Genomic DNA, 72,089 nt, shown 5'->3' with positions numbered 1-72,089 from the left:
TAGCGTTTTAATGCTTTAAAATGATTACCCTGGTTTCCATTACAAACATGGCACTCCAACCCCCCCCAAAAAGCAACATAGTAGTAGCAACATTATAAGGTTTGGTATTATACGTTCTATTATATATTTTACATTTTGTTTTTTAGACGGTTTTATTACAGTATATATATATATATATATATATATATATATATATATATATATATATATATATATATATACATACTACTGTTCAAAAGTTTGAGGATGGTAAGACTTTTTAATGCTTTTGAAATAAGCATGTGCTCACTGCATTTATTTGATCATTAATACAGTAAAAACTGTATTATAGTGAAATAGTGTATTACCATTTAAAATAACTGTTTCGGTTCTAATATACTTTAAAGTACAGGCTAAATAATTCCTGATGCAAAGCTGAATTTTCAGCATTACTACCAGTCTTCATTGTCACATGATCCTACAGAAATCTTTCTAATATGTTGATTTGATGCTAAAGAAATATTTCTTATTTTTATTACTATCAGTGTTCAAAACAGTTGTGCTGCTTAAAATGTTTGTGGAAACTGCACTTTTTTCAGGATTCTTTGGTGAACAGACGGTTCAGAGGAATGGTATTTTATCAAAATATAAATTTCTTTTAAAAATTACAGTAGTGTGTGTGTGTGTGTGTGTGTACATTCATAAAAGGTCGGTTTCTGTTGTTAGGCCTAAAGTAAGGAATAAAAGCTAATTGTGCATTAGTATAGAATTAAAATCAGTTTTTATTATATAATTGTATTGATTACTCTGGGTAGATAAACCCTAAAATAACTTTCTTAAAATATTTGGAGAGATTTAGAATATCTCTAGCAAAAATTCAGCAAGTTTGCTACTAGGTGCGTAGCTAGGTCAGAAGCACACACAATATGACAAAGGTTTCTCAGCTCCAGTCAAGTACTCGTATTGTTTATAGGGGTTGGCCGAGAAAAGCGCAGATTTTCAGAGGTGCAGGCTATGTATGCGCGTGTGTGCGTGCAATAACACAGAGAGGCCTCTAATGCCGTCACAGGGGAGTTTCCAGAGGGACCGGCCTCTCGCAAAATTCATGTCAGTGCTTGAATTTACTGCCAAGCACGCGGTCCGCCCCTCCTCCTCCTCCTCCTCCTCCTCTTCATCCCCCTGAGCGCTTTTCTTCTTCTCTTTGCTCTCGCCGCTCAAGTAGCCTGTAACGCAAACATGCTGTGGGCGAGAGGCATCAAGGATTTTGAAATGGTTGGGAAAAGCTCTGGTACCAGTTTTCTGCACACAATGTCAAGGCAATTAACAATTAATGGGCCTAGGTTATGAACCAGGTGTTGCTGGATACAAAACACTGGCTTCCCTGTGAAATACTGTGGCGACAGTTTATAATGAGATGCCATTAACGAACACTTTATCATTCTGAACCCATCAGTACTTGATATTAATTCAAATATTAAAATGTATGAATCAAAGTGTCGTGAAATTTGAATACAACAAATACTGAGCATTTTAAAATGCACAGTTCCAGTCCTGGCATCTGATTGATTAATACTGCATTCCAGCGGTGTGAAACTGTACAGTACATTTTGTGTCCAAAATCGGGCCAGTTCGCGCAAAACATGTTTTTAGCGTTTATTTGCACTTTTTTTCAATGCAAAAATGTGCCATAATTTCATATGTCATGAACATATACACTGTCGAACATTTGCGCTAACATACCCCAGTACTCAAGGGGACAGTCCTTCGAATGTCTGCGCTCTTCAGGTAAGTTGCAATAAACATACAGGCTGCATCCGAATTTGCACACTTTCCTACTATATAATAAATTATCTAAAAAGATTAGTATGCCCCCAGATGACCATTTACTATTTCCTGACATTGGTAGTTCACGTGATTATGACTACATAGCGAATGTATAGTGGATTGCATTTATACTAAACACATTCAGGGCATACTTTTTTAGCAATCGCGATGCAATTACTTATTCAAAAAGTACCTAGAATTTTGGATGCAGCCACAGTTACAAACTGCTTCGGATTCTAGAGAGCATTTGATTGGTCAGAAGATTTGAAAAAAAAAATTCTTGAGCCATTTTTGCACAAGAGATAAACTGCAAGCTTTGAATGCTTATATCTTCTAAATGCAAATTTTGTCACTGTTTTGGAGCACACTGTTTTATAGATAAACTTACGACTAACATATTGATGCTAACACCCAATAAAATTACATTTTGATTTCATGGGGACTTGAACGTTTGCATAACCAAGAAAAAAAAAAAAGAAAGTTTCTCAGACATTTTAAAAAACTAGACATCTTGAACATTTGAAGAACATTTCTGAACTTAATGGGACCATCAGAAAATTGTTTTTAAGTGGGTGCGTAGGGTTTTTCACAAGTCTAAATCTTTTCGCACTAAATAAATAACAACTATTATAGTAATGACAACTAGTAATGCAGCCTATATTTACAACGTATTCATACCCTGTCAACCAATATTGGATCTATCAATCAAATCCTTCACATTTGTTGCACGTCTGCACAATTGTAACTCGCAATGCATGGTTTGAATACACACTTGGTTACTTGCTTGGTAACCATCCTTCGTCAATAACCAGAACTGCACACCAAGGCATACACACAGCAGGGAGAACCCTAGTGCTGTTGACTCTGCAGCCGCAGAACAGCGTATTTGCTCGCTGGAGTAGGGGTGGAGTGATTAATGTGTGTGCGTACGGGGCCCCAGTCAAGCTGCGCTACTCGGGCAAGACCAAGAAAAATAGTCTCCTGGGATCACAGAGAGAGAGAGAGAGAGAGAGACAGAGCGAGAGAGAGAGAAGTGCAGGAAAGCAGAAAAATGGTTTATGATTTGAGGGAATCTTTCTAACAGCTGGACCTTTAACATCGGCCACGTATTTTGAAGATCTGGATGCCCCACAAATACCCCAGGTTCAGTGTTTTTGAGGCTTCAAACGATAATGCATCAGGTCCGCCTATAATCCTATGTAAACCTCTGGACATCTCTCCAGAAATGGCCCTCTAAGGCTGATAGTGCAGATAAAGAGTCAAGAACAAAGAATCTAAGCGTTAACAAAGAGAGTTTAAAATGTTAGAAAAGTGTTATTTCGAACAGCATTCATGTTTTAAATCTCTTCTTAGAGTAAGTGAACACCCCGTGGAGAGCCAAACATGATGGAGCTTTCTGGAACCCAGAGGCCCTGACAGGTCAAAGTGTCAGCCTGTGTTCAGCATTTAAACAAAGAAGGCTTTTATTCATCTTTTCTCGTGGATAGCAGCCCTGAGGCTGTTGGGATAGAGCTGGGATTAGGGTTACGGACATGATAGTGTTCGGAATGTTTACAGGCTCTGCGGTGAACATTAAGCATGATAAACAGGTCCAGTGCTCTTTAAAATAAAGGCTCTTAAATGGTCCTTTGCAGAACTTAAACGTTTATGTATAAGATTAAAAAAAAGTTCTTGATGTCTCATTACAGGTTGTTCAGATAAGGGCTTTTTAAAGCAAATTATAAATGGTTTTCAAAAACATAGAAACTACAAAATTCTGAAGAGCTTCTCAAAAGACATCAAGCAGTAAAACATTTTATTCTTAAACCTTTACTGAAGTCAATTTGAGTGTTTTTTCTTCTTTTTTTGAGTTAGTAGTTGAGCAGTGTTTCTGGGTGGCTGTTGAGATGTTCTGAATGGTTTTTAGGGCATTGCTAGTGTGTTCTTGGTGGTTTCTAAGATTTTGCTAGGTGTTAGGTTGTTAGGTGACCAGATGTGCCAGTTCCCGGGCACACGTTCTTAATTGCCTAAAATAACCAGGTTTTGGATGTTTGCGCTGCACAGATCGATCGTTGTATGACATCTAAGTACCATGAGAGCTATAGAGAGCAGAGCAGACGGCTCCTTATGCTTTCGAATGGTTCTCATGGTACTTTGATGTCATAACGATCGGTCTGGGAAGTGCAAACAGCCAAAACCTGGTTATTTTAAGCAATTTAGAAATCCTGGGCAGAACGTGTCCCAGGGAAGTGGCACGTCTAGTCACCTTATTGTTACGGTGGTTCTGGATGGTTTTAAAGGTGTTGCTATGTGGTTCCTGGGGTATGTTGGGTAGTTTTAGGGTATTGTTAGGTGAATGTGTTTTCAGCTGTTCAGTTAATCGAAATACAGTTTCGATTTCGGCCTCAATACAATACATTAATCGAGATAAAATGATTATTGCGTCCCATCGCGTCCCCTTGCCAGCGAGTGCTTTCACTCCTCCTTAAAAGCCCATTTTAATCTTGCAAACCAATCATGTAACATGACTTTTGAAAAATGGGACATGCCGATTTATTTAAATTGATTCATGTTTTGAAAAGCATGAAAGAAACTTGCGCTGTTCCACAGGACAATTTCTGTGCATGCGCTCAAAGACAGAGCAGAACAAAGACATGTAAAGTTATCTTTTAGCTCAAGGTGTGCACCTAAAATGGTCATACATGCAGAAATGTGTCAAAATGCAGTGCCTAGTGAATATTCACACCCTCGTCGGTTATGTAATGAATGAACGTAAACAGTTGAGAATGAGAATGTGTGCATAACAGTGAACTGGATCCATTTGGCTCTTAAAGTGACTGGGCTATATTCCTGCTGCTGACTGTGTGCTTAATATTAATAATATTTAAAAAAAAAAAATAAAGACAAAATCACTCATGATTGAAGGACTTTTCAGTCCTCTTGACTGAAGGACTTTTGTAGCTTTAATAAGAAACAAAGGAAGCTTAATTCTTATAGTGAATACTATGCTATTTTATTTGACATTTGCTTATTAAATTTCTGTAGAAGGCTGTTAACTGAATTTTTTAGACTTGCATAAAAACTTAAAGCACGGTTTGTTTCATCTGTATCATTTCTTCTGTTCTATTTTTCCTTTGGATTTTGTCAATCATTTTTGAGGACTTTTTTATATTTTATTTACAAATATGAGTTACTCTAGTATTCTGCTGTGGCATAGAGAATTGTGAAATTTCTCTGGTCTCTAAGATGTAAATGTCACAGCAACTTTATGTACAGATAATATATATTTAATACATATAATTTTCTTTAAATAAATCACTCCATGTTTCTATGATATTATATTCTCTAGATATGCCTCAGGCCTTTTCTTCATTGTCCATGCAATTTCTTTATTCATTCTTTCATTCACCAAATGAAAGTGAACACTTAAAAAAGTAACAGCGCTCCTCCCTTGAAGAGGCCTCAAAATCTATGGCATCGTTGAAATTGAATACTCAAGTTCTGGAAAAAAATAATACTAAAACCCAATAGCTTTAGTTTGTTGTTGCAGAGAAGCACTGTTTGAACGCAACAACTGCGAGTTTTCTCTATAACTCTAACGTGCCAATACAAGGCAAGCCAGGCCAGAGAAACGAGAGGATGTTGTGTATTTCGTTGTCCTCTCGCTATCACATCTGCTACCCCCCTCCTTCTCCGTTCTGGCTTGTATTCATCTGAGAGCTGTCGAGATTGTGCCAGTGGCTTCTTCAGGCGGCCCACATGACCGTGTTTATAGACGCAGTTTCAAGGTTGCTGCCCCTGACGCACATTCACACACATACTAGTCGTAAACACGCCTGTGCACACACAAACCACTCGGGGAGCGAGAATAAAACTGCAGAGGCAAAAACTGAAACAAGATTTTCTTTCCCTCGTGGGATGAAAGTAGGGACGACACAAATCTTTTTAAACCGACGTAGCCCAGAAAGGTCGGGTAACATTCCAGTGGGGCAATTAGTCAGCGTGTGTGCGCGCAAGAGCATGAAATTGGAGTGTGTGCTCAGATTTGTCGATAGCCAAATGTGCTTGGACTGCACAGTCTAAAAAACATCTGACTGTCTTGTGCACATAATTTTTATGCTTCAAAGATCACATGGAATCAGAATCAACTGTAGATACTTTCTTAAAGCTTATTCTCGGTCTTACTCGGAATGATTCATTGGTTTTCATGTTATTTAAATAAAATAGTTTGCAGCTCTTAGTCCATGTCTGTTCGTGTAAAGCTAATCTATATGTTAGTGTACTCCTGAACATTTACAAGTTTACGTTTTTGTGTATATACACATATAAAAAAAAGCAAAGGTACTGATGACATCATCCTGCACTACACAGATTTTTCTCCAATCAAACGCTCTTTAAAATTAAAAGTGCTTTTCCATTTTAGAAACTGGAACTGACTAGAAAATTGTAAATCATGCATGTAATCTAACTAAACGTTACTGCCAATTAAAATAAACACAGATGGGTGATTTGATGAGCCCCGCCCAAACTTCCTGTTTCAACAGGAAGAACAAACAACACAGGGCATAAAACCGTGTTAGTTAAGCAATTTCATGTAGCCTCTAATTAAAAGGTCATTTTAGCACAGTGAATGTATTTTATAAACACATGCGCAGATGTGTATATTATGAAGATTGTTGTGAGTGAGATATAATGACGTACAGGTGGATCTCACCGAGTGTGTGCGTGTTTGTGCGCTAGACCTGATTTATAACTGTTGCTGGAGGCGTTGTTTCCTGCAACCTGAGACGCAGATAGCGTGTGTTTCTCTCTGTGTCTCTCTCTCGCTTTGGCCGTATGCCTGTGTCCTTGTTCCAGCTCGCCACCACTCACGCCTTCAAGCCACGGCTGCTGCCAGCGTCTGACTGCACGGACAGATGGGAAGATCACAGTTACCTACTGGAGAGCACAACTCCTACACGATCTGCGAGTCTGTGTGAATGTGTGAGATACAGAGAAAACTAAAGGAGCGGCTCCTGACGGCGTTAGGGGCCATTCACTCATGACACGCTCTTACGCTATGTTTGTTGGCTAGTGTGTCTGAGAAGTTGATATACAGTTACAGCAGTGTCCTGCAGTGTGACATGCTAAATCTAATATATGTATTTATAATGAAAAAAATTAGTTATGAAAAAATAAAATGATTCAATTATTTTAACAGTTAAAACACTGGCCCCACCCCCAGACCGGTAGCCTATGTCATCTTACATTTCATACAGGTGATAGTTGCCAAATATGATTCAGGGTAAGAACTCCATAAATGCAGTTATGCTCCTAAAATTCAAGATATTTGGGGAAAAATGCCCCTTATGAGTATTGCCTCATATTTATATCATATGATGAGGGATATCACATGACCAGCCTGAGCAGTAGGCCAATCACAGGAGTGTTTTTTTTGTCACAAATATCACAAGTTTTAATGTGATTTTATACATCAGTTCAGTTAAAAAAATAAGTCAATATTATTTTATATTTTAAACAAAACATTGTCTGTTTTACTCAATTAAGCAAAAAAAATAAAAATAAAATAAAAGCCACCCTAATCTGCGTCTGTGAGCAACAAAAGTTGTTTAGTTTCTGAATTAATCTTTTGACTGAATCCAATTATTCAGTAGTCATAAATTGAGCCATTTACTTCATAGCTGAATGAATCAGCAATTTGAACTAATTGAAGGAATGAATGACTCCTAAAATAATTTACCGCCGACAGAGGGCAGTTTTAGTTTCTTAATTTGAGTTTCATTTAAAAAAAAAAGAAGAAAAAAATAGAATAAAATAAAATGAAAAGAAAAAGCAGGTAATTAATCTGTTTTCGACTTTCAAAAATAAATAAATACTGAGATTTTCCTCAGATTATCTTCTTCCATAGTTTATGTTAGGCCATTTAACATTTTAATTATAATTTTTATATTATACTGTTTTAGGTCAAATTACTGCATGATACTACATTAAATATTTATAATGATAATTAATAAATACATTAAAAATTTAAACATACAATTTTACTTCAATGTAAAATGTTATACATTTTAATGTTTAGTAACATCCAGACTAGACTGACACAACAGCATCAAATCAGCCAATGGCGTGAGTTTAGGGCGGGACTATTGTGTGTCCGCCCAGGTGTAGCCTGCATGAAACTCAACATTTCTGCTATATCTCGTCCTTGTGTAAATAACAAATGATGGGATACCGGAGTCTTTTGGACCATTTCACTAAAAAGAACCGGTTCATAAGAGTCGGACACCGCTGGTCGCGCAGCGAAGATAATGCAATAGAAAGGTTTTTGCCATTTATTGTCTTTTCTCTTTTCACATTCAGACCGTGAGCTAAAACCTCATTTTATTTGCCGTAGCGCTGTGGATAACCGCTGGGAAAACCGTAGGCGTTCAAAAGCCGTTAACAGAACCGAATGTCATGAAAATCATTCGGTTCCACTATATTTTCTGCAATTTCGATTCCCAGCCCTACTCACACGACCAAACGCGTCCAAAAATGTCAACAGTGTCTCATTCTTCGCGTATTCTCTTATCCTCATGCGTATCCTTTGTGTATTCCCTAAAAATATCGGCATACACGCTCACCAGCCCCCACTTGCCGGCACGCAAACACACTCGAGGGCAGCAATATCCTCGCAGAGATCGCGCTGAGCTATTAGAGCGCGCCGCCGAGGCCCCCAGAGACCCGCGCTCTCTGATTTCCTTTCGCAGCGCAGAATAATGCAATCCTTTCAGCCTGCCACTCTCTCTCTCTCTCTCTCTCTCTCTCTCTCTCTCTCTCTCTCTCTGTCTCTCTCTCTGAGAGCTGCATGCGGCGCTCTGAAAGGCCCTTCGCAGAATTAATTAGTGTAGAGGTTACCTAATCCGCCAGAGAGCGTTTTTCCTGCCTGCCCTCAAACCAGAGATGTGCGTGTCCACGCCAAACCCCTCTCAGAGATGGGCACAGCGTTGACCCTTGGAACACACACACAAACAACCTTCCGACAGCTGCAATAAAGTGGATGTCCAGTCTGCCCCTGAATATAACACACCCTACCCAGTGCTCTGCTGGTCGGTGACACCTTTTACATTGCACTGAATATGTATACTTTTCCAAAGTAGAGTATCCAAAAATGAACATTAATGAGTTTTATGTAGCCTATAAGTAATAGGTGAATGTAGCTGCTCAGATGACTTTTGTTGATATTCTGAAATAGTCATGGTATAGGCTTAGGGCTAAGCTATTCGATGAGGCCAAGGGAGAGGAGACAAAATATTTGTAAATGCCAAGGATCCGCGACATGAATGTAGTTCATGGACACTAAGTTAGACAAACGTGACTTTGGTGGCATAAGCAATGTAAATTCTTTCCGTTTTATTGAGAATTTGCAGTGTTTGATGACAACGAGTGCAGAAAATGCAACAAAATTAAGTCTGGAAGTAAACATTTGATTCAGTTTTCTCTATAGGGAAATTGTTAGATGTTATTATTATTATTATTTTACATTTAAAGGAATACCTGAATCCATTTGTTGATGGGTCATATGCACAAATGAGTCAAAGCAAGCAAATGTCCACAAAATAAATTTTTATGTAAAAAAAAATCTTATATAAATTGTCGCATTGAATTAGATATTAGCTTGTTTTATGAGAAAAGAAGCCCAATTTCACAATTGGATTTAACGCAATTGTTGCGTCAGAATCATAGGCTGTTACATAGACGTAGTGTCCGTGACGTCACCCATAGGTTTCCGAAGAGCATTTTTGAAACCAAAAGTAGGCGGAGCCGGCCATCGCAATCTTGGCAGCGTCACTCCCGAACAGTCTATGTCGAAAATGGGCAAAAAGGTTGGTAAAGGACAAACAGAGCGCATTTTGTCACTATGTTGTTCATGCAAATAAAACACTGACACAATGATGAACAAGTAATATTCGCAAAAGCATATTTGTTTTATTGAACAATTAAGTAAATATAATTCCTTAATTTACCTTTGTAAAGAAACCTAATTGCTGGCTACCCTCTGCAGTCTCAGACTATGACATCTTCACCTGTGTCAGCCACCATAGCTTCTGTAAAAGGAGGGCGGGGGGACTGAGACGTGGTTGCAATTCGCTACCTGACCACTAAAATTTACACACTGCACCTTTAATGCACGTACAGTATTTACCAGAATGAATTCTGCCCTGCTGCTTAAAAGGGTCAGATTATGCTCTTTTTCAAAATCTTGATTTTGTTTTAGGGGTGTACTGGAATATGCTCTCATGCTGGGTGGTTCTAACAACACATTATTCTTCACATAATTTACATTATTACAGTATTTTTCTCCCCAGCCTGGCACAAATGGCTCGATTAGTTCTGGGTTCGATGAAGGCCGACCTTCCGAAAAACTAAATGTGATAAATGTGAAATGCTGTCCCAGTGCATTGTGATTGGTGAACAGCTTAAGCCACGGTCACACTAGACTTTGAGCATGCGAAATTTGCTCGGATGGTGCTGAAAAAATGAGATTTTTCTAATCTTTTAAAGTTGTGACGTTTTGATCTTCTATTAGTGCCACGTGATGCAAATTCACAGGTCAGAGTGCACCAAACTTTAACTTTGCTATTCAGCGGAATATCTTCGCATGGGCTTGGGGTTCTGGTCTGACACATTTGCAGGCATGGAAGGCATTGGAATAAAAAGTCTATTTTCGAATACTATTTAGGGCAGAAAGGCCTAGTATGCAAATTGATGATGTAGATACCTGCATATATCAGTCAAAATTCAAATATAGAACAAATTAATTTGATTGGTAAACCAAATTCAGACTATGTTTCGATCTTAAATGGTAATGCATGGAAATCAGAATTTATGGGGAAATCTCAACTAAATATTAGCTCTAATATGTGGTGGGGGTGGTGAATTTGGAGATCTGCCTTCCAGTCAATCTACTCCACAGTCAATCACGGGCCCCTTCCTTGCTTGGGCCCCGTGGCTTCAGCCCCACCTAGCCTATTGGTTAATATGGCCCTGAACAGGGCAAATAAAGCTCTGCATCAGTGTTGACAAGGTGTGAGGTGGACGCATCTGTCTCTCTCTGCACGCTCTGATCAGGTCGAGTCCCGTCAATGTCACAGCTCTGACTAATAGATAAAGAGCGGATTAACCGTCTTAACATGGAACCCGGGGAAGGGGGAGGGTGTAATTACCAAGCCTAATGTAATTTAATTGTTTTTTAATTAGATGGCCACATTTCTTCCCTTCAGTCCAGCTTCCGCAGCGCTGGGCCGTATGTGGCTCTGTCCGCGGTCGTCAATTACGCTATACGCAACATTTGAGCTACATTTGACACATCAGAGAGCTAGAAATGGCCAATAAGTCAGTGACATGTTCATTTCAATATTTATTTACAAGTACGACATTTATCAATTCTCATAAGAGTCAATTAAAATCCATTTAAGCGTCTTGTTTCTCTTTTGTGATTATCTTACTATTTATATTTTTCCTATCATATTTTTATTACGTTGTATTATTACATGCTAATACATAAATATTACTACATTTATAAAACTTTATTCAATTAGCTGTTTAACAATTTTATTAAACTGTTTTGTTAAGTCACTGCCAATCGTGGTAAAATCAGTGCATTGCGTGGTATGTTGCGTTAATTATTATTATTTATTAGCCACACTGCTCTCCAGCTCTTAACCACAACAAATGAACAGGTCCAGTGTAAACAAGCTGCCAATGTTTTTTAATCGCTTCACATTGTTAAAAAAGGCATATTGTAAAACAACAACAACAACAAAAAACAATCGTGACCACTCAGAAAGTGGACAGAAAAAATAAAGTCCTTTGTGTGTGATTAACTAGAGTAATTAAGGTACACCTCTTCAGTTCAACCAGCTGAACGATCCCATCTGAAAATAGACATCAGCAGTCCATTACTGTGCCTCAGATACAAAAATAATTCCCCCAAACATTAAAATGATCAGTGTTTAGCCTACTCTCAGGTCGTTGGGGATTTGTTTTATTTATTTTTTGTTAATCATCACTACGCGCGCTTTTTCTATAGGATATACAATGACAGTCAAGTCAAAATGGCTGCCAAGACCCCAAAAAGGACCGATAAACCAACTTAAAAAGAACCCTATTAGTACAAGAGTACTGACGAAAACATTGTGTGGCCCACAGAAGAAAAAGCATAAAGGTCTGGAAAGCGACATGAAGGTATCAGTATTTTCACGTTTGGCCTATATAGGTTTTCAAGGTGTCTGATGTAAGCTAAATTAATTTCTGACCAAACCAAACTTGTCTATTTTTATATATTCGCTATCATCATATCCGCAGATGAATATGATAGGCCTGTCTCTTGACATCTTGATGAACAATGACGCCTAAAATTATCTCAGGTCACAACACTTGGGAATTTAAACCAACAGAACAAATTTCGCAGCATCAGGTATTACCACAATAAAACATTTATGTATAAATGGAGAGGAGAGCGGCCATTTTACCAAATACCTACTAACCTCAGCATAGACGAGAAGCTTCGTTAATTTGGATTTTATTACATACTAGGATTCTGAGCTTATTGGCTTGATTTGGTTATCTTTGATAGTGATTGTTTATATATGAAGGAGATTGGAAATTTTGTGTAACCGTCCTTTTTCGCTTTCTCCCACATTTGCGACACAAAACAAATGACGTGATTTGAATGTCCGTTTTGATCAGTTAGTTTAGTACCGAGCTCTATGCTATTGTAAATGCTTGTGTACGTATACATACATTTACTTGTCATAGTAATTTTGAGTACACGTTTGTGCCTCTCTGCTTTTGGGTGAACCATTCCTTTACAAACAAGTAAGGGATTTAAGTTTATAGGGCTTAGTAGAAAGGAGTTTGACAATTACATTAAAGTTAAGGAACGAAAACCAAGCCTATAATGTCCGTATTGCTATCAGACCAACAAGAACCTTCCTCACTCCTGCCTAAGGCCTCTAATTTCCGGCGAACTCTTCATTTCCTGTTTTGTCCAGCAGCACAGGATGTGGCTGTCTCTCTCATCTGTTGTATAGGGCTGATCTGATGGCAGAAATGTCGCTTTGGAATTTAGACCTTAATCTCCGATTATGGCGATAAACATGGAGGTTTAATAATCTGTTTGTGCATGAATTAATCAGAGCAGTCATATAATGGCATGCTCTATTCGGTCTAACAACATGAAAATACATTCCCAAACCATTTTTTTTACTTGTGTACTGTAACATATTTCAGAGTGAAACTCTAACAAATTTTATCCATGTTTTTGATATAACAAGCACAATAAGACCAGTGAGTAAATATGGTCAGTTTAGTTGTAAATGTGACTAATATAAAACCACAAGATGTACACAATCTTTTATTGCCGTTTATTTAAAGGAACTTTTTTTGGTAAAATATAAATACAAATGATAGCGTATATAATTACAAAGTCCGAACACTTCTCCAAAAAACAATAATAACACACGTCAGAAACAAGTTACTGAAATAGTCAACCCATTATTTACAAGTTCAAGCATGTCTTTGCCTAACAAAGCATCAGGTTAGTATTTTACAATTACTTTAATATTTTACAAAGAAAAGCCACGTCAAAATATCTTAATTTCTACTCATAAATAAGTGACTTAGTCAAAGCAACAGCTTGCGTACAGGGTACGAAAAAGCTTTGTAGATTAGAGTTTAACACGGGAGACCGGAAAATCCCACACTGGTTACTGGGTCAACACCATAAGAACATCTACTCCAGGAGAGGAACATCGCTGATGAAGTGCGCTAATTAACTCTTGATGAACCGAAGGGGCTTCTGGCCTCTGTACACCTCTAAAGTTGACATCACAATTAAAACCCCATTTCAACCCGATTATGTATTTACAACATTGTAACTCCAATTATAAAATAAAGACCTGACTAAACAAGACAAAAAAGGCAGCGCATATTATATATCTATAATATATATAATATATATAATACACACATACGCATACACACATTTATTTATATATATTTATATATATATCTATTTATAATACACACAAATAAAATACAGTGACTGTATATATACTTATATTCTTATTTAGAAAACATCTCTTTTAAATGAAAGAGTTCTTCGTTGCGAGCATGGCTTCATATCTCAGAGTTAGCCAGAGACATTGGTCCAATTCTCAGGTACGTTCTCTTTCCATATCTGCAGACGGTACACTATGTACAGGTTTGCATCGTCACCAGGAGAATTAGTAAGCGAGAAGAGCGCAAGAGTTCTTCGGAAACCTTCTCGAAGCCAAACAGAAAGATTAGCTGCACTGGGACCCAATTTCGCCTTTGGCTACCAGTCAAGAAGTTCCTTGAAATGTCAAGAACTGCCTCAGAATATCCTTTTTCTTTTGCTTCAAGTTCACCACAGGTCTCCAAGGGTCCTTCCGAGAGTCAGGATGAGTGTGCGTGCATGTTCAGAAGCTCATGAGCGTGGTCTGGATACTGGCTCCCAGCGGTCGTCCAAGCATTCGAGCGACGACCCCAGCAGCGCCACCAGCTCGGCGCTGATTTCCACCAGATCCAAGAGTTCCTTGCTGTCGGGCATGAATCCCTCGAGCTCTTCCGGACAAGAGAACAGCTGACTCAGAGACGCCTGCTTGTAGAATTCCGCCTCAGCTATAGTCACTACCTCGATGTGCGTGAATGTGGCGCGAAATGTTCTGGCAGACATCTTCAGGCGCTTGAGAACGTCTGAGAGCAGTAACCAGTTTCTAGGTCTGAGAAGAAGAATGAGAGAAAAAGATTAATTGGCTGAAAAAGAGAGCAATGTTTTCATGCAAGTTTACATCACTACGTAAAAAAAAAGGTCATTTCAGGCTTAATTTTATTCGTGGCATTATAAAAATAAGATGTGCAAAAATGGCACAAATTTGCAGTGTCCATGTGAGCGCCAAGGCAAAATGTGTCAGAACATGTGCACAAACTTAGAAACACCAAAAAAATTGTACGTGCGCATACACCGTGTCAAAAGCTTGCCCCAGAACAGACGCGCATTCAGATAATTAGACAAAATTACACAAAGATTCTCAAGGCCTTCACTTGCCCAGGAATACAATAGGCTTCACACACACACAAAGACCGTAGACTGAGCCTGTCAGACTCACGCACACACATACACAGAGGGGAAGGCAGTAACAGGCAGTGCTCAATCGATGGCACTTGAGGCGGTCTGCGGCTCTTGCGGAGCGCTGAATGGAGTGGGAGAGGGGAAGAGAGAGAGAGAGAGAGAGAGAGAGAGAGCGAAGGAGAGAGGGCGAGGGAGAAGGGGGAGGAAATGTGAGGAGAGCAGAAAGCCATTAATACTGCATCAGCCAGCTGCGCCGAGCGAAAGAGCGAGAGGGAGAGAGCGAACAAGGGCGAATGAGAACGGGGGAGGGGAAGGCCAGAGACAAGCGCAGACTGAAGATTATACACAACAGTGAGCGCGGCAGCTGAGCCTGGGAGCGAGACAGCGAGAGGGTGAGCAAGGGAGGGGTGGCGAGAGAGCGGAGCACGATAACGGCAGAGCGAGAGCCTGTGTGGGAGGTAATTAGCTGTGTCTGTTTAGCAGCGTGTCACTACACTGTCTCTCTCGCGCACGCTTTTGCTGTCCTCGCTCGGTTTAAGTGCAACGGGCCTCACGTCTTTGCTAATGCTAAACTAACGTCATCCCCGTCTGTCAGTTGACACGCTCCGCAGTCATGCAGTTCTTAAGGGAAACACCTCTCATGTAGGTCAAAGCTAACTCACGTCAGGTTCAGCTATTATGTAAACCAACAATTTGTCTAGTCATGATCAAATTTTGACTTGACTTTGACTTTTGGGATAGTTCAGCCTAAAAAGAAAATTCTGTCATTAATTACTCACCCTCATGTCGTTCCAAACCCATTAGATCTTCGTTCATCTTCGGAACACGAACATTTTTTATGAAATCAGATTGCTTTCTCGTCCTGCATAGACAGCAACACGTTCAAAGCCCAGAAAGGAAGTAAGGACATCAATAAAATAGTCCATGTGACATCTATGGTTCAACCTTAATTTTATGAAGTTGCGAGAATACTTTTTTGTGCAAGGAAAACTTTATTCAACCATTCTTTTCCGTCTCATTCTCCACTGCGTTTTGACATACAGTGGGGAAAATATTTATTTGATCCCCTGCTGATTTTGTAAGTTTGCCCAGTTGCAAAGAAATGAAGGGTCTGTAATTTTTATGGTCGGTTGATTTTATTTTAACAGATAAAGACAGAATACCAACCAAAAAAAAAAATCCAGCAAAAAAAACCCCATTATATTAAGGTTAGAGACTGATTTGCATTTCAGTGAGTGAAATAAGTATTTGCTCCCCTACCAACAAGCAAGAATTCTGGCTCCCACAGATTGGTTATGCCACTTTAAGAAGTTACTCCTAATGTCAGCTCGTTATGTGTATAAGACACCTGTCCACACAATTAGTAACTTACATTTCAACCTCTGCCATCACCAAGAACAAGACCAAAGGATGTCAGAGAAGACTGCATATCTGCACAAGGCTGGAATCGGCTACAAGACCATCAGCAAGAAGCTCGGTGAGAAGGAAACAACTGTTGGTGCGATTATTAGGAAATGGAGCTCCGTGCAAGATCTCGCCTCATGGGGTAAGGATGATCATGAGAAAGGTCAGGGATCAGCCCCAAACTACATGGGAGGAGCTTGTTAATGATCTTAAGGCAGTTGGGACCACAGTCACCAAGCAAAACATTGGTAACACTACGTCCCCCTGCTCAAGACGTCACATGTACAGTACAGGCCTGTTTAAAGTTTGCCAAAGAACATCTAAATGATTCAGAAAATGCTTGGGAGAAAGCGCTGTAGTCAGATGAGACCAAAAGTCTCTTTGGCATTATCTCGACCCCAAGAAAACCATCCCTACAGTCAAGCACAGAGGTGGAAACATTATGCTTTATGGCTGTTTTTCTGCTAAGGGTACAAGACGACTTCACCACACTAAGGGGCAAATGGACGGGGCCATGTACTGTAAAATTTTGGATGAGAACCTCCTTCCTTCAGATGGGTCATGGATGGGTCTTCCAGCATAACAATGACCTGAAACACACTGCCAAGGAAACAAAAGAGTGGCTCAAGAAGAAGCACATTAAGGTCATGGAGGGCTCTAGCCAGTCTCCAGACCTCAATCCTATAGAAAATCTGTGAAGGGAGCTGAAACTTTGAGTTCCCAAACAACAGCCAAGGAAACTTGAGGATTTAGAGAGGATCTGTAAAGAGGAGTGGACCAAAATCCCTCCTGAGATGTGTGCAAACCTGGTGAACAACTACAAGGAAAAACGTCTTACCTTGGTGCTTGCCAACAAGGGTTTCTGCACCAAGTACCAAGTCATGTTTTGCTTGGGGATAAAATACTTTTCACTCACTGAAATGCGAATCAATTTCTAAACTTTATACAATGTGTTTTTTTTCTGGATTTTTTGTTTGGTATGGCCTCTATACATTAAAATAAACCTACCATAAAAATTATAGACCCTTCATTTCTTTGTAAGTGGGCAAACTTACAAAATCAGCAGGGGATCAAATAAATATTTTCCACACTGTAGAACCCAGATGTGCTGCGCCTTGTTTACAAGAAGAGGAATGCACATGCATGCGTCATGGTACTCACGTGAATGGCGGCAGGGACTGACCCGGATGAGAAGAAATCACTGAATAAAGTAGTTATTTTTGTTTTTGTTTAAGGTTGAACCCAGGAGTCACATGAACTATTTTAACAATGTCCTTACTACCTTTCTGGGCCTTGAACAAGGCAGATCCGTTGCTGTCTATGCAGGGTCAGAAAGCTCTCGGATTTATCAAAAATAAGTTAATTTGTGTTCTGAAGATGAACGAAGGTCTTACGGGTTTGGAATGACATGAGGGTGAGTAATTAATGACAGGCTGAATTGTCCCTTTAATCTCTACTGATGGATTTTTAAGAATCAGTTAAAATGGCTTTGCTTATTCAACAATCATCTAGAAACATTGCATACAACTAGCAAAGTCCTGCTAGCCAACAACTGGCAACTGTACATCAGAATTTCCTAATTACAACAATTCTGCGCAATACTTTGAACTGTGCAACACTTCATAACGCACAATTCTGTGCGATACTTTGTAGTGCGCAATTCTCTAATATTGATCAGATTTTTTTGACTAATGATGATCCATGTCCTACTTTAAAATGAAAGCTCCATGGCTACAATTGCAACAAGTTGATGTACAAACAAGCCATCTATGATACTACAATGACAACCAAACTTTTGATAGTAATTACCAACACCTTTCTTGAAGTTGAATTACTTCAACAAATGATTACGAGCATCTTGCTTCGAATCAAAAATTCTTCGAAATTCCGCATTTACAATATTTCAAACTAGTACCTTGGTCAATATGGACTGATTCTCAACATCTTTTACCTGAAAGCTATGTCTATAGTCCCACTATCCCTACCGATAAAATAATAGGTTTCATTCTAAACAAAAGTAGTCATGGACAAATGTCAGTCAAGACTAAAGATTTAGATTCTTACCCCTGCGAGAGAGACACCTGGATGTTGTAGCACGGTAGCAGCGGCCGGTCGGAAAATTCGAACTCAAAAACTTCTCTCTGTTCCTCCTCGTCTTCGCCGGGTCCAGGTGGGTTAGCTAGGATGTCATAACCAGACGAGTCATCGGCAGGCTCTGTTAGTCAGACAGAAAAATATTGATTAGAAATTAGAGACAAAGTGTGAATTATGGAATCACACACACACACACACTCTCTCTGAGAGCTACAATGGGTTCCTCACCCATAATATCCCTTAAAAAAATCCCTCCCACCCTCCCTCTCCCTGTCGGATTCATGCCGAGACATGCTTTCCCGGCGCTGCTCTCAAGTCGCTCTCTGAACGCGTTCTCCTATTTGCACTCTCTTCCAAGCGGCACTGCTGGAAGAGCTGCGTGTGAAGCCACTTCACTCATTCGTGCGTGCTAGCGGCACAGCATACGCCTCGGAGCTAAACAGACGCCTCTACCTCTGTCTGTTGCGCTTTGGGTTTTTCCAAGGCAGCGCAAAGCTCCCAAAAATAGCCACGCGGCTCCCTTCAACACCTCCCTTTCTCCACCAGCTTTGTTATTCCAGGAATCCAAGGGAAAATGTGCAGTAGCAGTGGGTTTGTTTTCGGCCAGCTGGAGACGGGCCCGCTCGCGCACACACACACACACACTGAGCGATCTGCTGATATATGGCAGCCAGGGGAACTCTCGCTACGCAGCTAGAATTCGTTTAAAGAAAGAGCAATAAAAAAAATGCTAGCATCTATTTTTGCCCCCATGGTGCCGACCCCACCACTAACAGAACGGGGATTTTTATATAAATACTTTCAAGCAAACATCAGAGGTAGAAACACACATGGAAGCTATTTTTCCATTTTTTTCAATTCTAGATCAATGACCGTCTACAAACATTGATGATTCACACAGAGATTTACCTTCAGGTGTTTACCCGTCTTGTCTGTTTGCGTGATTCTTTTCCATTGTTTCTTACGTCTGTTGCTGTGAGTGTTTTGTGCATTTCGGAGTATGTGTGTGTGTGTTCAAGTGTGAAAGTGGTACTCACCGCACACTGCGCTGCCGTAAAACTCCCAGTACACACCGGGGTCATCGTCCGCTCTGCCCTGCAGGTCAGCAAAGTAATCTAGAGTGAGAAAGAGAGAGATGAGACCATTAGTGATGTAAACAGGAAGCAACTAGAAATGCATTTTGGGCAAAAAAAAAGCTAAACTTAAAGCTAATATTAGCATAAGATCATGCTCGTAATTTCAAGAAAATGCACATAATAAAATAATAATAATAAATCAATAAACTCATAATAATAATAAACAAAAAGTGCTAGTTAACAAATATTGCTTCAAATCTAGAAAGTAATAAAAAAAGTAATACAATTAATTAATACATAAATAAGATGATAGATGACGCTACAAGAACAGCGATTAATATCAATAAAGGGAATTAAGTGCTAATGTTTGGCAGATATGATGACCAATATATCGTGCAATTGCTAAACTGAGCACATTCACCAAGCGACAGTAAGAAAATAGTCTTCTACAGACAGCAGAAGCTCTGATGCTCTGCCAGCGTTATGTGGTTGCACGCTCAGATGCCACTTGGTGCTGCGAAGCACAGCCAGCGGCGACGGGAGCCGCATTTGCCAGCGCAGCCATTAACAATTCCACCCAGAGAGAGTGTGAGAGAGAGAGAGAGAGAGAGAGAGAGAGAGAGAGAGAGAGAGAGAGAGAGAGAGAGAGAGAGAGAGAGAGAGAGGGCGGTTGATTAGAAGGCTCCCACAGAGGGAAAACAAATTTGGGGAGGGTCTTTAAATCAGTGCAGCAGACAGCAGAACGGGACAAGCCTGCTGATTTACACACACACACACACACACACACACACACACACACACACAATATGATGCCCTGCACTTCCACCATGTGACTGAGCTGCCCTTTAACTGGCAGCCCTGAAGCTAATCCACACACACACACACACACACACACACACACACACACACACACACATATATTAAGATGGCTTTGGAGGGGAAAGAACTTGCGACTGCCGTCAAGAACAAACGCCGGCTGTGTACAAATTGTTTCGCGATGCCCTCTAGTTCAGCTCACAACTTTGACCATTAATCAAGCGGTGCCTCACAAAACACTACTACTGTCGCTGAAAAAGAGAGAGAGAGAGAGAGAGAGAAAGAAAGGGGGAGGGAGAGAGAGAGAGAGAGAGAGTGTCTCCTCCGGGCAGTCATGGCGAGGCTGTGCTCGGGCGAGAGGGGTCAGTGTTAACACAAACACAGGAAAGGCCATCTCGGCAAATGCCACGTCTCCTGCAATGTCATCTTCACATGCTCCCGGAGCACAGCTTGTCTTTATCCATGCGAACGTCTAACCTGGAGCATTAAAACTTTACTTCTGCACACAATGGGTGGCGAACAGCACAATGACAAGGTCAATACTCCACTAACGATGAACGGTAATGGTAGAAACAACTCTTGAAAATAATATTCTGGGTAATTTTCAACACAAAACACCAAAAAAAAACTGTCGAGAACATGACAAACAGTCTCTGGTCTGGCAAACAGGTTGAGCAAAAAAAAAGGTTCAGTTTCTTTCTCAAGCTTTACCCAAATTTCTGTTCTGGCATTATGCAAGTTTTGTAAGCGTGTACGAACTGCCATAAAAAGTGTGGATTGATTTATAAAAACCATAAATGCGCATGAATCGGTAATCATTATAATTACGACTCTAGTGGGCTCCAAAGCTTGCAAAAACTATACAGCTGCTTTAAGCGTGAAATTTTTAGACCACTAGTGGCACCAAATGGATTTGCAGTTTTTTTTAGTGCACTGACATCACAACAGGGTTGTAACCAATGGCATAAAGTGGGGGCGGGATTTGTCCAATTCTCTGACCAATGACATATGGCAAGAGCGTTTGTCATAATATTTTCGAATAAGTTTCGGTTCTGTTTGGTGCTGCTAGTGGGGCAGAAATCACATGCTGTAGCTTTAAAAGTCATTTAAGCTAAATCTAGATTTCTTAAACCCAATTTAAATCTTTGAAGCCATTCAGATGCTGTTCTTAAGGTGTAACGTGAAAACTTTCCTCCAAAAAACACAAATGTACAACAGCTATAAAAAAAAAAAAAAAAAAAATCAAAGGGTCAGAATGATGTCAAAAGCTTCTAAACCCATAAAAACAACACCCCATTTTATTTTAGATGGCTCCAGATTAGACCCAGATTACGGTTACAATACAACCCATCTTTTCTAAATATTGTAGCATGCGACAAACCTGCACACCCTAATAAACAGACATGCCACACAAGACCAAATAAAGACACGCACACAGACAAACACACACACACACAGACACACATAATCTCCTTTCAGGGAAAGCTGATTTGCCGGAGCTAAAGGCTTCTCCTCTGCTCCAGCTGTTGCTTAGTAACCAGATAGCCAAGCGAAGCCGAACCTTCCACGGCTACAGGAGGGAAATTCTGGGAATAGAGGTGGAAGAGAGGAACAGTGCGCTCTTACCAGACAGAAAAGACTCCATTATGTCGCTGTGGGTCATCTTCAGCAAACTGCGGCCCGAATAGGTAGCTAAAGTTGGATCGGCACCGTATGACAGCAACAGTCGGACCACATCTAGATGATCGTTTTCCACAGCATCATGGAGAGGCCTGTTGGAAAAGAGAGAAGAATACTTACTTCTAAAAAAAAAAACTAATATTACATTTATACTGCGGCTTATATTTATTTTATCCATCAGATTTTGATTAGATCATGAAAAGTATTATTTATTTTACTTTCCCATAATTTTCAATCCCAGAGTTCACTTCTGACTTTCACATTGCAACAAAATTGCCATAACCTTGGATAAAGTGGTAAATGTTTACTATAAAGTAAAAAAAAAATTGCATTATTAATTATTATAGATAGATAGATAAATAAATAAATAATCAATCTTTAGAATAAAGTGCACTGACAAATGGTTCACAATAATACCGGAACAGTTTATCAAGAACGTAAACTGGGTAGGTTATTATTTGTCTTGTGATCATAATCCACTTGCTGATGGTTTTTAATACCAAAAACCAATTTTTTTTTAATTTAATTTTCTTTGGCATTTGTGAGATTTTCTTTTTGCTTAAACAGTTCAATTACTTCCCTTGTCCATAATTACCTTCATTTTATCTGCTGGCATTGCCCAATAAAACAGTCATTAAAACCTGTCACTGTCATTCATCTTTCCTGAATCGGAACGCTAAATGAATTTGAATTTTTAAGTGTATAGCGAAGACAGCGATCTCACACGCCTAATCTGCTCTTCTTGCGGTAATTATCCGAACTAAGATTCTCGGCCTCTTCTGTTGTTGTAAAGCCATTATTACCAAACATATAATTACTGACATTGAGTGTGTGTGCGTCAGCACGTGTGTGCATGTGTAATTATCCGTGCCGCGGTAGCACGCACATGCTTTTGAACGCAGTGTGATGAAAGCATAGGCGGTCACAGAAATAAGTATTGCATGTAATTTTTTTCTATTTAGGTGATATCATGAATGCATGTGTGCTTACCTGGTGCCGTCCTGTGCACTGCAGTTGATGTCGGCCCCGTGCTCCAGTAAGTGCTGTACGATGGAGAGCCAGCCGCGGGAACAGGCCTCGTGGAGCGCGCAGTAACCCGCATTATCCCGATGATTCAAGTCACACACTTTATTCTCCAGACAGTACAAAACCACCTCCTACAGTGAGCGGGAGAGAGACAGAAGACGAGCGGTTACTATGGTGCAGCGAGGAATGAAATTCATTAAACACCATTAAAGAGCGCAGAGAAAGAGAGAGACAGGAAGAGAGCAGACAGACAGTTCCGCCCAGAGCTGATTATTGATGTGTGAGGTATCAGGGGCTTTACAGACGAATCCTGCCCCAAGCCTGCTGTTCACTTTCTATATGAGATGCCTGAGACGGCACTGTGAGTGTGTGTGTGTGTGTGAGAGAGTGTGTGAGATAGAGAGTCTGCAAGAAGCAGCAGTGTAGGAGCGACTTTAAAGGCAGGGGAAATATGTACGATGTTTGCCTGTGCAGACAAGCCTTTTCACATCAACCCAAGCAAAAAGAACACAGTAAACTGCTAAGGATGTTGTTATCCGATTCTTAGACAGAACTTTGCTGTGTGGTTGCTTGAAGGAGGATCTCAAATGATAGAATTCAAGGTTGTTTTTAATTGTGCCAATCTAGAACACCCTAGCAGCCACAAAGGAAAACGTCAGCAATTGCTCCAGATGCTGCTTTGTGGTCACTAGAATGTTCTGTGCTGGAACAATTCAAAAGACCCTCGAATTCTATCATTTGCCAACATCCCTTCAATTTCACCATTTTTTCTTATCAACCATCAGGCAATCAGGCATCAGGCATGTCTGTCAATAGACAGTTTTTTACTCAGATTTCTGCGATTTGGCATTATATGTATTGTCCCATTCGCACTTACTGCCATTCCCGTCTACTGGTTAAGAACAATGTCTGGAAGAGGCTGGAACTACAAAGAACCCTTGCAGATTTAATAGGAGAGTTCTTCTGCAAGCTCGGGTTTAAAGGAAATCCCACATCCATCACTACGAGCCGATTCCTCTTGCACGGAGGCATCAAAAACAAGCGAGCACACACACAAACACACACACACACAGATGGGCTGGAGAGGGGAGGGCTGGTGTCCGCTCAGCGCTCAGACGAATGAGGGCATTAGGATTCAAGAGGCGTAGCACTCGCACTTCAACCCTGGCAGCGTCTCAGAGAACGCATTCAACCCCTCCCCCGACGGAGTCGCACAGTGGTACGACCTGCCCCACACTGCTGCCAGCCGCTCTGCCTCGCGCTTCCCACTGGCTCCGTATCCAGGATACGGCATGCCGCCGGCATGACCGAAACAAACCAAGCCGTTAGCAGGGGCGCCGAGCCGTTAACGAGCCCAAACGGGAAACTCTCGCTCCAGTGCGGATGTTTACTCCTGTCTGCCAGGAGGGGTGGACCAAAACACAAGGAAGGTAAAACATACACACACTTACCACGCTCACTTGGCCTATCGATAAGCTCCTCCCATCAAATGCAGATGAGCCAATGGCAGTTGAGTATTAGTTGCACAGGGAGCAGAACTTGGACTAGGGATGGGCGATACCACTTATTTTGTTTTCGATACCGATACTTTTAAAAGTCAGTATCGCCAATACCGATATGATACTTCTAAACTGAAACATTTAAATTATGAAATGTATTAAATTACTAAGAGTAAAATGGGTAATGATACCCACTTAACTATATATTTGAAATGCATTTTAACATTCAATATGCCTTAATTGCAACTTACTAGGTTATATTTTTGTTTACACATGGTTAAAATATGTTTACTGAAGAGGTAACCATAGAAATCTACAAATACTATAGTTAAACTACGGTCAATTTAGTAAAACCACCATGGTTAATTTTCATAAGGGACTGCCAGTGGCAGGCTGTTGAATGCATATAATGCAACCTTTTTATACTGACAGCTATGATTTATAATTACATTACAGAATAGAACATGATCAATATGAACTTTTAAAGACCAATTAAATACATTTATTTCACAAACTATGTAGCCTACAATTTCAGTTTGTTTATTGTGAAATAACTCTGTCCTCTGATAAAAATTGTCATGAGCTGCGGTTCACAAAAGTATTAATGATTTCTTATGATACTTTTGAGAAACGCAGCCCTGTTTGAATGCAATCAGTGAGTGAACGCTCTCTGTGATTGATTGGTTCTGTCTTGCAACATTTGCATTCTATTTTTAATTTATTTATTTATTTATTTATTTATGAGTATCGATACTCGCATCAGTATCAATATCGATACTTCAGGATCAATATGCCCATCCCTAACTCAGACATCTGTAGGTTTTCAGTGCCATTGAGTAACATTGGAAGATCCGAAGCTTGCATCGGTTTAATGGTGTTTATGCTACAAAAATGGAAAAACGATGTGCCTGTGGTACTTGTAACACTGGTTCCAGTTATCCTGAGAGAATAGGTAATGTAATTTATTTAACTCCATTTCCTAAATCCAACCAAAACCGAGCAAAATGTCCCTAAACATTCAACCCCAAATCACAATGAAGACGAAAATGTTCATTTTCTGGTCGTCATACTTGTCATACTTTTCACTTTAAGTTTTCATCTGCTCAAGCAGAACGTTAATGTCATGTTGTGCTTCAGCAAGCATCTCTGACTAAAACTAGCGAATGGTAAAGTTAGTGCGTCCATGCTAACGTACAAACCTAAATAGTGAAATGTTCTTACATCATGTACCATGTAGGTCAAAAACACATAAACAAAAGGTCTACATTTTAGTGTCTCTCCATAAACTGGTTAAATGTAAATTAATTTAATCGTACCCTGCGATACATAATTTATTTTTAAATCTATTTTATATATATATATATATCCCTACATGAAATATTTAATTCCCACTTGAATGGTGGCCCTTCTGTGTCCAAATTGTGCAAAAACATCATGGGACAAGGTTTTCACACTGACAGCTGTCATTGTAAGACAGTGTGCAGCTCCCTTTGTTTGTCCGAGGGAGCAACAGTAACTAAGGGGGGCGGGGCTCACCGATAGACCAATTACCAAAAGCGAGCCGCAGTTCAATGGAGAATTTCTCTATTTCCGTTTGTTTTTCCATCGCCTCATTCCCTTTCCAGTGAGGTCTCTCTCTTTCTCTCCTGCCTCAGGGAGTTCCTCAGTGGGGATGTTTGCAGGCAGGCGAGCGGAGTGTTACATTAAACAGACAATAAAGCAGTGTTACACAGCCTAGCGAGAAAAAGATTTGTCGTGATTTTCTCCTCAGAACTGCTTTTTGCTGTAGTGATTCCTCCCCCACTGTCCCCTGCTAAAACGACTCCCAGCTAATAACTGCAATCAATGCATCATTCAAGACACTTAACCCCTTCACAACAGCAATCCCACAAAACAAGACACAGGCCGCTCAAGACCGAACCCGACGTGCAACCATTTTACCACAACCTCAAAGCCTAGTCAACCCAACCCACAACATAAAAAATAAAAGAGCTAGACCTACAGCTCGCTTAGGAAAAAAGACACTCAAGACAGGAAAAAGAAGGGGAAGCTTTACAAGGCAGACCTGAACTGAAACCAGTCTGGGTCACTGCTAGTCTGGAGTCAAATTCAGATGCTGGCAGCCCTCCTTAAAACCTGTGATACAAGTTCAAACTCAAGTCTAGAATTTCAAAGCTTCAAGAAAAAACTAAGGATCTGAAGTTCTAAAACGCTTAAGACATCAGATAAATCTGAAAAAAAGTTCTAGAGTTCTAAAGCAGTTTCTGATAAATTATAAAAGTCTGATGTAGTTGAAAAGGGGCTTTTGGTGCAGAATATGACCTTTGCATAATGGGTTTTTCTTAGAATTCCAGAATCTAAGACCGCTAACTAAGAGTTCTAGAATTCATAGGCTGTTAGTTGCTCAATACTTGTAAAATTCTGCAACTCTTCATTAAGTCACAGAATTCTAAGACAGCTGATAAATAGTCTTCGTTTACATGCAGTTAGGTTATCGAATTCCGAAGTAGTTCAAAAAGTTCTTAAATTCAAAAGCAAATGATACATTTTCTAAAATAAAGCCAGTTATCAAAGAATTTTAGAACTTCGATGCGGTTTTAAATCTGATGGATTCTAGAATGGTTTTTCTAAAGAGTTTCAGCATTATAAAACTGCTAATGAAGAGTTCTGGAATTCTGAAGGTATCCAGAATTATAAGACCTCTATTGGTTAATTATGAGATTAATTCTAAAGACAGTTCAAAACTGCTTTAGAACTGAAGCAGTTTTGTCTAATGTCTAATGTTTAGCGGTTGCTTAATGATCCTCTGGCTATGCACAGTGCTGACGAATGTTCTAATTTTACATGCAACTCAGGAAAAAACAACCTTCAGACTGAGCAGACGTCACATTGCATCGGAAAGTGAGCGGCTAGGGAGAGAGACAGAAAAAAAACGACAAGAACGAAAGAGCAGGATATGCGGAGGGGGAAGGAGGAGCACCAAAACTCCCTCAGCGTGGTTTTAATTGAGAGAGCCATGGCTGGAGTGGGAGTTCTGATAACAGAGGGAAAAGGGTTGAGGTGGCCTCCACAGAAGAAGTGCATCATTAACGGATCAGGAATTTCCCTGACAGCCGGCCAGGATGGTACTGAACGTGCGGATGAGTGTGAACGCGTACATGAGTCCTTCTCAGCCAGACCTTTGACGGAATGGTGAGCCCGGTCTCATGAAAATGCATATCAGAATCAGAATCAGAAAGAGCTTTATTGCCAAGTATGCTTGCGCATACAAGGAATTTGTTTTAGTGACATAAGCTTCCAGTAAACAGAGACAACAACACACAGACCAAAAAAAAAAAAAAAAAAAAAAAAATTTACAGGAGATTTACAAATTGGCAAATAAATAAGCGTATAAACAATTGTGCTATAAATGATAATGGAATCGGATTGAGTGAGATGCAGGAATGTTCTAGGGTGGAGGGGTAACAAATAAATATAAGGATATTGCACATTTTTGCATAAGTTTAAGTGGGAAACATTTAACTGTTCATGAGGTAGATTGCCTGGGGGAAGAAACTATTCTTGTGCCTTGCTGTTCTTGTATTTGCGGCTCTGAGGCGCCGGCCAGATGGCAAAAGTTCAAAGATGGGGTGACTTGGATGTGAGGGATCCAGAGTGATTTTCTGAGTCCTTTTCCTCACTCTGGATGTGTACAGTTCTTGGGGGGTGGGCAGGGGAGCACCAATAATCCTTTCAGCAGTCCGAACAGTTCTCTGTAGTCTTCTGATATCTGATATCTGATATCAGATATCATAGTACGCTAAATAAAAACAAAAACTCCTGGTATTCATACGCAAAAATGGACTTTGGCATGCATATGATACACACCTGTTTGGTGTGAATATAATACAGTTTTTGCATGAACATGACACGCATCTACCCCACAACCATAATCCTATCCATTGCATAGCATATACATGCCAAAGACCAATTTTGCGCATCAGTACCACCAGTTTTTGCTTTTATGTGGCGTACTATTTATATGCACTTCCATGAGATCGGGTTGGTATGGCGCCTTGCAAACCACAGTTTGTTTTTACATGCCGTTTAAGGGTGGGTTTATCTAATCTTACATAGATTATACCTAAATAATAGGCAAAAGAAAATACAAATCTGTCAAAGAACTTCGGCAAATCCAGTTATTAGTTGTTCCACAAAAAAAAAAAAAAAAAAAAAAACTTGCATTAATCCAGTACCTGGAGAGAAAAAAAAACTTGTATGCTCTTTTTTTCCGAAAGTTGCATGAAGTCAGCCAATCAGTTTTGTGCTTGCCAAGTCAAGAAAATGCTTTCCAGTTTTATGGTGCAATATGCATCCGACAGTCACTGAGCGGACTTTGGGCGGTCTAGAGGCGTCTGTGGCCGAGACTGCGAGATATAACTGCCGTTGCTCTGAGAGTTGAAGGTCTGTATCCTGCTATTTGCTCAGGCTTGGCAGACAGTGACAAAACAGGGCGCGACACACCCACACGACTCACTGACCCTCTGTATACACACACACTTTCTGCTGGTTACTAAACTGCAAACATTCACTTGTGAACACTTTTGCTTTTAAAGGGATAGTTCACCTAAACATGTAAATTCTGTCTTAATTTATTGACCCTCAAGTTATTCCAAACTGTGACTTTTTTTCAGAGGAGTGCATGTTCATTTTTTGACCAGTCAACACATGTCTAAAACAACATTGATGACTCCATTTACTTTCATTTTATGGGGAAGGGATTTTATGGGCACTGAAACATTTTTCTAAATATCTTCTTTTGTGTCACGCAGAAAAAGGTGAGTAAATGATGACAGAGTTTTAATTATGGGTTGAACTATGCTTTTAAATCAGCCCAACCTCAAACTTTCGCCTTTTCCCCCCTAAAATATGCAGACTGCAAATAATCTGAGAGGGAATTTAGATCAGATTATGTTGCAGTCAATGCATGCGACAGGGTTATTTCAGGTCACAGACTGTTTTGAGGTCGTCATCTAGATCAAAAGATCCGCTTGCACGGAATCCTTAGTACGCGGCCTTGAACGGACAGCCTGACCAGCGGACACGCGCATGCAGTCAACGGTGGAAAACACGCAGGTTTTTCCACTTGCGCTTGGTTAATGCCTGAAATGCAAGCCAAAATGACTCAATCACACGCACGCACACACACAAACACACAGAACCGATCAAAGGAGCCCGGGAGTTTCATCAAGCCAAGAACGGTTTGTTTTGAAGGTGCGAGTCCATGAGAAAATGGAAACGAGAGCGCGCGCAAAAAAACTACGTGCCGTTTGCATTACATGTTTACTGCAGTTTCGCTGGGACCGAGATTGAGTGCCACGTTTAAGTGTGTGAACTGTCGCTCTCTAGCGCTCTGACACACACACACACACACACACGGAGCAGCTGCCGCGGTCTGTTGAAAGCCTCGGCCGCGCAGTCATGTCATATTTCCGAGCTCTGGCAGCGCCGCGGAGCTGCTCGTGGCTTAACACACACACACACACACACACACACACACACACAGAGAGAGAGAGAGAGAGAGAGAGAGAGAGAGAGAGAGAGAGAGAGCGCTGGCAGCTCAGTGCGTTGCTCGCGGCTTATCTCTCTCTCACACACACACATACACAGCGAGAGAGCGGCTTCCTGCGCAGGAGGGGAAAGGAGGGGGACGGAACGAACGAAGCCTAAAAACAAGCCGCTGTCGACTGACCGAAAAAACACACGCGGACGGAAGGTTTGTGCCCACCTGCTAAGGGTCGTGGTGAGGGTGTAGAGAGGGAGGTGAAAGGGAGAGAGAGAGAGAGAGAGAGAGAGAGAGAGAGAAATGAGGAATACAGGGTGGGAAGGATTACATTTGATCTCGCTTCCTGTGGCACACAAACACACACACTCGGCGCCGAGTGCCCTCCGCTGCGCGCTCCCCCACCGTATCTGTGGCGCACGCACAGCCCCGCGAGAACAGCCGCCTTTAACCGATGTCACCAAGCGCATTTATAAAGCCATTATAGCAGAATTAGACCCCGAGCGCCAGCGGTGAAAATCACAAAGCCCTGAGACTCAGCGGTAACGAGAGCCCACGCTCTCGACAAGCGTGCGAGCAAACCCACCGCGAGCGGAACACTGCAGCTCTCTCTCTCTCTCTCTCCGCAGTCTGGAGAACAGATCATTAGGGGAAAACGCTGTTTAGCTATTAGTAAAAAAATATTTTTGGTATTACTTCGCCGTTAGTTTATCTATTAAAGAAGAACAGTTTAACATTCTTACACAGTTTAGCTAAACTCTAGCTATTCCTAAATTATTGGCGTTTATACACAGACAGATTTGCTATAACCAAAACAATGTAGCAATTCGTGGCTGGTAAACAAAAAATAATCTATATGAATAACGAAACGAAGTTAAATATTAACTGTTCAGCTATTCATGAAAACGTGTGCATTCAGAACATTTATTCGCTTACGATTCGTTTATCTATTAGTAAACAACCGTTTAGCTATTCTTTTAGACACAGTTTGGCTATTTTATATAGTTTATCTATTACATATACAATTTACGAATGTGTCACAGTTTAGCTAATAGTGAAATATTAAGCTATTCGTAAACATTTAGCTATGCATAAGCATATTCGTAAACAATTTAGATAGTTTTTTTTTTTTTTTACAAATAGTTATAGTACACATAGTTCATAGTTTATCTGTCAGTGAAGACCAGATTAGCCAAATATAAATTGTCAAAGTGTTTAGCTACTTGTAACAATATAGCTCTTCGTAAAAGGCATTTAGTTATTCATTTGAACAGTTGATATTTTCTTAAGGCTTAGATATTAATAAAAAAAATTATAGTTTAGCTATTTATAAATAATTTAGTTATTAGTTACTAGAAATATTTAAAGAAATAAGAAAAAAAACTAAATTTCAACTTTGACAACAAAATACTAAAATGTACAAAATGCTATTTTTTGTTTTCCCCATGAGAAGTGTGAGCCTTTCTTGTGGTTGGATATGAAATAAAACCACCCTCCATTTCCGTGGGCCGTTGACGGCAGGCGTTGGTTTAGGCAACGAGAGATCGGGAGGTGCGCGAAACGGACGGCTAATGGCTTAAAACTGCACGTGTTTAGCACCTTCAGTGGAATGATTAATTAACGTGGAGATTACGGAGAGCACTTGTCAGATCGCTGATTGGACCTTAATGGCAAAGAGCCATTCTGCCTGAGAGCAGAATTACCCACAGACTAGCAACTGCAGCAGGCTCACAGAGAGAGAGAGAGAGAGAGAGAGAGAGAGAGAGAGAGATGGATAGGGCTCTTTCTCTCTCTCACACACACACATAACGATAGGTTTCAATCAGCACACAAAGGCCAGTTTTGTCTGAGGCATAAAAGAGGGAGGCAACAACCAAACACAAGTGTAAATAAGCAGCACCGTAACGCAAGAGAGACGTCAGCGCCGGCGGAATGTAATGAAACGTTGTGTTTGTGTTTGTGTGTGTGTGTGTGTGTGTGTGTGTGTGTGTGTGTGTGTGTGTTGCAGTAAAACTCTTGGCTTGAGAGCTGAAGGGAGGTGAAAAAACACAAACCAGCGAACACGAGACGTTGGGGGAAGGGAACTACAAACGTGCGTGTGTCAAAGCATGCGGTGCTGATGGAGCCGCCTGACCACTTCAAGCACAAAACTTACAAGACACACAAACACACAGCTGGAAATGGAGCACAGTGGAACGTGGCACCCCTAGATGCAAAAAAAACAAACCCACAGACACATGTGGATGCACGTCATAGGCAGAACGAGAGAAAAGCAGAAAATAGCAGATGGGAAACACCTAAGCGTAAAACTAGTTTTACTCCGACACCACGAAAGCGTGTTTTATTCTGGAGCGGCACCACTGCCTCAATGCTTAAAAATGCTCCGTAAAATGCAATGAGAAACTTTCCCTTTCAGTGGAATTCAAGGCACCGCTGCGGAGCGAGAGAGAGGAAGGCTGGGGGGAAGGAGAGAAATCATGCGCTCGCAGCAGTAATCGCTCATTTCCTGTTCTCCGTGCCAGTCCTTTCAGACGCACTGCCGGAACTAATCCAGCTCCCCATTAATCTGCCCAAATTGGACACGGAACGCCGCGCCATTCCAGAACCCGCGGAACCACCGCCGTATTCCAGAACTGTGAAATACCGTCAAATTCCAGAACAGCGTGGAAGCTACTAAACCTTGAGATCAGTGCAAGTTTTGTTGCATTACAAAAATCTCAACACTCAACACTGCAGAGATATTCTACGATATTTGAATGTAACATGGAATTGGTGTTTTAATAAATAAGAGAAGTCTAGTGTTATTACCCATAATTCACCAATGCGCGTTATTCTACAAATAAACTTAAACAAAAATAATAATAGATTCTTTGCTTCTAAAAAAGATGTGGAGAAAAACTGGACCATAGAGTGCCATAACGTTGCTAGAACATTGCTAGAACGTTGCGACACTCCTTCACAAAATCCAATTAACAGAGTAACCCAATCACCCAAGCTGGTGATATTGGTGTTAAAGAAATGTGCTATAATAACTCCTACAAATACAAATCATTATATACACTTTTAAAAGAGACAGACATGATGTTTGTGAAAGATGTTCTCTCTGTATTGGAGGAATGATCATTTTTAAATCATACCCTATTTATTGCATCAAAATTTGTTCATATTTTAAAATAGTTATGGGTGGATAATTGTATTATTTATTCATGCCACTATACATATCACTGTTTTTATTAATAACAATTGCTATATAGCTGATAACTTTGTGTAGTGCTCTTTTGAATGTTTATAGGACGCGACGGAGAAAGCGTGAAAAACAGCGTGCCTGCGAAAGCACGGGAATGAATGCGAGCGAGAAAGGTTTGAGTGGGAGTGGAAAAGCCGAAAGGAGAAAGAGATGAGACGGCGGGTGTGTGTGTGTGTGTGTGTGTGTGTGTTTGCGCAAGCGAGAGGGAGAAAAAAAACGGTGTGTGTGTGTGTGCATGCGCACGCCAAGCAATCGCTCTGTGCCTGTCAGGGGCTCTCGCATGTCAGACTCGGTCTCACACAGAAATAATGAGATGCGAAGAGAGCAGCCGGGGAGAGAGACGGTCGCGCGCGCAAACGCGAGCTTACCTCATATCCCAGCCGCGCAGCTCGCTGCAGTAGTGTCTCGCCTGCGTTCTTGTTGACGATGAGTCGGCGCGCTTCGGGCGGCATGGGTCTGCTGACTGGCAGCTCCGCTGACACTGGAGGTGCGGGGGCGACCAGAGGTACGGGTACGTCCGGAACAGCGCATGGAGGGGTCGGGGGTGCCGCGGGTTGGTAGGCAGGGGAAGGGGGCCGGGGTTTGACCGGAGAAATCTCGTAATCAGAAAGAGTCGCTGGCTGCTTCTGGGCGGAACGTTTCACCACCTGACGGGGGAATAAACATGTGTTACTTTACAAGGCCTTTGGATTTCACACAGATATTCAAGTCACAGCAAGTGGCGGCACAAACAGGGAAAGGCGGACGTTCTTTCCAAAGACAGAGTGGATGAAAGCGCGACAGAGCTACACTCGCTTGGTGCCAAGAGACAGGCTGGATGGAGCGCTAATTAATCACAGCGACACGTTCACAGTCAGCGCCTCGGTATAATCAGAGACCCACATTTGAGTGGCGAAACATTTGAATGTGAAAATGTGATCTGTCCCTAAAAAAAATAATAATAATAATTTGCAGTAGTGGAAAACTTAGGCCGAACAGCAGTCAGGAAACTCTGTTTCCCACCATAAACCAAGAACAAAAATGTGACTGTCAACAACAGCACACATGGTCAACAGGGTTATTTTTGGCCTGCAGTTAAACATGCCGAAACAAACGGGGACTGTTTACACCAGTAAAATCCATAAACACGTTTTAAATGGAACAAACGTGCGTGTCTCTTCCCACATCGAGCGCTTCTCTGTTTTTGGCTCTAGGCTGCCTGCTTGTTTGTGAGCTGGATGGAAAGCTGCAGACGCAGATCCGTCAGAGTGTGTTCCCCGGCAGGGAAAGTTAAACAGGAAACAACGGCAGACTTGGGCTCTCTCCCACTCGCTTTATCTCTCCCGCCTTCCGTGTGTGAGTTCTCTATCTGTGGAGCACAGTAGGGCGGGCGGATGAGAACTGGCTGTGTGTGTGTGTAGGCCGCGAGTTCATGCGAGCAGACTGAAGGTCGGGAAGGGGGGGGTGATCGGGGCGGGAACTCCACCCACCCCAGAGAGATCCACAGCGCAGCAGCTGTCAGAGAAAACACACACACACACACAGCGCACGCACATACACACTCTGCATGGTCACTAACAACGCAAAGAAACGAGTCTCTTTAAATATGACGATTGACATTTTCTTGTTTGCCTGAATGAGCACATACAGATTAGACCAAGATTCATCTGACCACTAAAATATTATAGATAGATAGATAGATATGTAGGTAGATGGATGATAGAGATTTAGATTAATATTTTATTAATATTTATTTATTAATAGTAACAATAAGAATGAGAAAATGTGTATATAAGTAATAAATATTAGAAATATTATTAATTGTTAACTTATTTTATCAAATGTATATAATAGTAATAATAACAAATCCTAATACATTATTATTTGTCAACAATAATCCAATATATTTATAATAAGAAAGAGAAAATATGCATACAATAACAACAGTAATATATATATATATATATATATATATAATAAAAAACAACCATTTTTATCACTTTCATTGTTATCTGATTTAATAATAAAAATAATGATCATATTTATATTAATAATAGGAAGAATTAGAAATGTGTGTATTATTACAAAAATAATAATCCTAATTTTGTTTTGTAAATGTTTTGTAAAAAGATAAAACATAAAAAAAAGTTAAAGGAAAAATAAACCTATTTCAGCAAACCGCTAGACACAAACTGATACGAGTCATTTTTCCCAATTGAGGACATCCCGTATGTCCCCAAAGGCAGGTTTTGGAAAAAGTAGTTCACTTTGCAAACCAAGTAAACCCGCACACACTGTATTGTGTAAACACCTACATAATATTATCATAGGAGTGTGTTTGTCTGCTGTAAACGCTGTGGACTCAAGGTGTGTGTGTGTTTTGTGTTCGGCTGCAGAATGCAGGCTACGTGTGTGTGCTCTACATCTGCGTGCGGGGAGAACACAGGCGGTGTTATTTAAAGAATGCACAGCAAGTTCACTGGGGAATCATTTTCCTTGACGGAGAGAGAAAGAGACCAGATTCTGACCCGGCCTTCACTTCTCCCCTCCCCCTCGCTTGGGTCTCTCCGCTGGGAGTCTGCCTTTCAGCACGAGAGGAGGTCAAAGCAACCGCGCTCTGAACACACATGCTTTGACCCCCTCCCGCGTCCGTTGAGCCGTCTTAGAGAGCCGCAGTGCTTCCCTAATTGGAATGATTAACATTGTTGTGATTGGAGACACGTTTTTAAACGGTTCCTCACTGAGCCCGGGGAAAACGCCTGGGTTGTGAGCCAAAGTAAAGAGCACCGCTAGCCTCTCTCGCACAAAAACAAAAGAAAGGACGTCCTTATGCAGATAAACGAGCATCTCGACCTTCTGTGATCGCACTGACATGCATCTCCAACACTTACCTTGTGTTGGTGGGCGGGGCTGAGTTCAGGACACTCCTCATTGGTCGACTGTGACAGCATCCTCCGCTCCTGTTGGCCGAGGTGCTTGGTCTTGCACTGCCGCTTGCCCTTTGGTTTTTCAGGGTCGCTGTGCCAGCGGAAACGAGATGGGAAGGTGCCTTCAGGGTCCGGAGAGGGCAAGGAGGATCCCAGTGACTTGCGGTGCTCCTTTAATCCCTGCCGTTTTTCCGAGAGGTGAGATGGAATCGAGGAGGAAAACTTCCGTATGGTATCGGCACAGAAGCCATCAGAGAGCACCGGAACTGCAAGAGAGAAAGAGAGAAATTAAAAGAGTTGGCAAATGTTATGCTCATGTTTAAATCTGAAAATCTATAAATTTTTGTCCTGTTTCTACGTAAATCTACGTAATTCTTCAAATTCTGTAAAATGAATTAAAATTAGCTGAGAACGTTACAGTGGGGAGGAAAATAAAACAGAAAAAATAAAATAAAATCAATTAAATTGAAAGTTGAACATTTGTGTTTGTGCCGTTCCTGCACTGATTGTGGTGTAAAAGCAACGTAATCTTCAAAATGTGAATATTTGGTAAAATGTGTTCAAATTAGCTGAGAATATTGCAGCAAAATGAAAAGAAAATGTAGCTAAATTCAGGTAAATGTTAGAAAAATAAACAAAATGAATATTTAATTTCTGCACCAATTGTGAAGGAAAATGTGTAATACAAAAAAAAAAAAAAAAGAAATTAGCTGAGAATACTACAGTAGAATAAAAAAAAAATCAGTTGAATGAACAAAATTTTTAATAAAAGTCAAAATGATGGGAAAAAAGAAGAACAAATATCTATGAAGTCTTTTGTACCTTTTCTGCACTGGTTGTGGCGGAATTCTAACATAAAAATTATGTAATATGCTCAAATTTGCTGAAAATGTTACAGTAGAATGAAAAATTCAGCCGAATGAGACAATTGTCAACATTTAATGAACAATCAAAGGGTGGGAGATGCATAAATGCAAATGTGTTGTCAAAATAAAAAGCATCAAATAAAAATAAATACTATAGAATTGTCTAGCCGCAGATTCCATGAACATACAAACAGCTTTTTCATTGCAAATGATAAATATAATAACTAATTTCATAAAAAATATAACTGAAAGGAAACATCACAAAGATAAATAGCAAGAACACAAATTTGGTTCATGCATTTGCGAGATATTCCATCTCGGGCAACACACACAAATATCAAACCGACAGAAACTTCCTTAAAGTCTCGTTAAGTAAATCAGACTGACAGCAGAAGAATGAACAGCAGCAGGCTGAATGCTTCATAAGGGACGGACAAAGGACGAAAAGGTTTACAAAAACTGATGCATCCTTTCCTTCGTCTGCTTTCTATTTTGCATCACGTGACCAGAGCTCAAGCAAGAGAGGCGCGTTTAAGCGATAACATCAACCGGTGGAGAAAAACAGAAGGGAAAAGAGGGAAAACATGAAAGGAAGAGCAAGATAAGAGAGGGAAATCAAATAAAAAGGGAAGCAACAGCGAACGGAAAAGGAGAAATGACGGACAGATGTAAAAGTGGAAGAATAGAGAGAGAAATGCAGCAGCGAGGGAAAGAGACGATGAAAGGGTGAGCGCAAGGCCGAGAGAGAGAGAGAAACCGAGCACGCTCCACATCTGTTCCATTATTCATCATATTCCCCATTCAGTTACACACACACACACACACACACACATATAAAGCCAGTGAGAGCCCCACCACACAGAGGAAATTTCTCTCACGCATGCAAGCAAGAACAGAGGACGCCAAAGACAGAAGACCACATAGCCAACAAAAACACGTACTACCAACTACCAAAACACCAATATATATATATATATATAGGCCAGGCCAAGTATCAAATTACCAAATTTGGGCAATAACTAGATTTTTGCTAACAAACGTTCTTTAACAGATTAACAGATCAACGATATAACAATATAGAAACAAGATAAGTGTTTATTTTAATTACATATTTAAACATTCCATTCAATTGTTAATTTTTTTTTTAATTTGGTAGAATTTTAGGCAAATTTGGTAGAATTTTTGGCAAATTTGGTAGAATTTGTGGCAAATTTGGAAGAATGTTTGGTATTTTTCTAATTTATCTAATAGATCGGCCCAAGACAAAACATTAGAGAACCTTCAACATGCAGACCACAAATTGTGCAACTATTCACATTTGGTGTGTGCGCGTTTGCACACAAGAACCCATCCTCTTGGGCAAACTGTTCCAGCCAGTGTAAAGTGCTCCTCTCCTTCAACAGGCTAATTAAAGTCCTACCCCGAGAACCCTTGAGACCGGATTTACCACACCTACACCCCCCCCCCCCCCCCCCACACACACACACACAGGAGTGTGCGTGCTCTGCAACCTAAGTGAATCACTCAATTAGCAAAAGGGGAGCAAAGACCTTAATGCCTTTAAAAATCAACAGAGCAAAAGCAGTGCGCTAAAAACGCACACACACACACACACCCTGGGGCTTGCAACGGAGAGTCGTGCATCACTGGCATGCGTGTCTTGTCTCTCACACCTTGTCATAGACAACACAAATTAGCCTGCGTGTGCGTACGAATTCCCTCGGCTGAAGAGCGAGAGTGTGTGCGCGGTGGGAGACGGATTTTGACAGGGACATCTGGGGGATATTAGCCTCCCATTAGCACACAACTGGGCACACGCGCACACACACACACACACACACAATAATGCATTAACTAGCAAACCATCTCTCAGCATAAGTAAAACCAAGATTCATATGTATAGGACATATTACTCGCACAGAGTGAGGGATAGAATGAGATAAAGAGTCTCGTCTCTCGTCTTGCTGCTCTCTAATCCTCCTGACAGAACGACAGCACAATATCCAGCAGCCAAGATACTGACGGGTAGCCTCACACACACACACACGCTGTTATTTGCACAGTTGTGGAATCTCATGGCTCATTACTCTGCGGCATGCGCTTTCTCGCGATGCTTATATACCAACAAGGAAGCGAGCGCCTGAGAGTGTGTGTGCGTGCGAGGAAGTGCGAGCATGGCTTGTCAATCAACAAGAATCATTATTGCTATCCCAAAGCCGCAGACACAGGGCGACGTGCTCTGCTTTCCTCTAATCTGCCTCTCCCTACTGCCTCGCTCTTGTCTTTCACCTCAGTTCTCCCCTCAGCGCTCCGTATCCTCTTTTCATCTCTTTCACTCCTTCTCTTCCACTCTTTCCTTCTGCTTTCTAACAGCCACTCGTTCCCTTTCTCTTTGTGTCTCATTTGTTCATGCTGCTTGTGTCTCCCCGCTCAGTTCTCTCCTTCTGGGTCCTTCTCTGACCTGCATAACTTAATGAGACTTAGAGTCTGAGCTTAGAGCACCATTTACATTCCTGCCAATCGAAGGAAACAGGGTGTAGTATGTAGGACGTAGTATGTGAAAGGACATAGTTTGTATTGTATAGATATAGGATGTAGAATACATGTGTATATATAGGGAACATGATGTAGTAAGTTAGGTGTAATGTTTACCATGTAAAGTTTAGTGTGTACTATACTAGATATGAGAAGGTTGTATGCCATAGTACGTTGTTTTGTGTAAGACAAAACATATAGGAGGTAGGGTGTAGTGTGTTGACTACAGTATGTAGTGTGAAAGAATGCAGTTTGTTTGATACTAAAGGGCATAGGGTATATACTGAAGTATTGGTGTTCCTGTAGCTCAAGTGGCTCAAGGTTGTGGGTTCGATTCCCAGGGAACGCATGTTAGGTAAAACTGATAGCTTGAATGTACTGTAAGTCGCTTTGGATAAAAGCGTCTGCTAAATACATAAATGTAATTTAATTTCAAGTATATAGGAGGCATTTATCAGTAAGTAGTGTATACTATGTAAAGTGTAGTGTGTAAGCCTTGTAGTGTGTAGATTGTATGCCATAATATGTAGTTTTAAGAATACAGATTGTAGTATGTATTGTGTATACTCTGTTGCCTGTAATCTATGTTGGATGTAAAGCCATAATATTTAGGGTGTAGGGAATAATTTGCAGGTGTAAAAGGTGGTGTGCTGAGCATAAATTAGGGTATAGGATGTAGTTTTTTTTTAGCCTGCATCGATAGATTCTACATAGACCGTATTGTGTAGAGTGCAATGAATAGAACCTAGAGATGTATGTAAGGCAAGTGTAGGGTATACGCATTAAGTGTAGTATGTAAGCCATCTGTAGGGTGTAGTATGTAGTCTGTGGTGCATAAGAAACAGCTCTCTCTGTTTGGGCATTCTTTACCTCAATGGTTTGTGCATGGCTAAATGAGGAAATCAGGATAACAGACGAAAAACCAATTTACTCCGTTGTCCCCTGCCATCAAGTCTGTGGTCCTCTTGACATAAATGTCCTCTAAAGATTTGCACGGACAGGCTTCTCAGTTCTACCCAGAATGCTCTGGTCTCCGCTTACAACCGTGCATTTAAATGATACAAAATAGGAGGACGTACCTGTATTGGACTCTGCATATTCCAGCTGGTCCTTAGTCCAGCCTTTCTCCACTTCTGCTTTCCTCTTCACCCCCTTCTCTTCAAATCCATTCGCTTTGACCTTTCGATCCACAGCGGGTACACCGTGGGCGACTCTCAGGACCTCTGAGGGACAAGGGTCAAGCTTTTCCCTCCTGGCGGTTTGGAGTTGTGGAAGAGAGGCTTTGGATGTTGGAGACAAACCCATGTTGGGAGCTCCGAATTGCGGCCGGTCATGGTTGAGCTGTCCCTGTCTGTCCCACAGTTCCTGGAGATTATGGAGGTGGTGGGGCTTACTGAGCCGAAGACCCGTCAGCTCGATACACACCTTCAGATTCTTCACCTCCTGCTCGGAGGGCTGCGGCCACACGTCTGTGGAGAGAGATAGAAGCAATCTGTTTATACCTTATGTTAACATTCAGCTCGGATGATCTGATCTTAAGTGGACATCTGGGACGATTTGCCGGATACACCTGGATTTACTATGTACCTCAAATAAAAGATTTTGTGACTGGTGTTGGGAAGGTTACTTTGGAAATGTAATATGTTAAAGATTACAAGTTACCCTATTTATAGTGTAAATATTTCTATTACTTTATTAAAGTGACTGATTACATTTGGAGTATTTTTCTACATTTCGAACAAATTTTTTCAAATGTTAATCATTTTGAAACATTTAAAGCAGGCAGGGTTAACCTCACAGTAGTAATCAACACTAATTACTGTCAGACTTTAAAATCCTTCATCGCTTGAATGAAGAGCACAGCTACCACAAAATCAGACTTTAACGTCTGTTTTTATTTTGAGATCATTCGGAGGTTGAATACAGGTTTAAAAATCAGAAGATAGTTTAATGAATTTGAAATGAAATCTTTGCATAGCTATGGACAGGAAACACCGGCATCTAACATTGCGTTGGAGTGAATCTTAAAGCATACACAAACACAGGCTTGTGTCCCAAGCTCCTCAAACATTGGTGTCTTGTATTTTAAAGCAGTCAGTGCAATTTGGGAAAGAAATCAATCAAACCTAAATGTGTGAGAAAACATTCAGCTGTAACCCCTCTTGTAATAGTTAACATTTTCATAATTTAATTACATCTTTTTTCTCAGTAACTGTAACACATTATAGTTACGTTTATTATGTAATTAAATTACATAATTCCTCTACATGCAACTTGTTACTCCCCAAAACTGTTTATGTATACATACATTGCGTACTAAACTGTGCCCAAATTTCTTGATCAGGCATAAGTTTTTCTTGATATGAACATAAGCTGTTGCTTGACTGACACATTTAGGATGCATTAGGCAGTATGCTATGAATGCACTGCAGCTATAGACAACTCTGACCACCAAAAGTTCAAAATGCATCCCCAGAATTGGATTGTAATGCATCTCCACAATGCACTGCAACCCATTAACAGCTGAATTTAGCGATGTTCAGTTGTGTCAGTGCAAAGTAGAGCAGGAATTGTTTTCCAGTTGTTAACAGAGCCGTTTCCTTCTAGAACACAAACACCCACCAGTTTGATAGCTTTTAAAATGAAAGTGCAGAGCTGAACAGACACCCATGTTTTGCTGACAAAAACAAGCTTTCTGGGACAAGTTTAAGCGATGCGAGTTTATACAAAGGTTGTTTTGATGTCTGAAAACGCCCTTTAGACTGAGCACAAAGAGAGAGTAGGGCAGAGAACGCCCGGCAGTTGTGTTTATTTGGACCATGTGACGGCAATAAACAAAAATCAAGACGAATTGAAAAGACCAGGGAAAGGATCAAAGCTGGAGCAAGCAAAGGAAAAGGAGCAGCAAGAGAGTGAGATGTGTCAGGAGGTCTGCGATAAGATGAAAGACAGAGCAGACCATCCACTACTTGAAGCTGGTGGAAAGAACAGGGATGAAGAGACGGAAAAAGAGGACAGACATGCTGAAGGACACTGGAGAGAGAGACAGACAGCCCGGTTGTCTACCTGAAATCAGTCTCGCTCTCTTCGCCGCGATGCCATTATCGTCCTCTCCTCTCGTCCGTCTCTCTCCATCTCTCTCTTCTGCGGTGTGCAGGCAATCAGGGTGGCCTTGGCTCTGTTCCAAACCAAATGCACGTTTTCTGGTCGTCGCCGTGCCAACAGACCCCTCCTCCTCTCCTTTCACGTCCCTCGCTCTCTTCTCTGCTCGGCGGGACTGTGGGACATCGGCTGGTGGGCCGCACCGCTGGAGCACGGGAACTCTGTTGTTTGCACATGTTTGCGTCGCACCTGCGTAGCCACACAAACACAATTGGGTTAGTCTGACACATTGCGTCACCAATGCGTTTTCCAAGTTCAAAAGAAGCGCGACAAACCAGAGAATAGACAGAAAGAGATAGAAAGGAAAAGACTACAGAAAAACAACGCTGTCCCCCCTACCCTGGACACTTGTGTGTTTGTGCTAACTACACCACACCCATCCCACAGGGGGAGCTAGACGGCAAACAGGCACGCACTTGCTCGCTCTCTCCGCGAGCTTAAATTGGCCCGAAACATCCGTGCCAAGAGCGCAAAGCGGCAACCCAACTCTAGTCTCCTCTGCTTCCCCCTTCCTCTCTTTCCTCCCCCTCTCCTGCTTTCTGCCGTTCTGTGTGTGGCAGTGAAAAGCGCTCCTTGAGAATGTCTCCCAGCAGCTAAGAGCAGCAGCGCAGATCAAAGACAGGCGCTAGGGGCTCACGCTCCATACCGCCCGCTTCTCTCTTTCACACACACACACACACTCGCGCCGTATATAGCATCACATACACGTCCTAAAATCATGCACTCATACATTACACAGCTAGCTGACACCTTATAAGTCACACATAAACCAAATCTATCAAATCTAAAAATACACATTGCACAAAATTAATAAAAAATGGTGCAGAATCATGCATACCAAATGACTCGTTTAACGCGCGCTTGATGCAGAACAGAACTACCTTTATACTGGCCTGGGTAAGAATGCAGCCCACCCTGCCCCGGGCTCTCACAAATACTCACAAAACATGTGACTAACACCACATGCATCCCATAATTCATGGCAATGTGTGCACCATAGCAACTCTGAACCAAAACAGATCACCATGGTAACATCATTCGCGTCACCCGGAGAGAGTTAATGTGGCCATTCTGAGAGAGTGAGAGAGAGAGAGATGTTGAAGGACAGTCGGGGCATAAAAATAAAGAGAGGAACGAAAGACATGAAACACCCTGAAAGGACGCACAAAGTCAAATAATCAATTACTTGAACTATATTGATTGATAAACAGAATGGTATTCGACAACTTAAAACTACAAAACAAGGTTTTCTGTAGCATTTTCACCTTCAAAGCTTCACAGGAACTGCCGGTCTGCTGAGCGCACTCTGTTTATGTAATCCAGAGCACTGTTAATTGTCCGTGTGGCTGACACACATGCGAGCGTTCGCGTGCGCACACACACTCTAAACCAATATTCACAGGAAACGCCTCGCCTCTGTGAAAGCCACCAGGGAGTGCGAGGTCACATAGCAGCAAAGTGTTGATTTGGAAATCTGATGGCATTAGGCCATAACCAAAGCTCAAGTGGAAAAAACAAGAGCTAAAACAACAGAGAGAGAGAGAGAGAGAGAGAGAGAGAGGGAGAGATTCAGAGCATGTGCATGTTTATGTGAGCGCTTCCTGTTTGAGGGTGGCGGTGGCGGAAGCCATGTTTACCACGTCGTTTCCGCTGGTTTAACGCTGTTGCATGGAGCGCCACAGCATAGGGACCGTCCCTAGTGACAAGGGAAGGAAATGTAAGGGGGGTTGGGGGGTGAAGAACGAGCAAGTGCCTTTGAATCTGGGATGGATACTGAAAATCGTAGGAGATTGGACAAAGGGACAGCAGATGGGGGAAATGCTTGAAAAAAGGCAGCCTGCGAGCAAGACGAAAGTTAGAGACATTTCACGGAAGACGGAGAAAGAAAATAAAAGGGAGTGCAGGAGTGGGAGAGGGTTTGCGTTTGTGTGTGTGTGTGTGAACATCTTACCGTTGTGCTGCTCGGTGTGATCGGAGAGGGCCGAAAGGGCTGCGGAGGGCCTAGAGCTTGGCTGGCTTCGTTCCCAGTCTCCCGCTCCGCACTGGCTCTCTGCCAGCTCCCTCTCTCTCTCCTGCTCTCTCCCCAGTCCGGGCGCTGTAGACGACACACACCCCTCCTTTTCCTTCAGCTCCAGCTCCGAGAAACGCATCATCGCACGCTACACAGACACACACACACACACACACACACAGCACAATCGTGAAAACAGCTCCAGTGTTACGAGCACCAGCTGTAAAGCCTGTCTCTCGTGTGCTCCAGTACAACAAAAATAGAGGGGAAAAACAGAATAAAACTTGCATAAAATAAATCTGCAGTGAGAGTAGAACAGGAGCTAAAGCGCATTAGAGTAAATGTAGCAAATGCATATCAATAACTTATAACAAAAACTAACTGATATAGGTGAAATCAGGGTATTCATTTTACTCATATTTGACCATGCAATTTTCAGGGCCCCTCAGAAAGGGGGAAAAGGAAGGAAATAAAGTCTAACTTCACAACCGCCTGTGGGCGCAAAACCAAGTGTTACTCATTTCAACTGATTAGTAATTTAAAAATAAAATGAACTGACCTCCCAAAACGCAGCTGGTTGACTTAAATTACTGTCCTCTTGTGATATTCCTTCCATCTAAGCAATCAGAATGGGGCTCAATGTCTTTTTCAATTATTTGAATTGAATATTTACACAAATTTAACACATCTGCAAACAAACATTAACTTACCCTTATACACAAAAATATGGGGAAATGCATGATATAGTTGAGAATGCTACGACTTCTTCAAATGATAGAAACTTTAATGTAAGATATGTGGAAATGTGTAAAAACATACTGGGCTTATTTAAAAGGACTTTCCATAATGTGTGGGCTATCTGAAATTAGGGCATTGTCTTCCATCAGCCTCTCCCTTGCTCTCCCTCTGCAGCGAGACTATGTGTGTGCGCACTAATGACTCTGCCAGTCGGCGAGTGCTCTGCTCGCTGCTGCTGGTAAGAACTCTAATCTTCCCCATCAGGAAAGAATGGGTTGGATTTCACTTAAGCTGGAAGGGCTGCCACCACGCACATAGCTAGTGGGGGCCTAGTGGTTTGCATGTGTAAAGAGAGAAACGGAGTGGAAGATGGACGCGTGTAGGAAAGGGTGTGTGATTATGTTTTGGTATGCCCAGCACACACACCGGTCTCCAGGGCTCACCTGCAGGTTAACAGTTGCCTGCAGCATTATGTGCTAGCAAGGCCACGACATGCATGCACTCACACAAACACTCAGCAGCTGAGCTTCCGCACGACTGGGCAAAGCAGCCACCTACGGCACTTTGTGTTAACCCTTTCAGCCATTGACTGAACCACACACTCAAGTGTGTATGCTCTTGTACAAACACCCAAGTTCTCTCATGCTAACTGAGCAGAACTGGTGCCATTAAAGCCTGTTTGACAGATTCACAGCAGGGGCTCAGAAACTGCTAGAAAGAGAGAGCAGGAGAGGGAGTGTGGGTTGCGGAGATCTGTAATTAGCAAGGCGTTCAATATGGAAGTAAGATACGGGTGCCCGTTCAAAGCCGGAACTAAGGTCACTGAGCTATTTTTAAAGAGAAGATGTAAATCTCAGGATGTCTGGGAACTTTATCTAATTCAATGACAGCTACTGGTACATGAAGAGTTGACCAGGGAACAAAAAATATATGAGTTGTTTTTACATTATAGCACTCTTACTTGACCTTATGTGATCTGAATGCTTCTCAAACTGAAAGTGTGACAATGACATGTGACATGCTCTAAAACTGCACAATCATCCCAACCGACATACATGAATTGCAGAACTCACCTGCAAAGCTCGCTGTTCCCGGCTTAGTTTACTGGAGTCTGCATACAGCTCAGTGGTGACGCACTTGAAGCGGTCTCCAACATAGCCTGAGGAGTTGGCTATTCTCTTGGCCAAGCTGGATTTCTTGCTTTTAGACAAGCCATGTCCTTCCTCATCATCCTCATGGGACTCTGCATCTTCTGGTACATCCTTGCCCAGGTCCACATATTGTCGATTAGCATGGTGCCGATCAACCTTGAAATCACCACCATCAGCTCGAGCCCTTTCACCGGAGGTTCTGGCACAGCGTAGTGTCTGCTCTTCCAACATGTCAGGTAGTGGGCTATGCTCAGAGGAGCTTTCCTCACTCTGGCTCTGCACAGGAGAGTCAGACTGTTTCTGTGGCCGAAGCGGACTGCATACCTCTGCCCGCCGCTCTGAATCAGTTGGCCAGGATACGGCAGGCTGGCCGGAGCGCAAAATCTGCATGAGCTCTGGCTCTTTCTCCTCAGAATTACTGCCACTCTCATTCCCCATCCCTGTCCCACTGCCGACTGGCTTAGCTGGCTCTTTGCATTTGGCATCGACGGCACTATGTTTGTCTGGCTCTGGACTGCCATCTGTGTCATCTTGGACCAGGTCGATACAGACAATCTCCTCTTTATTCACTGTGTGATGCTTGCTCTGAGACCTTGAGCCAAAAACTTCTTGCCTCTCTGACCCCCATTCAGATTTGTAGCTTGGGTCTGTGTCAGTGATGCTTTGGCACTTGTACAGAGCCTCATTGTGATGCCAAGGCTTGTCCAGGGGTCTGTGCCTCAGTTCCAGACGCTCAGTGACTTTGTGGTCCAGGGGCAGGTGGGGAGACATTAGTGGATGGACCATCTCTTGTGAGTCATGGTAGGTCAGATATTCTCCATGACTGGGTGGGATTCCATATGGGATGCTGGGTTTAGGTGGTAAACGTGCTGAATACAGACTGTTAGTGCTAAGCAGAACAGGATGCGGGTACACTGGCCCTTTTCCTGACAACTGCAAGTGGGAAAGGGAAAGACTCTCGGGTACTGGGTATGAGAGATATCTGTTAGAATATGCTAAGCTGGGAGGAAGATAAGTTTCACCCTGAGGCATGTAGAGATGGCTTGGAGCATGCCCATTCTCCAAATGTGATTGCTGAGGCTTAAAGCCAATTTCAGGGGTTTCAGGTTTTTTGAGTGTCTTTGAGGGCTTTGTAGCTGTTGGGGTCTTTTCTGGTGGGGTGGGAACCGACTTTGGCCATTCTCCGTTAATCTTGGGAGAAGGTGAGACAGATGATGGCCGAGATGCTGTAGTCAAGACAGTAGGGGCAGAACTTGGGATTGAGCCATTGTTTTGGTTGTCAATTCTGGGACACGAGGAACTTCTTGACTGTGGCACCACATGTTCAAGATTCTTATTCTTGATGTTGCTGGAGCCTTTGTTTTGACTTGCCTCAGAGCTGATTGTCTGGGTAGGACTTGGCACCACCCAGGAAGATGTTAAAGTGCTAATTATCTCAGGCCTTTCTGGAGTTTTAGAAGGAGTGCTTAATGTAGAGGATGATGGAGAAAGAGTTTCTTTTAAAAGTTCCCTGTTTTGGGAAAGTCCATAACGGGCAGTAGGGGAATAGCCAAGCTTGGCTAAGGCCTCTAATTTTGGGGGGTATCCATTGGTAGGTCCTTCAAAGTCCATGATTTTGGCAGACAGGTCTAAAGGCTTGTCTGCTGGGTCTTTGGTAATAGGCCCCTGTTGAGGTGGTTTCTCAGAAGAGGTCTTAACAGGTGAGCTGCTGCTCTTTCTTTCATTCCCCATACCTCTGTTGGACTCCATGGTTGCCTCTTTGGCTTTAGACTTCTGGCTAGTAGGCCGAATTGGAGAGCGAAGCTCTTTGGACATGCTGCTAATGTAGACAGGGTGAGCAACCGATGGTGAAGATGAAGAGGATGAGGAAGGACTTCTGTACAGAGGCTTTTGAGATGGGGGAGGGGGTGGTGCTGCAGGCGGCTGAGAGGGACGTTGTGTATGGCGGGGCGGCTGCATTACAAGTGAAGTACATGAGTCTACTGTGACTATGGAACTGGAGCTGCTGCTCACACCAACACTGATACTGTTGCTAACATTGCTGCTAGTGCTGCTTGTGTTTTTGCTGGATGGGGTCCGGATGGACTTGCTGTTGTTGGCACTGTTTCCAGTGCTGCTGTGCTGCCTATCACTGGGTGACTGGTGGTGGGGCTGGGTCTGCTGATGTATGGTCTGCTGACCAAATGCTGAGGGCTCATGGTGAATCCTTGGACCAATACTCTGTATCGTTTTGTCCTGGTGGTGCATCATAGGTGACAATGCAGAAGGGGCAACAGTCGCAGTGGGGATCCTGAGAGGAGGAGCAAGGGGTGAAGATATAGGTGCAGGGGGATAGGGGGGCATGTAAAACAAGCGCTCCATACCAGCTGCACTGCCTCCTGCACATAAAGACTGGTAGGCTAGATGCTGGGGAAGGTAAGGTGGCGGTTGTGACAGGATTGATGCTTTATACATGTTCAAAGTAGTGTATTTACTGGAGTCTAAGAAGGAGTACATTCCAACTTCATGGTAGGGATTCATCCAGGGAACCCGCAGATAGCTGCTACCACCATTGAGACTCAATTCTGGGGGCTTATCTGCTGGTATGACCCGTCTGTCCAACCCTAAAGCATCTGCACCAGTCCCAGGCAAAATCAGTGGCTTTTGAATCCCAGGAGGGGAACTTTTATAAAGTCCAACGTAACTGTTTGCGTTTTTTCTGCTGTCGAGAGACACATCTGGTTTGTAGAGCAAGTCGGGGATCCTGTCACCAACATAGCCCTTTTCGGTTGGCAGGGTCCGAATTCCTGGTGGATAAATCATCCCGCCATGAACATGGAGGCTCTCCCGCATCAGGCTGGCCCGATCGATGCCAAGTGCACTGAGAGGGTTCATTCTGCAGGTTGTACTCGCATCCACCTTGGACAAAAGAGCAGAGAGTGGTAAGTGTGGGGGGAGAGGGAGTGAAGAATAAGACCACAAACAAAGAGCAATAAGATTCAGACGATGAATAGACAAGTGAACAAAAGGCCAATACAGATTAACAGCAGGTTCAATCCATCCAATCTTTATCGCCCTTCACTAAATGAGAGGGCATATTTATCACTGAAATAAGAGACTGCATGTGATAAGGACCACAAAAATGAATCACAGCACATGACAGACACCACAAGTGGTCATTTTATATAAACATCAGACTTTCTTATTAAAAGGTCAGAGAGAAAAGCATCTCCAAGCATCTCTTTCTAATCGCAAACTGATTCATACAAAGCAATCTGATGATATTCCCACAACCTTAAAAAAGCTAATAGGAAACTGCAAGGACATCACAACACATTGCACTAGTCAAGGTCAGAACAGGCGAATGCAGAAAATGTTTTTAAATGTCAGCTGCAGCGAGGTTATAGTGTGGGAAACGCAGCAGCCTTGATGTATGCTTTCTGGACAGTCCGGAAGACAGCACAGATTGGTCTTCCCATCATACCTGAGAGCGACCTCCGAGTCAAATTATGCCAGTCCTGGCTTGTGCATTCTGAGAGAATGCATCTGTCAACAATGAAAAATGCTAATGCAAGAAAACAGGCTATTACACACTTTGCTAGCATGACAGGTTGATATATTTCAATGTGAGAGGGGATAGTTTGAAGTTTGTCTCTCTATCAAAAAATGAAATGACACAAAGCTGTTCTCACACGACTAACTAAAAGAGAATATCTGTTGTTTACATGCATGAGTATGTATTAAATGAAATGCTTACCATGCTTTGAATGAGGACTATTTATCTGTTAGTTCTCAACAGATTCCCTGGTTTTCACCATCCCATAAGGATAATTTTCTGTTGGAGAAAAACAAAAAGCAAAGATATTATACATCATGCAGCTCTTTAGACAGAATATTTACCACATTCTGTTATTTATTCGAATACCGTTTTCATTTCAGGGTAAACACAATGAACCACAGTGAAGATGAACCTTGATCACTGAGTGGAGAAATTGGCATGCTACCACTAACATCAGCAGAAATAGGGAAAATGAGAAACACATCCACATGCCTTCCTCACCACCAATGGTCACCGGGCCACCTGCCTTGTTATCTCAGAGCAAGTGCTCTGATAAGGAATTCCTCTGCGTTCTGTACTCACAGAAACCAATGTTGGGGGGGGGGGGGGTCTATCATTACAGCGGAGAAATCAGCAATCAAAAGCCGCCTCCCCCCCCCCAAAATACTGCCGCCCAGCCCCACAGCTTGGCAAGACATTACAGCGGAGCTTTGTTGAGTAGGCGAGCAGCACCTCTGTTATTGATGGCTCTACAGACTCCACATTTCAATAACGCAGACCCAGAGCTTATCTAGAGACATGGCCACAGTCGCTGCTATTGAATGAGTGAGACAGTTTGCCCTCTGTCATCAATCAAACCAACCTACACACATACACACACAGAGATGTGCATGCATCACTCCCATAGCAACCTGTCCTGCACAACAGCTTTAATGCATAAGCAGAATGTATTAATACAAGTACAATCTATCCGTAAAAGCGGTTGCATTTATGCAAAACAGTAAAAGATGCATTGCTATTAAGGCCAAGCACATGCACGTGAGGAGCCCTCTTGCATTTACAGCGAAGTTGAATTATTGTCCTATAACTACACCAGCATTAAGCCGCCATTAAACTTAATAAACGTAAATTCTGCCCCTGTTCCCGGAGCGTGTGCCTCCCTTCCCCCATGCATGCTCCTCTGCTCGCAAAGCCTAATCCGACCCTGCCGTGGGGAGCGCAGCAGAAACCCACTCGCCTTGGCTATTCAGTCACGTTCTCTGCGCTCTCATTTTCCGTCCCCTCTGTGACCCGCTCTTTCATTGCGCCAGCGGGGGCGAGGACATTATGCATTTGAGGGGCGCTTTGGTAAGAGGGGTACTCACCCCCCACGGAGGAAAGAAACCTCCGCTCTCAAAGACATCAATCACAAGCCAAGCTCGCCGGGCGCTTTGTCTGCCATTTAATGCAGGTGAGCCAGCACTGAATCGAGCTGCATGGACTGTTTTAACTTCGTTTCTAATCACCTTGGCTTTCAAACTAAACAAAAGACTATACAAAAGTTAAACTTTGCTACGTATTTTACGTTCTTAGCCCCGCCATTATTATTTAATGCATGGGGCAGAAACGGAATTGGTTTGTCGTTCATGCTGCTCAAGAAAATAATGCTGCAATTTTGCAGCGCGCAATGCTCGGCTCACTTTAAAGCACATAGACCGTGCAGGTAAAGCGCAAAATTATAAAGCAAATAAAAAGTACCAACAAATAAACATACACATGCAAATTATTATATATAGCCTATATAAAAACTAAACGAATTTATTCATAACAAAAGAAAAAAACGTTTACATATACGCATATTATTAACAAATAAATATATTTTTATCTTTAAATGTGCCATTTTACATGCAAGAATAAACATTTTTTTTTACCAGTAATTATTTTCAATACCTACTCATCAAGACTTTTGCGTGACAGTGTGGCAAGGATAAGCCAAAGGCAGTACCAGGCGTGAAAGCGGTTGCATCAGCTCGGTACTGTTGATAGAAGAACACGAGATGATGTTATAAAGTGTGCGGCGCATGAAAGAGAGTGTTAAATGTTTAGCTCCTGAGGTGTGAGTCTTTGCAGTAAGGCCTGGAGTGCAGAGAAAAGATGGCCGCTGAGATCTCCACCTAGGAGCCCCAGAGGCCCGCCATCAGCTCTCCAACTGTGGCAGATCGCCAAGTCTATCGTCGACACTCTCTAAAGTGGCAGTAAAATGTTTTATAATATCCGTAAGCAGGAGATAAAGACAAAGCCGAATGAAGGGGGAAATACAAGGACAAAAGCGTTTCAACACAAGTGAAATGTAGGCCTATACCCTACTTAAATGCATCGCATGCCTCCGTAACTTTTGAAAAGGCATGTATACAGCCCTTAAATAAAGATGATATTTTCATTAAACCGCCTAGCTCATTTCAAAGAGAACTTTGCAGTGAAAGGTATGAGCTTATCTTTATTACCTTAAACGGAAAGAGTCCAATGTCTAACTGAAAATGAACCTGTCATAGGCCTCAAGGTGCCCCGGGTAAAATGTCCGTCCACGTTACTGACACTCGTACATATATTATCCTACATTATCACATATTAGCCAAGGCCAAACTCAGACGTGGTATGTGAACCATTTGACACTTTCCACGGTAATTATTTTAAATAAAGCAGAATATTTATTATTTTCCATTTTAAATGACTCTAAAATGCATTTCTGCAGCAATTTACTTTTAGAAAACAAACATATAATTTTAGGGGGAAAACACTGAGTAAATACTTCCACCGCAACGTCATTTTATGCAGCATCTGAAATGACTTTTGCGTTTAGCATTCTGTGATTGAAATGACATGTTGAACATCTCGTTCCAAATTTCATACACTGCATATTATGTATCTTAGAACGATAACATTGCACACATTTAAATAATATTTCCATGCTTGACACACCTAACTAAAAATGACTAATTTTCATACAGAAGGTTAAATATTGATATAGTGACTGTTCGGGTTAGCCTAATTTCATGTCACTTTCAGTTTAAAAAAAAATCTAGGTCTGGAAGAAATATTAATTGAATATTATTTACATACAAAATTATTGATTTATAAGTTGCAAAATAAACTATGAAGGGATGGTAAATCGTTTCTATGACACTATTTACCTGATTTTCATATATATATATATATATATATATATATATATATATATATATTAATCTATAGTTTGTCCCACAACAAAAAAAAGTGTTCTCTGTATCTTTTAGTCAAAGGGTCAGTCAACATGCACGTTTCACATCCCATTATAACGAGACAAAACATTTTTCAATGCGCACATGCATTGGCTGGCCCATATATTAAAAAAATGACAAAAAACAACATTCCGCGGGAAGGGCTCGGATATTTAAGACGCAACCTGTACAAAAGTGATTATTTGCCTGCAGACATTCAGCTGCGAGAAGCGATACGAATTGCTGCGAGCCCCACGCGCTGGCAGCGCACACATATTCCGCGTGCGGCCCCCGCAGCCATTCATTCCTCTCTCTCTCTCTCTCTCGCTCACCTCCGCGTCTGCCGAGTGTGCGCTCTGCGCTGCTCTGAAATGGAGGGTTGCGTGCGTGTAGGCTACTCTAGAGACTAGCGCTGGCTCTAGCCAGCCCTCTCTCTCTCTTTGTCTGTCTTTTCTCTTCTTGCTTGCGAATACAAATCGATAAGAATTGGGTGCTCTGAGACTTGGGACCAGAGAACTTATATTCTGAACTAGATCCTTTTTTAAACCGGAGTGACATTCGATTCAGTCAAAGGTTCTTGAACTTGCATCCCTCCACCGATGTAGATCGAACCCTGAGCCTTTTATTGCGTTAATATTCCTCCGTGCCGGAACTTCTCTGCTGAATTGACAGTGCGAAACGTTATAGTACGACTTTCCATAACCTGTTCTCAGTGAGTCATATGCACTTGTGATTCAGTTGGACTGAATGAATCTGATTCAGTTACAGTTAGTCATGTTTCAACTTCCATTGGAAGGCTCGTGAAATGACAAGACGTGAAAACTGCATTTTTTTCTCACCAAGCATTTAAAAAGTCCTAAAAGAACCTTTCATGAAGAGTTAAGGATGCAAAACAGGCACAATTCTTACGATTCCCGTACCCTATTAAATTCCAAAGACCCTATAAGGTCGTTTTTAGCTCGTGCACAAGATAATGAGTAGATTATGTACCTCGTCCCAACTTTACTCATCAATAAATATATCTTGTCATCAGCCTTGTTAGGTAACACATTTTGTTATGATAATAAAAGAGACCACATGTGAATTCAGATTAATATTTAAACGTCTAATATGGATAGCTCAATGTGTGGATGAAGCAACAAAGGATTTCATATATCTTTTATTGCTTCTAAAGCATGACCTCTTCAGGGTGTGTGGTTTGTTTTTAATTGAGAGCGGTGTCTGTGTATGATGACTTTGCAGCTCATTGCGTGCTGTTAATCGTTTAACTAATATACCATTCTCCACCATAATAAGGAGAGACACGACTAATAGCTGTTTAATAAAGGAGGTAACCTAGATGGTTTGCTATGAGAAAAAAAATCCTTTGTGGAAGTTGCGCTTCTCCTTTTCGGTTCCAAGTTGAACCTAAAGTGACTGGCATTTTCAAAGCACGTCTTTATAATCCATTATCTCTAAAACAGTGTATTTGTTTCAAAAATCCCAGCTTTTAACGTGTGAGAAAAAAAAGAAAGAAAAGAAAACAATGTATCCATGGGTAGGCGTCGCTCCGGGAGCGCGCAGCGATCCGTGCACGCCGGGGCTCCTGCTGCAGCACAAAAGCTCAGTGAAGCGAAGAGAAGAGCTCTCCCGTTTCAGCGCGCGCCGTCCCGCGGGACCGCTCGGACCGAGAAGAGACTTCAATCAAACCGTGACGTCTCCAGCGGGAGCCAAACTCCGAAATCCGATCCGCGCCGCATCTCTTCACCCTCACACGAACTAAAACGCTGGCGAATAGAGCCAAACGGACTGCCAAGACAAAAGCAAACTCTGGCAATACGATTTAGTAAAGAAATCAACTCTGTGGGGATGTCTGCTCGCGGGTGCTTAGGTGTTAAACACTAAATATTTAACATTTAGCCCAAATGTTTTGCTAATTGTTTTTTTTTTTTTTTAAGAGATGATGAATTGATTTGTTTTGACATATGTGCAGAGGGTCTATACATGGATTGCTCCAGATTCATTTCAGAAACACAAACTAAAGTTCTAACCAATAGCAAAAGTCGTTATAAATACACACACACACACACACACACACATATATATATATATACATATACATATACATATACATATACATATACATATATACATATACATATATACATATACATATATACATATACATATATATACATATACATATATATACATATACATATATATACATATACATATATATACATATACATATATATATATATATATACATATATACATATATATATATATATAATATTATAAAGCGAGGCCAGAGCACAATTCAATCACACATTTAAACAAAAACTAAAATATGAATTCTTCATAAAGCGTTAAGTCGTCATATATTTTGTTAAACACAAAATAACCAGTGGGCTGGTCTCTAGGATGTCTCCGTAACCTCTAATGCAGCCAAACTCATTTTGATTTCCGCCAGATTCAAGGCCAACATCAATCACTTAAAATAATCTGTGAGCTGTGGCACCGGTTTAACTCAGGCCATGACTTGCCGGTCTGAATTCCACCCGCGGGTAGGTTATATGTATAGAGCATTACAACACGGGGCAGACATGTCACACTTTCTCTCTTGCAGATCTGACTGTGCCATCGGAATATAGGCTGGTCTGTCTCCAGCAGACAGGCTCGGCGGGTGAGGAGACCGTGCAGGCGTGAGCTCACACTGAGCTGACGGGCTATAAATAAACAAACCCGGGGAGCTGGGGGTCTCAGCGGGGCGAGTCGGGGGAGTGAGTGGACGACATTCACGGTGGAAGACAACAGGTATACACGCCAGTTCGTGTACAAACACTGCAATCTTGAAATGCATTAATAAAAAAAAAAAAAAAAAAAAGATACCAAAAACTAGGCTAAATGAATGCATGCATAGAAATATAGTGCGGGTTAAAATAAAAAGTATTAAGTCTAAAAAGTTTGTATCATTTAAGAGAATACAAAACTGAACCACTTTATGGAAGCTTCGATTAGGTTGTATTGAACAGATTGGAACAAATAATAAGCAGATTGTCGTCTTTTATATAACACTACATCTGTCATTAGTTCCACTCTATAAAGTTTGCAATGTTTGATTTACAAAGTAAAAAGTCTTATTCAGTTTAATGCTTTAGTTTGTGTGTGTGTGTGTGTGTGTGTGTGTGTGTGTGTGTGTGTGTGTGTAGGCCTACACACACACGCGAATTAACGTTCCAATTACAAGCAAACATGGTTTTGTGTTTTCATATCTTTCGCATTTAAGGGCAACAAATAACTTCTCACTCTGTCTAGTTCTTCAGAAGAATAGGCCTACACGAAATAACCCAAAAATTAAAGCCTACATTGATCTAAAGAACTTATAAATATAATATCAAGCACTCTTTAAATCTACAAAGATCCAATGGGCCAAGTCAAAAACTTCTACAGCCAAATGGGTCTTATTGGGAATCAATTACAAGAGCTGTTGTGGAATAGCTCGAGAACACGTTAAGAGTGCAGCGATGCGCGTCAGATTGAAATGCGCTTTTTAAATTGACAGTGTGATTGAGTCAGGCTAAAACACTGGATGCCAAAAAAATCTGCAGTAGCCGTTTAGGCAAGACTATGAAAATACGGATGGATCCAGGGCTTTTCTTTCCACCAGGATTCATACGGATACGCTCTGGCATGTTTGATTAATAGCGTCCACAGCGCTTTAATTATGTAGAATAGCACGTCGCGAGCATTTAGAAAGGAGACTCCTGTGAAAAATTAACCCACGGGGTTGACTACAAAAAGCAGGCCAGTAACTAGGGGCCTAATTTTGCCTCAGCATAACCAACAACAACGTATCTTCACTTTAGCGAAACTATTTTATTTCTGAATGTCGAAACTCTTTACAAATTTGAATCACTGGTGATTTAAATAACACTCATCAAGTCAACCTAGATAAACCTGGGATTATGGGTCTTCTTCAAGGCACAGTGATAATGGTTCATTGATCAGCCCTTGTGGGAATTGAACCTGCAAACTTTCGGATACCATCACAGCTCGGATTCAATCCTGAGGTTTTTTCTCCAAAGCAAGCATCAGGGTGCGACATCCCAGCATTGTCTGTTATGAGAAAATCGCACGATAGTCTGCGTGACATAGCGAGAGAAATATGTGAAGTGGAGAAAACTAGCGTCAATACGGATGTTTAATGTCCAAACGGCCGCGCCTGTCAAAGACAAAGAGGTTTCCCTAACTTCAAAGCTCTGTGGTGGATTATACACAAAACTGTCAGTGTCTTCACTTTGTAGGAACCGGCCAGGACATTTCCTCCCGTCCCGGACACGAGCCGACAGTGAATAACTTTGAGCGCAAGAAGGTCGCGAAGTGTCTCGTCTACATTCGTGATAATTCTCAAAAAGAGGATTTACAGAAACACGAAAGCACTAATACTGAAAACTATCTGGCGTCAATGTCTAGCCCATGCTCCACAAGAAACATTTCATTCGTTTTAGATGAATTCATCAGCTACTTCTGTCCATAATGTTTCCTTTCAGTCCTCTGATAAAGCTCATTGAAAAAAGAAATGGAGGTGACCTCCAAACGTGCCTACTTGTTTGGAGGTCACATCCAATTCTTGTATTCTAGGAGCTTTGTAAAAGACCGAAAAGGAGCATTTACTGCAATTTTCATATGGTTAGCAACCGTCATATAAAAGGGCGAGGCTCGCGAAATCAATAGCGTGCGCGGTGTATCCCGATCGGAAAAAAAGTCCACGCGCCACCGCAAGCGCGCGCTGCCGCCTCATTACTCAACACGAAAAGAAAAAAAAATGAACACACGTGAATTTCACAGAAACCAACAGTTCCACAAATCTACGATTTGATTTCGCTATGAATAGGCTGTGATGCACAGTAAAAAGGTCAGCTACTAAAAAGGAAAGTCCCGTAACATGGGAAACGGTTCTTTGGCTCGTGTAGACGGTCCTCGAACTGACAGGAAAACTAGATCAAATAGATTTATAAAACGAAAAGCAATGTCTGATGTTCATATACAAGCACAAACAACCAGCAAGAAATGTCAACAACATCTCCGCGAGCGCGACACCAGTCAGCCCGGACACAAAATGTTGAAAACTTATCAGCAAACGCAAGTTTTACACCGAAATGTCAAAACAGGTGTTTATATGCCAGGGTTCGTGGTTTAAAACAGTTTTGGGTATCAAAAACAAACCCTCTTTAGCTTTGCCAAAGGTCCGCACGAAACTGATCGGACGCATTTGCCTAGACTGGACAATGTAACGGAACAAACACACGCAGATAAGACACGAGAAACACCGATAATAAAGCTTCAAACCTTCTTACCTGAATGTAGTGATGCGTGTTGTTCATCGAGTCGCACTGAAAGTATGGGGATTCCTCTTTAAAAATGTACGTTTTCACTTTTTGAGTTTTTAAGATATGCAAAGATTCCCGTTAAAACAAAGAGGACGAGATGCCGCTGTTGAAAGCCGCATTACACTGTAGCCTATATAACTCGGGTCAGTCTACTAAGCCTAGTTTTCTCTTTTTCAAAAGAAGTCCTTCAGAAGTTCAAAGGATCTCCGGACTTGCCGAATACGAATATCCATCCACTCCTGAAAAAGCTGTGCACGCGAACAGGAGCTCCATGTACATCCATGCAGACGCAGTCGAACGTAATTCCTTTGATTCGCAAGAGGAGGACGGACGGCTTCGCCACGAATCGCGTGAATGCACAGGTGGCGAAAGATCCCCGGGGCTCTGGCTAAACTGAACTCAGTCTGCTAGGCTATATGACGCCTCGCAGCGCCATGTTGGGCTCAGGCGAGACAACGAGCGATCGAGAGCCACGCCGCGAGAACGGCGGCAGTGTGTTTGCTCGTGTGTGCACGGGCCGGTCCTCACACGCACATTCACGGACCACTGGCCAACAAACCCGCAACAAGAACTCCCCTCTCTCTCTCTCTTTAATCTCACGGACCGATCGCGGGAAATTTTCCGTTTCTTTGTCCCGGTTCCGATACGCGATATCGCTGGCGCGCTGAGTGCTTTGCGCGACTGCTGCTTGTGTGTGCGTGTCTTTCCGCGAGCGCGTGCAGCGGGGAATGAAAGCTGAGCGCAAGACGCCTGTCTCTCCTTCTCTCTCTCTCTCTCTCGCTCTCTCTCTCTCACTTACCCAGAAGGCCAGTCGGGGGAACAACCGCAATTACCATAAACCCAGTAGGCTGCGCTCCCTCTGTACGACTCGACGCGCCCGTGTAGAGTACAGCGAGAGGGGGGTGCTTCACACAGCGTACGGGCTCCGTAAACAAAATTAATCGGCAGTGCCGCTGAGAGGCTTCTGGAAAACCACAAAACGGAATTTTTGGCTTATATTAGAAAGAGAGAAGGGAGGTGGTGGGTGGATTTATAGGGTGTTTTAAACAGTATAGATGGCTTACATTGATATAAATGTGACTTTTTTTAAGCAGAACACATTTGTATTTTACATTTTTGAAACAAAGATTGATCAATCATTACAATTCTATCCAACAGAACGCTTTAAACCCTCGTTCAGTTTTTTTGAGCACATTAAGACATAGGCCTACCCAAAATAACAGCATGTATAATTGTGGTTATACGAAATAAAGATAATTAATTAGTTGTTGGAATGTGATCAGAAATGCACTTAGGCCTACATAAAAAAAAAGTGACAGACTTCGCTGGAGCCAAATATGAAGCAGAAGCCAAAGTTTTATTTCAAATGATCTTGTCATGTAAAATGACACATTAATGGTGCTAATGTCATGGATAAACTTAAAATGTTTAAAGAACAATTTTAGAATAAAACGTTCTTATAGTGCAACATTGTTTAAAGATGCTGACATTCTCAGGATGTTTTAAGTGCTAAAAACATTTTTGCAAACCTGGGGACACTCGAACTATTCATCAACTACCTACTGACATGATTAGCTTAATAATCAAAATTCCTAGCAAGTTCCCAGAACCTAAATTTGAATGTTTGAAATACATTCCATTTTAGAGCATTTAGAATGTTTTAGAACATTAAGATGTTAACTAGTATGACGTATGTTTACATTTAAATAAGTACTCATTTAAATAGAATATTGGTAAATGTGGCTGATGTTTGTGGCCGCTCTGCACGAGAGGCTGTTGTTGTCGCGCCTCGGAGAGGAGCGGGATAATCGCGCGAGCTGCGTGTGTAACAGGATTGCTCGGGGCTTTGACGGAGGATGTATTGGCCAACGCCTGACGGGCAAACCCTTCCCCCACACGCGAGCATCATCCCCGGGGGAGGCGACCTCGAGGTCACAGCGCTGGGGAACGCGCTTAAAGAGCTCGGGAACGTGCTTAGAGTCCTATATGCGCAGGCGAACGATTGGTGTTTGAGCAAAACTCGGGAATGAAAATGAAAATATTCATCAATTCTGTATCTAGAGAGATGCCATGATCCAGAAATATTTTAAAGTTTGATGCCATTTAAAATCTTTTGAAGTTTTATGATTGTGTCTAATTGGTCAAACTACAAGTTGGCGTTTTTGTCAAATAAACGTGATAAAGGTCAAGTTATATCGTGACTTGTGATGGATGGCAATTTTGAATTACTTTAGAAATTGTATAAATAAAATAAAATCAGTCTGATTGATTGTGGTCTCAAGTAATTTATCTAGTCTAAATATTGTAGTATGAAATCCTGCCTAAGCATCCAACTAAAATTAACCAGGAGCAAATGAGACCCAAATTCAATCAAAACAGACCCTATTTGAAGACTATAAAAAGTACAATTCTGAAGAGATAATAAAAGACAATGATAATGTTATCTACTGATAAGAAAGAGACAGTGCGTCTTTGATGAAATATGTGAGAATGTATATGAGAGTCAGAACGTATTATGTTGATGTTTTCAGAGACTGGGACATACATATTTAAACAACGGGTACTCCCGAATCTCCTCAAATGAATCCCGAAATAAACAGGTCATTAGGCCTAATTTAACACTGGATATTAGAATTCTTCAGCTGGCACAAACGCTCCCCATTCATTAAACTCTAAATAAATAAGAGGCGAGTGTGGTGGGCTTTTGTGTTGTTGTTTAATCTGATCTCTTCAAGGCCGCCCCTACCTTCCCCCATGCAGCCTTCATTTATACATGCATGGGGTCTCTCTCAAACCCCCGTCCCACCCTCTTCAGCTCTCCATTGTGTTCAGTGCCCGAGGCGCAGTGCTTCGCGTTTTCTCGCGGAATAAAGAGACGGAGGAAGAGGAAGAGACGAGTGAGTGGCCCTCAGCGCCGGTGTTAATGTCCGCGCATCGAGAGGATGACACTTGCAGGCGTCATCTGTCACTCAAACCTTTCACAGCAGCAGAGAAGGGGTCGAATTACTCCAGAAATACTCCATGTGTGCATCTATCTATCTATCTATCTATCTATCTATCTATCTATCTATCTGTCTGTCTGTCTGTCTATCTGTCTGTTTATCTATCTATTGTATCGTTCTATCCTTCCGTCAGATTCAGCTTTGTTGACATGGTTCATAAATAAAATAAAATATTTATAAATAAAGACAAAAGCTCTACAATGTTTAAAGTTATAAAAAATACATTAAATAAATAAAAAATCAATTTAAAAATACAAAGTTCAAAAATTACTGGAAAAATAAACTCTCATTAATGCCACAATTGTTAAAATCAGAAGTGTTGTCATAATAAATGAATAATTAAATTTGAAGGCCTACTTATTTTAATAATAATAATTATATATATATATATATATATATATATATATATATATATATATATATATATATATATATATATATATATATATATATATATGCAAGAGCACAATTAATTACAAAAAAACACAAAAATTATAAAATAATTGGTATAATTGGTATACATGGCTTGGTACAATGTTTTATTACTATAACTTATATATAAATCATTGTCTTCTCTGCAGGCACACATTTTACTGTTTGTTTGTTTTTTAATCATATATTTGTTGAAAGATACATTTTCATATAGAATAACACTAACACAATATTTAAATTATTTATGATTCATAAATACTTTTAAAATAATAAATATTATTACTATTTATCTAATAACATCTTACACTTCTATAATAATAATAATTCCTTATAGCGCTTTTCACTAGAAGGGGTAATCTCCTCAACCACCACCAGTGATTATTACTGTATATTATAGGCTAACTGTAATTAATAATGTACAAGCTCATGGATGACACGGAACTCCAGGCAGACTTCTGCAGCGTTGCCCTATCAGGGTCATTGTGTCGGCAGTGTCCCGTTGGGTGGGCCGATGGCTGGGTCAGTCTAATTGTCTGCTATTGAATTACCTAATGGAATGTGAAAATCAGAAGAGGCGTGTCACGGGGTCGCGCTCAGCGCGCTCCAGTCCCGCTGCTCAGGGCGAGAGTAAGACACTGTGCGGGACGAAATCTCCTCCGCGGGCAAGAGACGGGGAACAGTGCTTTTGAAAACGATCATGTTAAATGGATTATGTTGTGGGTGATATTTTTTATGTTTGTTATTGACTAAAAGACCAAAGCAAATGATGTGTGTAGCCCATGTGTGTTTTGAACCTAGAAGGTTAATTGTAGTGTAACAGCTAAACTCTTACACTAGCATTTTAATAATTATTTTACCATTATAGTTATAAACATTCTATGTTTATATGGTATATATTTATGCATGCAGCATTTATAACTTTAACTGAAAGAACATGCAGAAAATGTGTACTCTGAAATAAAAAAAGTGGTGAAAATGTTACAAAGTGTGTCAAAAGACCTAAAATATACCCTTTCTCAATGCAAATTTCAATGTTTTTGATGTGTGTGTGTGTGTGTGTGTATGTATGTGTATGTGTGTGTATATATATATATGTATATATATATGTATATATATATATATATATATATATATATATATATATATATATATATATACACATACAGTATATAGCAGTATAATATATTATTTAATTACCAAATGTATTCTCAACGTCTGATTCATCACCAGTCTGATGACCAGCCTACAGCTCACCAAGATATGTATATATTTTTTTATATAAATAACTATCATGCATGCAGCTTTTTTTTACGTCTATTTCAGCTCAGACATTATTTTCAATATATACTACTCGTTGACTTATTGACTTATTTTGAAAAAGCATGGGTCATATAAGGCTTCTCGGCCGAACACATGACGAAGGTCTGCGTTAGGAGACACGTGAAAATAAAGTGACAGGCTCAGGGAAATAAAGGAGCGCTGGCTCGCGGAGATGAACGCGAGCGACACGAGCGGTTAGTGACGGAACAAGAGCTCCTCCAAGCGGATAACGAGGACATTACAAGAAAATCAGCGAGCCTGGAGAGGACCATCAACGATGTGAGGCTTGGAAATACAAGATCATGGCCCTCAGATTGTATTCAAATTGCTAAAAAAAAAAAAAAGGAATGTATGTATATCAATTCTATGACCTACAAATTGCTAGTTTAACTTCAGGAGTGTTTTTTTGTTATCCTGGCTTTTGAGTTGTTGCAGTAGATGAAATCAAATCAAAGTGTAGCCTATTTACACTAATTATACAGAATTATTATACACTACCCTGTTATTAAAGTATTTCAAAGTAGACCGCAGTCAAGTTAGGATGAAAACGATGCTATGTCTTTAGAATGGCACGTGATGGACAAATGTCTTTTTAAAAACTCTTTTATAAAGATTTTGTCAACTTTTGTTTGAGCTCAACTATCAGTATGTTGCTAATCAACAGTGCAATCCACTGAACACAAACTAAGGTAAGTTACCCTTTATATTCCTCATATAGCCTCGTTTTCATTCCTGTCACATATTACATTTGGTAGCCTAAGTGCTACAAGCTAAGTGATGTAAGCCAGCTGAGTAAAATATATCTACATAATAAAACTTAGGCTATGAATGGTTATGTTTAAAGTTTTTAAAAACATGTTTAAAGCTAAAAGAAGGCTAAAAATGAAGTCACACAGACTAAATGCTTAGGACTAAGTAACCATGGCTCATGATGAGTAAAATCCTCACAGACTTACTGCATGACACATATCCTGCTGGCCTGAAGGTCACCAACCTGCATATATATATATATATATATATATATATATATATATATATATATATATATATATATATATATATATATATATATATATATATATACTCGATCGCACATTCATTTCAATTAAGGTCGATCAAATAAAGTTTAAAAGTCCCGCAGTGGAAGCCGAAGCGCTGCTGCAACAGGAACAGCAGCAGTGGGTTGCCAGGTCCCAGAAATATTTCCAGCCCAATGACAACTCAAAACCCGCCCAAATGGAATGAAAACTAGCCCAATTTTTCAGTGTCCAATCAGATTAGACAACGGCTGGATTCCCACAAAGGGCCTTAAAATAAATATATATAAGTTTAAGTTTAAAGTATTCACCTTTTGTCTTACCCAAATTCTTAATATCACACACTGTGTTTTTTTTAATACACAATCTCATACAATAAAAGGTCAAATAAGAATATATGCTTTTCTCTCCAGATCTGCAGCTGTTCTGTTTACACACAAGCATCAATATTAAAATTAACACACTGTTAAACTAAATTAACATACACTGGCTTTTATCATTATTACAAATAATTTTATTTTAGACATTGGTGCTCTCTTCCCCACCCTTCTCAAGGTGGTGCTGAATAGATTTCAGCAGTAAAGAGAGAAAGCATCCGTGGTGATGGTTTAAATTCATGGCAGCATATGTTTCTTCTTTGCATGTAAGCTCGAATCTTCATTATATTTAGCAAAGAATTCTGCTCTAGCCTGTTTCGTAGCTTGTTCTTTATCAGTGACATTTGGGAAAATGAACACTCAACTGCTGCATTGCTGAATGGTAGAGCAAGAAGACTCAATGCAAAATTCCCAAGATCTTCAAAGTTTCTATCACCTGCAGTATCTGTGTATGCAGAAACTTCTACCCAGAAGTCCTCTGTTTTGCCATCTTCTGCATTGTTCCATTCCAGAGTGTGAATTACTCTCCACTGTTGCTCTGCTTTTCCTACATCTCACTTGAAGAGGTGGAAAAAGGGAAGATCATCAATCCTTGGCTTACTTGACGACAGAGTATGACTCGGTGACAGGAATTTGAGAGCCTCTAACTGTTTAATGTTATCTGGAAGTCTCTTCCTAATTTCCTTAGATAACTCTAGCACGTAGTCCCTGTACGTGCGTTTCATATCCTGTTCAGCTAGGTCACTTATTCCATTGGCTTCAAACAAAGCAAGACAGAACTGCACCCCAAAGTCTACGGCATCAAGTGGCAAAAGATTCTCATCAGAAAGGTTAAACTCCATGATGTCTTGCCAGCTCTGGAATGTCTTCGGCAAACCTATGCGCTCAAGCAGGGACCGGTAAAATGTTAGAAGTTACGTAAGAAGTTTTGCAGGATCAGGTTTGTGAAGTTGAATTGTTTGGAGGAATTTCAGGTATATCAGGTTAATATTGTCACTATACATTTGGTACAGCAGTTCTGCAGCATAGCTCCTCTCACTGTCTTTTGTCAACTGAAAATGCAACTTAAGCTCCACATACTGTGCAAGGATCTGGTTGATGCACTCACTAATAGCGAGCCACCTAGTGTCAGACTGTTGCAGAATCTTCAGTGGGCTTTCACCTACATTTATGGTTTTGTACAGTTCCGAATATTTTTGGAGACGCTGGGTGGCATTTGAAAACCAACTGTAGGTCTGAGAAACCATGTCTGACGGCTTTTGATGCACAGAGCTGAAGAGAATGGCACACACACTTTATGTAGACAATATGAGGATTGCGGTCACGTAATTTCTGTAGCACTGAATTATGTTGCCCACACATTGTGTTACAGCCATCAGTTGCAAGACCGATGCAATTCAGTATGGACAATTTGTTTTCATCCAGAAATTTGAATAAAGCATTTGCTATGGTAAATGAATCAAAAGCTGTATTGATCATTCCTGCAAAAGTGCTAATGATTCGTGAGGGCTTTTTGCTGTAATATCTGATGACTATACACAGTTGTTTTTTGGTCGTGGCATCAGTGCTCTCATTAACAATTAGAGAGTATGGTCCACTTCCTACATCGTCCAAAAGGTCTTCATGTACTACTGGTCCTATCACTGAATTAATTAGTGCTGTGCATTTCGTTCGATGTAAACTAATGCCTTCGAAATTTCTTCCACAACAGTGGTCAACAGTTGAAGTGCTTGACAAGCAACATGGGCAGCCAGCTTCAACTCTGCCTCTTTCACAGGTGCATTATTTCTTAGAAAGGAACTGCCTGTGTCAAATAATGTTCTGCGCATTTGAGAAAGGAGCCGCATTTTGTTATGTTTTTCAGTCACAGCATGAGCTACCAGATCACTGTGGTGAGCTCTTACTTCACATTTGCAATATTTGCAGAACGCTTTTCTATCATTATTTGGAACACTTCGAATCCACTCATTTAATCCTTTCTCTGTCTCCCATTCTTTGCGATACTTCTTTCCATACTTTCCCCATTTACCTGACATTTTAGAATGCTGCTTGTTCATCCACAGACAACCGAACCGACGCTTCTGACTACAACGCTCTCATGATGTGAGTGACGTGATGATTTGTGATGTCAAAGCACATGTGGCACGCGCGCCTACTCGCATCTCGCGAGAAGCAGCGTTTGTTGCCAAGTATTCATTCCCGGGGATCAACACCCACTAATAAAAGGTTCCCTTTTATCTTTGTCAACAATTATTTTATTTTTATTTTATTTTTTTGCGGCCGCGGTACATTATGAAAGTAGCCCAAAAAACCGCAACCCGCAACTCTGTATTTTTTCCCGCAACTCATTTTCTAAAATAGCCCAATTGTGCGGGAAAACCGCTACCCTGGAAACCATGGCAGTGACGTCATGACGCAGGACGTCACGCGGTAGGCCGGTGTCACGTGACCGGTATTAAGAGGAAGCCAGTCCGTCAGAAAGATCCTGCTGAGATGAGTCGAATAATTACCAGCACGGTGTTTGCGTTTGTAAGCATTTTATCAGGTAAACTGACGTTGCGCTTAATCTTTTAGATGTACGTGTTTTATTTTGACCGGTCATTGTGTTTTTAGCGCTTGTTTAATGAAATAATGGCGACTGCAGTGAGATGCCATAATCTGCTGTCATGTTAATCGATGCAGTTTCTCTCGTCTATACAATGAAATTAACTGAATCCAATTCATTTATGTGGATTTGCTGCGATATTTTGTTGGTGTGGGTTTATGCTCTGAAATACAAACGGTTTTCCTATCAAATGTTGATAGTGAACGAGGAAGCCCTAGCAAGTCATGTGACAGTCATGGTTCATTAAAAAATAATAATAATCTTACGTTGTTGATCAGTAATAAGTTTATTATAGTATTAATGATTTTTTTTAGACTGGTCATTGTGTTAGGAAAGGGCTTTTCATTTTTTTAGATGCCAAAATGTTATCATTCTCGTATGAAAAGCACTTATATATGTTTAAGTTCTTAGAAGTTCCCAGTTTGCGATATTATTTGGAAAACATTTAGTTTCTGTTACGTTACATTATTTAGCTTTTTTACTGCTCTACTATAAGTTGGTACTGATAGATGTTTATATTTATTTGTATGAATATTTATTTTCATCACTCTTATTTACTTATTTTAATCTAATTTGTATTTATTTAGTAAAATCCTATTTTATTATTATTTAATTTGCATGTTTTATAATTTTTTTTCTTTTAACCTTTTGAAGGACCTCAATGTCTGAATGCCATTGGATTAATTAATTACATTTAAATTTATGCATTTAGCAGACTTGCTGACTTTGCATTCAGTCTAACAATTTTTCCTAACGTGTTCCCTGGGACTCGAACCCCCAACCTTGCACTTGCTAACACAATGCTCTACCACTTAAGCTACAGGAACACTTAGATTAGTTGTCAAAATATGAAAGCAAGTGTCATTTATTGCAAGGAAAGATTGTGGTAATGTTTGTCAGTGTTGTTTTCTGTACTATTTTCTATCAGGTGTTTTGGGCGACAGCTTGACTGTTCTGCGCAGCCCGTCATATGTGACATTCCAGGATGGACAATGGCCCATATCAGGAGAAAAGGTCCCTGATTTAGTCTCCCTGACCATGGGCTTCTCCGTCAGTGAGGTATAACGTCTATTTAATCATGTAACGGCACTTGTGATGTCTTCATGTAAACACTGTAGCATGCCTGTGGTTTTGTTTGCAGGATCTCGATTGGCCAGGTCTGGCTGCTGGCTCACTCTTCCAACGCCCGCGTGCAAACGCTCTGATTGTCGTGCGCGGCTTGGACACCCTTGACTTTCCGAAAAACATTTCCTCCTACCCTCTCGAAAATGTGAGTGATGCATTCTCATGTGCATGGGTTATTTTAGGTTCTGTGGTGCATGAATGCAAAAGCTGGTCTTTGTCTCTGACTCTTTCTTGCTTTCATGTCTTTGACTCAATGTGTTATCATGTCTCTTTAACCTTTAAATGAACGGGTAAATTTCAATAAGTCACTATTGACCCTGAAAACAGAGAAGAGAAAAGTTTCAACAGCTAATTTGTAAGTTTCAGAATATGAGGATATTTCAGGATTGAGTAGCCGTGTAGTTTCCCTGCTTGACTTCCCTTATTTTCTATCATGAGACTGATGGCAGTGCTTTGTCCGTCTATCTGTCTCTTTCTGTCTTGTTTCAGCCGGTTCCGTTCACTCTGGACAGTGTGGCAAACACGGTGCACACTCTGTTTGCTGACAGCACCCCTGTGGTTCTGCAGCTCGCCCCCAGTGAGGAGGTATGACCTCAGCAAATCTCTGGCACATTATGACTCGCTAACCACACAAGTGATGCCTGCAAACACACAAGTGATGCCTGCAAACACACAAAGTGCTCTGCAGATAAAGATGCACGTGAGATGCTTAATCAAATGCAAAGTTAAAATTAGACCTTCTTTATTCAGTGTTAAGATAAAGGATGTAGTAACACTTTAGAATAGGTAACACTTAACTATTAACTACGACACTTCTCTCAATAAATTCTTAATTTACTGCTTATTAATAGTTAGTAAGGTAGTTGTTAGGTTTAGGTATTGGGTAAGATTAGGGCTGTAGAATAAGGTCAAGTAGAAGAAGGCATTAATATGTTCTTAATTAGCACTAATACATGGCTAATAATCTAGTAATACTGTATGCATGCTAATAAGCAACTAATATGTGTTACCTATTCTAAAGTGTTACCAAAGATATATATGTATGTATATTTCAATTATTTTGTTTATAATTAGCAAATACATTTCTCCTTTAACAAACTGAGAGACTGTCTAAATGTTTTTTTTTTTTTTCTTTTGGTGAAATTCTCACAAAGTCATAGATGATGTTAATGGGACATGTTTTGAACCCTGAACGTTCATTAAATACATTTCTAATATTAAGAGATGTCTTGATTATGTGTTTCAGAGGCTGTATATGATGGGGATGGCCAACACTGTTTTTGAGGACCTACCCGTGACCCTGCAACAGATCCGTGGACGCCTGTCCCAGGATGGATCTGTCCTCACGTCGCTTCCTCTCATCTCTCTCAGCCGTAATAATGAGGTGAAGACTCCTGGTGTTGAGATCTACTTTGTCCATAGATACAAATAACTAATTAAATTTGTATTTATCTTTCAGTATTGATAGCCTTGTGGGCAGCGTGCTGACATATAGCACTGTTGTATCACGGGCGTCCCAAGTTCGAATGTTCTGGGAATCCCAGCTCGAGAATCTATGTATTTATCTATTTATCTATCTGTCATTTATGTATTCGTGTTTACATTATTCACACACTTTATACAGACATGCACTGTAAGTTTCTGAAGCAGTTTTTCGGTCATTGTAGGAAGTGGCTTTTGCCTCGCTGTAAATATCGACATGTGAAAGAGGTTGTTACAGATAGAAACCATTGTTCAGTAGATGCATGTTGGTTTTTGTTTCCAACCATAAACTAGGCGTTGATCTGAATAAACCGCTTTGAATGTGTTCATGTGGTGGTCTGTGTTTTTCAGGCTGATCTTCTGTTCCTGTCTGAGGTTCAGGTTTTGTATGACATTTCAGCTCTGGTGAGTTTCTTTGTCTGCTCTGAGCCTATACCCTTTATTGCAGTCTGTCCCATATAAATCAGCCGTGCAAGATATTATAGATTCATTTTTGCTTCTCTATTTTAAAATCATTTTATTTTTAATCCTGCCTCAATGTTTGCATCTGCTTGTTTGTCTTATATAATACATAAATACATAAGTATGTTTTCTTAATAAAAAAAATTAATTAAATAAATAAAAAATCTCTTTAATCTGATTTAAATTCCCGTGGCATCTTTTTTAAAACAAAGTGGATTGTCCTTTTTTTTTTTTCACTGATGATTTACTCTATTGATTGTGTGTTATTGACGTATTTCTTTCTGTTTGCTACAGTTGCAGAAACACAAGCATCTGGCTAAAGACCCAGCTCCTGACCTGTACTCTCTAGAGCTCGCGGGGCTGGAGGAGATCGTCCGTCGTTATGGCACAGACTCTCCTCAGTTCGCCGACGCTACCAGGATCCTGACGTCCGCTCTGCAGAAGGTAAAAAAAAATTTTTTTTTTTAAATTAAGCACTAATAAAAATGGAAGTTACTAAACTAAAATTAAAATCAAACAGGAAATATAAAAATAAAAGCTAATTCTAAATATTAGTGATATCAGTGACGTTAAGATAACTGCAGTGCTGGCCTCTTTCTTGTTTACTGACACAAAGGTTTTGAATGCAACAAAGTACACTAATTTTACTGTAGTTTTAATTTTTTAAAATACATTAGTGTAACAATGTAAATACAGTTTGATAATGTGTTCATATTGTATAATAGATAGTAGTGTATTGTAAATTATCACAATAAATATGACAGTAATTACAGAATTTCTAAAACTTAATCGCAAGCAAAAGTATATGTGTGTGTGTGTGTATATATATATATATATATATATATATATATATATATATATATATATATAACAATGTTCTGCTAGAAAAGAGGAAGACTAGTAGTTTATTTTTTTTTGTCATTGTTGTTTTAATTAAAGCCTTAGGACAGTTAAGTTTTTCATATTATTTTTTGCATTAAGGCATTTCTTTAGGCAAAAAAAATGGAATTGTGCTTTTTCTTATTTTAAGATGGAAAAATAGCACACTTTTACTTTGTAAAACTGTGTGTGTGTGTTTATATATATATATATATATATATACAGGTCCTTGTCAAAAAATCACAGCATATTGTGATAAAGCTCATTATTTTCCATAATGTAATGATAAAAATTTAACTTTAATATATTTTAGATTCATTGCACTCCAACTGAAATATTTCAGGTCTTTTATTGTTTTAATACTGATGATTTTGGCATACAGCTCATGAAAACCCAAAATTCCTATCTCAAAAAATTAGCATATCATGAAAAGGTTCTCTAAACAAGCTATAAACCTAATCATCTGAATCAACTAATTAACTCTAAACACCTGCAAAAGATTCTTGAGGCTTTTAAAAACTCCCAGCCTGGTTCATTACTCAAAAC

At 40.8% G+C, this 72,089-nt stretch overlaps 2 protein-coding genes across 3 annotated transcripts in view; one reads left to right on the top strand and one right to left on the bottom strand.

Moving 5' to 3' along the window:
• Positions 1–13,175: 13,175 nt before the first annotated feature.
• LOC132159675 (BCL-6 corepressor-like) lies at positions 13,176–59,592 on the bottom strand. Of its 2 annotated transcripts, XM_059569251.1 has the most exons (14): positions 58,790–59,591; positions 50,410–50,487; positions 46,596–49,571; positions 45,344–45,400; positions 44,725–44,932; positions 42,678–42,962; positions 40,691–41,080; positions 36,175–36,476; positions 33,673–33,951; positions 22,981–23,147; positions 21,937–22,082; positions 19,456–19,533; positions 18,389–18,539; positions 13,176–14,570 (listed from the first exon to the last, which is right to left on the bottom strand). In XM_059569251.1, exons 2-14 carry the CDS (start codon positions 50,410–50,412, stop codon positions 14,276–14,278), a joined length of 5,337 nt encoding a protein of 1,778 aa, XP_059425234.1. In that variant the 5' UTR covers positions 50,413–50,487; positions 58,790–59,591; the 3' UTR covers positions 13,176–14,275. The 2 variants fall into 2 exon arrangements, with proteins under 2 accessions (XP_059425234.1, XP_059425235.1); XM_059569252.1 differs by lacking the exon at positions 45,344–45,400 and having other exon boundaries at positions 58,790–59,592.
• A 7,792-nt stretch (positions 59,593–67,384) lies between these two features.
• LOC132159674 (renin receptor-like) overlaps positions 67,385–72,089 on the top strand; it is a 7,973-nt gene continuing 3,268 nt past the window's right edge. Inside the window, exons 1-7 of the mRNA XM_059569250.1 lie at positions 67,385–67,535; positions 68,524–68,654; positions 68,737–68,865; positions 69,210–69,305; positions 69,967–70,104; positions 70,554–70,607; positions 70,959–71,108. Coding sequence (XP_059425233.1) covers positions 67,484–67,535; positions 68,524–68,654; positions 68,737–68,865; positions 69,210–69,305; positions 69,967–70,104; positions 70,554–70,607; positions 70,959–71,108 — 750 coding nt within the window. The 5' untranslated portion in view covers positions 67,385–67,483. The remainder of the gene's footprint in view (positions 67,536–68,523; positions 68,655–68,736; positions 68,866–69,209; positions 69,306–69,966; positions 70,105–70,553; positions 70,608–70,958; positions 71,109–72,089) is intronic.

The sequence above is a fragment of the Carassius carassius genome, chromosome 16 (assembly GCF_963082965.1).
Source record: "Carassius carassius chromosome 16, fCarCar2.1, whole genome shotgun sequence".
Classification (NCBI taxonomy): domain Eukaryota; kingdom Metazoa; phylum Chordata; class Actinopteri; order Cypriniformes; family Cyprinidae; genus Carassius; species Carassius carassius.
The sequence above is the reverse complement of the archived record's forward strand: the minus strand, read 5'-3'. Positions and strand labels throughout refer to the sequence as shown.

Coding starts and splice junctions, on each gene's coding strand:
- LOC132159675 (XM_059569251.1), bottom strand. Junction 36,477..40,690: donor ATATGCAGAGTCCAATACAG/GTACGTCCTCCT, acceptor TCTCTCTTGCAG/TTCCGGTGCTCTCTGATGGC. Junction 19,534..21,936: donor AATGGAGTCTTTTCTGTCTG/GTAAGAGCGCAC, acceptor TTCTCACTCTAG/ATTACTTTGCTGACCTGCAG.